This window comes from Hyla sarda, chromosome 4, assembly GCF_029499605.1.
Source record: "Hyla sarda isolate aHylSar1 chromosome 4, aHylSar1.hap1, whole genome shotgun sequence".
In the NCBI taxonomy this organism is placed as follows: domain Eukaryota; kingdom Metazoa; phylum Chordata; class Amphibia; order Anura; family Hylidae; genus Hyla; species Hyla sarda.
Window position 1 is genome coordinate 347038658 of NC_079192.1, and position 72089 is coordinate 347110746.

A 72089-nucleotide genomic window follows, 5' to 3' on the forward strand; every position below is an offset into this window, starting at 1 on the left:
GACAAGACAAAAAAGAAATTAAAAAAGAAAATAATTTCCTCTGTAGCATACAGCTGTTAATAAGTACTGGAAGGATTAAGATTTTTACATAGAAGTAATTTTCAAATCTGTTTAACTTTCTGGCACCAGTTCATTTAAAAAAAAAAAGTTTTCCACCAGAGTATCCCTTTAAAGAGGTGTTGAAAATACTTCTCAGTACGTTTATTTACATATAACATTTGTCTATGTTATGAATAGAAGGAAACTATTATATATATATATATATATATATATATATATACACAGTACATCCTTTATAGCACTCACATGTTATAGCACTAGTCCCTTTTCATCATTAATTTGATGAATTTATTTATTAAAACCTCCTTTATACTGAACTACCTATATCCAGACAGGTGAAGTGTTAAACAATACAACAGGTGTGAAAGCGGCAACTTCTGATTCACTGATATATGAACATTTACATGGATGGAAATCCCTTTTAGCCCAAGTATGTATGCATAAGTATACTGTATAAAAGCTGATACATACCATTAATAGATGGTCGTAAATATTTGTTGTAATTTTTGGTGAGATTTTGAAATCCTGAAAGTGCATCTGCTTGCTCAGCATCTATGGAGTATATGTTACTGGAATATAAATACAAATTGGTTACAAAACACTGTAAATTCACATGTGTATTTACATTAAATAACATAAATATTGGAAATATGTAAACCTGCGAGTGTATGTTCACATAACTAAATTTATGCAGATTTCCTCATAAAAATCAGTATCAATACAATACAGGAATTTAGGTGCACTACTGTGGTAGATGTATACAGTGACATAGGCTATCCCTCAACACTGATGTTAAAATTGAGACATTCGCCAGTATATCCTTATATGAAGGACATACCAGAGCCCGCACACCAATGCCAAGGTTTCTCAAATGGCACGGGACCTAACACTAACCTACCGGTGCGTGATAAGCAAAACAGGGGCCAGTGGGCAATTACGGCAGCATTAGGTCAACTCACAGAGTCCTCCCAGGTACCCTCCAGCGTGGCTAATCACACATACAATGGAGGAGGGATGCAAACTGCAAGCCCCACCTAAGTTGGCTAATATAGGTGCATGGCCTCACAGGTGCTACCTTGATGCTGCCTAGAAAATGTTCAAGGCGCATTACATATGGAGTTTACACACCTCCAAGTATAAAATGTAAACAACAATAAATGCACAACTTCATTTGGGGTTGAGCACCTCCAGCCATTTGAGACCACGTTTTTTGTTGTTTAAATTTTATACTTAGGTGTGTAAACTCCATATGTTAATGTGCCTTGAACATTTTCTAGGCAGCATCAAGGTAGCACCTGTGAGGCCATGCACCTATATTAGCCAACTTAGGTGGGGCTTGTAGTTTGCCTCCCTCCTCCCCTTATATGTGTGCTTAGCCACGCTGGAGGGTACCTGGGAGGACTCTGTGAGTTGACCGAATGCCCCTGTTTTGCTTATCACGCACAGGTAGGTTTAGCGCTAGGTCCCGTGCCATTTGAGAAACCTTGACGTTGGTGTGCGGGCTCTGGTATGTCCTTCATATAAGGGTATACTGGTGAATGTCTCAATTTTAACATCAGTCTATCTGGTGTAGGATTCTATTGTGGCACCGCTGCAGGAATCCTCCATTGTATGCATTTTTATGCTGGGGATCGCCCCTAGCAACGGACTACAAGGGCAGGATCTGCTCCCCCAGTAAAAATGCACAACCGCATTTGGGGTTGAGCACCTCCAGCCATTTGAGACCACATTTTTTGTTGTTTAAAAATCAGTCTCCTATTAACTTCAGTTTCAAATCCTCACCCTTTTTCAAATGTGGGTCAATGAAAATAAAGCACCATATGCCTTATTTGCTTGTTTCCGCATGGCATCATTGCAGATTTCCCCAGGGTAAATAAATCTACATCAAAATCTTAATAAAAAGTGTCACAGATTTTAGACCTGGATTTTAAAGCTGAATTTTCAGCCTCAAAATTTTACTGTGTGAATTACAACAGGATTCTCTATTGTTGGGTGTTCTTTACATGTACTGCTTGGGGCATAAAATGTGAAGAAAAATTATCAATGGCACTCACCTTTCTTAAAATGTAACCTTTATTCTTTGATTTTTAAACTATCCACCAGAAGAGTAGATTCTGTCGGGATCAGTTTTTAAGATTGAAGAATAAAGCATACATTTTAACATAGGTGAGTGCCAATGATAATTTTGCCAACATGTTTGTTTAAAGATTGAGGAAGTTTCAGAGTATATGCCATATTGATTACCTAGTGTATAGTCCTGCATGATAACTTTTAATGGATACATAACTGTTTTCCAGAGATGAGCCAACTTTCAAAACTATGCATTGTTTGCCGTATATTAAATTTAGGCATCAATATGGTAAGCTTCTACCCTCACTGCATCCATCTATAAAGGATTTTGTGACTATCAAGGGCCATTAAGTTTTCCAATACTCTGCAGAACTATACAGAGTAAGAAGAGATTGATAGGAGCAGTAAGGCTAGAATTCAGTTAAGGACAGATCACAGTGGGTGTTATCCTACTGCAGTGATCCTCCTGTATAATGTATAGATGCGGCCGACCGCTCTTCTATGGTCACCTGCACTGATGTATATATACACCTATTAATATTTTCCACAGAGAGTTGTGATTGGCTGGAACAATCTGGCCAATCACAGCTCTCTGCGGGAAATATGAATAGGTGTATATATACGGCAGTGCAGGGGACCATAGAAGAGCGGTTGCATCTATACATTATACAGGAGGATCGCAATGGACCTGGGGCGATCTTTCAATTAGTACAGATACTACTACTCCCATCATGGAACAGTGTGTTACATGCTGGGAGTGGTAGTACTACGTAAACAAATTTGAAAAAAAAATGTAAAAACACACACACACACTACATTTTTATTATTGTCAGCTACATTTTTATTGCCCTGCCCGCCCACATAAATTCATCCCCGTTTAAAAATGTTGTTATAAAAAAATATAGATTTCGAGATTTCGTTAAATACAATTTTTTCCAACACTACTATATCTTTTTGATAATTTTTTTTAATGGTACCCTACGAAATTTTTATAAAAAAGGTATCTCCATCACTTTTTTGGATTGCTAAAGTCCTATAAGAATAAAAACCGCCGGCAAAAACACCAAAGTTAAAACCAACATGGCGTTTTTGCTCTTCCATAGACTTCTATGGGGAAAAAACGCCACGATTTATGTACAAAAAACGCCAAACTAGGTTTTGTTGGGCGTTTTGAAAATCCAGCCTCTGAGCCCAAAATTGCTGGAAAAACGCCAAAAGGATTTAATAAAACGCCAAACTGAAAAACGCCAGGTGGATCTGGCATTTTGCAGTTTACTATTGACTTGCAGCTAACATCTGGACGCAGCGTTTTTGTCAGCAAAAATTGGCATTTTTTACGGCGTTTTTGCAAAAAAATCCCCCTAAATTCCAGCCTAAAGAAAGGTGGGAGTTTTATCCCCAAATCCAGGGTGCAAACCTTGCGACATCATACCTGAACTAGAGACTATAATCGCTCCAAAAGGTACTTCAAGTAAAGGGTCAATTAAATATTTTAGCCAATGTAATGTATGAAAACAAAAAAGATTTGGACCACGACAATTTTAGTAACGAAGTTTAGCAGTTACATGTAATTTTGTTCTTTTAGATCCCCATACATGTAACACATTAGAAGGTTAGATTCCTCTTAGGATACATTCAGGTCATAAACATGGTACTTGTCAGATCAATAACTTGCCAGGTCATAAACGTGCGTATTTGTCAAAAAGAGGAAAAAAATGCTCACCATTGCTGTCAATGGGATTTCACTGCACAGTATACATAAGAAAATTTGAGTGGAGGAACTTCTGCAGCTGAAAGAATGATCTTGCTCATTCTTTTGTCGTTATCCATGCGGAATACCTTGCCGTCTATAGGGATGGCAAGGTCTGTGCAATCCTAGTAAATAAGTGAATACAGTGGTCCCTGGGTTGAGGGATCCGTGCAATGTAAAAGTATAGGAAGCTGTACTCCGCTGCCCTGGATGTCGCCCTCCATCGCTGTCGCCGCGTTCCCATGGTGTCCCCGATGCTCCGGACGTCTCTGCTTCCCCGGGATCGTCGCTCTCACGTCGCCGCCATCACGTCTCTATGCACGCCGCTCCTATTGGATGACGGGATGGCGTGCTGACAACGATGGAGAGCGCCGGCGATGCAGGCAATCCCGAAGAGGATGGTCCGGAGCCCCGAGGACAGGTAGGAGACCATCACCGGAGCACCGTAAACGGCTATCCGGCGGCAGCTGAAGCAGTCTGCGCTGCCGTATAGCTGTTTATGCGATGGCTCCGACATACAAAAGCATCGTATGTTGATGCTGCCTCGCATGTTGAAATTATGGTATGTTGGGGCCATCGTAGGTCTGGGGGGTCACTGTATACTCTTTTTTATTTTCAGCCAGAGATTTTGTAGAATGGTCCTTGCCTGATAGTTTTTTCTATACCCATCAATGACATTTTGTGCTTGATTCCGACCAAGGTCAACATCTCAATGCAGTTTGTATGTTCACCCCATGTTTGTGTGGGTTTTCTCGAGGTGATCCAGTTTTCTACCATAATCTAAGAGTATTTTTCACACAGGGTAAATATGCTACAGATATTCTGCATTGCATTTTTTAGCAACAAAATTCAATTTTGTTGCAGATTTGCCACCATGGACGATATTGTAGAAGAAAAAGATCAATGTATTTAAAATCCACGGTTGTGAATTGTGTTGCAGAACCGCAACATCTCTGCAGTACAATCTGTATTTTGACCTCCCCATTGATGTTAGTTGGGAAATCTGCACAAAATCTGCAATTTTTGCACAGTATAAATTAACATACTGTGTATTTAAAATCAGCACCACTGGTCAGTTAGAGTGCAGATATTTTACACAGCATGGGGACAAGTTTTCTACAAATTCCTTTCACTTTGCATTTTAATATGCTATAGATTTTTCCACATGTGAATCTGCAGCATATCCTCATTTTGTTAGGTTCTCACATAATGGTTGAATTAAGGCTATGAAAGGTACTATGTGTGCCATTGCCCTAACAACTATCTGAGGCTATGTTATCATGCCGGAATTCCGCAAACTATGGGGTACGGCACAATCCTTGGACCACACAGGAATGACACACAGAATGAATGAACGTGTTTTGTGCAGACATGAAAAAAAGGAATTTCTGTGCTGGAAACATCTGGCAAGGTAATTCTGCTGTGTGCACAGTGAAGCAGAATCCTGTTGAATTCAATGGGACTCTGCTGCAGAGGAATCTCTGTGCTGGATTCCAACGTGGAATCTGGCACGGAAATTCTGCCAAGTGAACATGGCCTAACTGTCAGCTGTTTGGAGCATAAATTGGAGCTGACCATTCATTTAAACAGTGCTTTAAAGTAATTCTCTATAACATATATACATGTATAAAGTTGCGTAAAATTCATGAAAGTAACTTTTCAATTTCCACTAGACTCTCTGCTATAATTACTCAATGTAAAAGAAAGAGTCTAACTACAAAGATTCTCAGTCTAGTCCAACATAATAGACAATACACTTACCAGTGAAATAGAAGAATCCACAATAAAACCTTGATACTGATTCTGAGAAACATGTTGGCTGTCTTCTGTCAGCTGTACTGATAGAATGATGAGAAGTTCAACCTGAACGAATTTTTCTATGCTCTGCAACCTATCTATTGTGTAAGACCAGTATTTATAAATGTGGTAAATTCCAACCAGGTAATGCATATGCAAAGAAGCTGTGTCCTCAGATCACATTGAACCTTTTATTGTCTTTGTGCACCCAGTCCTAATTTATTATCTAGATATGCAGCATTAATTGAAATGTATTACGTAGATGTCATGATCAATGTCCAAATATTTATTTAGCTTTCGCAAGACTAATTTGAGGTATTTCACTTTTTAAATAATTCCTAGACCAGTTTCAGATGAGTCTTTTGTGGCCCATTGTCCCAGAATGACTGCAGGTTTGTTGTGGTTGGCTATATGTAGTAAATACTTTGGAAATATAGTTGCTGAACTGCAGTTTAGTATTTTCCAGTTTTAGCTATTACACCAAAACAGCTGGCGGCGCCCGCTAGCTGTTGGAAGACTGCAACTCCCAGCATGCCCTTATACTGAGGACATGCTGAAAATTGTAGTTGCAAGCGCTAGCGGGCAGGTGGGAGATTCGGGCGGGGGGCCGGGGAGATATTTTAACACCAGGGTTCCTCCAGCTGTTGCTTAACTACAACTCCCATCACAGGAGTTGTAGTTTAGGAACAGCGAGACTCCAGCTGGTGCTTAACTGGAGGCTCCATGTTGTTAGATTACAACTCCTATCATTTCCAGACAGCTAAGGGGGCTACAGATCCATGTATGCAGAGGACTACTTTGGATTCGGTGGACTATGACGATGAGCCAATTTTTGTTTTAGTTTTCTGTTAATAAAATGGTGAACAAGGGCTTGTGGGTGAGTTTTTTTTTTTAATAAAAGTTTTTAAAATGTGTTTATTTTTTTAAATATTACTTTAAAGCTTAGTAGTGGAAGCTGTCTTATAAACGGAGTCCATTACTAAGCCAGGGCTTAGTGTTAGCCCCAATTACAGCTAGCGATAACCCCAAATTATTACCCCTGTATCTACTGCCACAGGGGTGTCGGAAAGAGCTGGTACCAACAGGCCTGGATAGTAAAAAATGGTGCTCCTTGGTCTAGGTATAACAGGCTGGTGTTATTTAGGCTGGGGAGGGCCAGTAACAATGGTTCTCCCCCATCCTGGTAACGTCAGGTTGTTGCTGCTTGGTTGGTAGAATTTAAATACAGGGAACCCTATGTGTTTTTTTTCCACAAATAATTAAATAATACTAAAAAACCTGTGTGGTTCCCCCTATTTTTATTCTTAGCCAGATACCAACCAAACAGCAACAGTCTGACGTTACCAGGGTGGGCAAGGACCATTGTTACTGGCACTCCCCAGCCTAAATAACACCAGCCTGTTACTGCCTAGTCCCAGGAGCGCCATTTTTGACACTCTGGGCCTGTTGGTACTGGCTCTTCCGGGCACACCTGTGTCGGTGGGTACCAAGATAATATTTGGGGGTTATCACTGGGCAAACGCTAAGCCCCGGCTTAGTAATGGACTCCCTCTATAAGACAGCTTCCACTACTGAGCCTGTAAAGTAAATAAAAAATTAAAAAACATGTTTAACCTGTTCAGGACGCAGGGCGTATGCATACGCCCTGCATTCCGAGTTCTTAAGGACTTAGGGCGTTTGGATATGCCCGTGTGAATTCCGGTCCCCCCCACCGGATCATTCAGCAGGCATCCCGGCACATCGCCGAGGGAGGCCCTGAGACCCCCCCCCATGTCGGCGATCGCAGGAAATCGCATGTCAATTCAGACATGCGATTTTCTGTTATTCCGGGCTGATGGGGTCTCTAGTGACCCTTTCGCCCGGAAAATAGGGATGATCGGAGCGATCAGTGACAGCCCCGATCATCCTAAGGGATAGGAGCAAGGTTGCAGTGGTGCCACCCCCTCCTATCCCCTGCCATTAGTCAGCAATGAGTACTGACCAATGGCAGTTGAAGATGGGAGGGGGGCTTGCCATGGAACCCCCCCCCCCCACTCTGCCCACCCCTGAATGTCGAGTAGAACGAGGGGAGAAGATGGCAGCCGGTACCTGTGAAGAAGATGCGGTGGGGACCGGCAATCATCGTTGGCATCAGCGGAGATGAACGGCGCAGGTAGGGAGGCAACAGCGTGGAGCATCAAGGAAGGTGGCAGTAAAGCGATATTTACTGCTGCATTCCTAGAGGTTGCCAAACTGCAACTCCCAGCATGCCCAGACAGCCAAAAGCGGTCTCGGCATGCCGGGAGTTGTAGTTTTGCAACATCTGGAGGGTCACAGTTTGGAGACCACTATTATAGTGATGCCCAAACGGTAGCCTTCCAGATGCTGCAAAACTACAACTCACAGCATGCCTAGACTGCCCAGGCATGCTGGGAGTTGTAGTTCTGTAACATCTGTCCCATGAAAATTTAGAAAATTGCTGCTATACTTTGAAGCCCTCTAAAATTTTCAAAAAGTAAAAATATGTCTATTTTATGATGCCAACATAAAGTAGACATATTGTATTTGTGAATCAATATAAAATGTATTTGAAATATCAATTTTCCTTACAAGCAGAGAGTTTCAAAGTTAGAAAAAAGCAAAATTTTCATGACATTTTGGGATTTTTCACCAAGAAAGGATGCAAGTAACAACAAAAATTTACCACTAAAATAAAGTCACTAAAAAACAATTTCAGAATCAGAATAATCGGTAAAAGCATCCCAGAGTTATTAATGCATAAAGTGACAATGGTCAGAATTGCAAAAAAGGGCTGTGTCCTTAAGGTGAAAATGAGCTGCGTCCTTAAGGGGTTAAAAAACTTTTATTAAAAAATAAACTCCCCCACAAGCACTCATAAACCATTTTATTAATATTTATCAAAAAGGTGATCACCGTAGTCCACCGAATCCAAAGTAGTTCTCTGCATACACGGATCTGAAATGAGAGGGAAAAAAAATAAAAAAAATGGGTTAGTACATTTAGTGGGAAAAAAGTGCACGTCCTGGCCCTATTTTGCCTGACATACTTAGTGCGTGAGGGGAGTACAATACGCTTCACTACGCTTAAAACAGTATTTGTCTAGAACAGCAGCAGGTGCGTACTTTGGCTGTCCTTTCACAGTATCCAGGCCCTTGACAGATTAACAGGTACGAAATAGTACACTACTTAGATGTACGTATGTAGTTTGCACTTATGATGCACATTAAATTCTTAACGAATTTGGGTTTGTCAGCTTCGATTCGCTTATCTCTATCTACAACTACACTCAGATCCTTCTCTACCAGTGACTCTCCCAGTTTAACACCCCCCCCAAGACATAGGATGCACGCTGATTTTTCGTACCCAGATACATAACTTTCCATTTATCTACAATGAACCTCCTTTGCCAAGTGGATGCCGAGACACTTAGTCTATCCAAGACATTTTGTAACTTATGCACATCCTCTATAGACTGTACCGTGCTACACAGCTTGGTGTCATCTGCAAAGGTAAAAACAGAGCTGTTAATCCCATCCTCTATATCATTAATAAATAAATTGAACAAGAGCAGGCCCAGTACTGGACCTTGGGGTACCCAACTAATAACTAGGGACTAATCAGAGTAGGAATCATTGACCACCACTCTCTGGGTACAGTCCTTAAAGGGGTCAACATGTCTTATAGGGGATAACATGTCTGATCGCGGGGGTCCCTCCAATAAGGATCCCCGTTATCTCTGGTGTGGCACCCCAGTCATCTGGACATGTAGTGAACTCCGCTCCGGATGACTGGTGACTACAGCCGCCATGCCCCCTCCATTAATGTCTATGGAAGGAGGCATGCCGGCTATGTACTAGCCATCACAGCCACTCCCATAGACATCAATGGAGAGGGCGTGGCGTCACAAACAGGGAAGCTCCAAGCTTTCGTGTTCCGGACACCGCCAGCCCGGAGATCGCGGGCTCCACAGTGGCAGGATCCCTGTGATCAAACATCTTATCCCCTATCCTTTGGATAGAGAATAAGATGTTTTTTGGCAGAGTACCCCTTTAACCTCTTAAGGACCCATGACGTACCTGTACATCATGAGTCCGCTCCCGATCTATAACGCGGGGCAACGGCGTGGCGGGTTGGGCTCAGCCTCTAACAATTGCTGGGACCTGTGGCTAATAGCACGCAGCATTGATCGCGGTGCCGCGCGCTATTAACCCTTTAGACGCGGCGTTCAAAGTTGAATGCCGCGTCTAAAGTGAAAGTAAAACCATGCCGGTTAGCTCAGGGAGCTGTTCGGGATCGCCACAGCAAAATCGCGGCATCCCGAACAGCTTACAGGACAGCCGGAGAATCCCTACCTTCCTCCATGCTGTCCGATTGTCGAATGACTGCTCAGTGCCTGAGATCCAGGCATGAGCAGTCAAGCGGCAGAATCATCGATCAGTGGTTTCTTATGAGAAACCACTGATCAATGTAAAAGATCAGTGTGTACAGTGTTATAGCCCCCTATGGGAGCTATAACATTGAAAAAAAAAAACAGTGAATAAAGATCATTTAACACCTCCCCTAATAAAAGTTTGAATCACCCCCCTTTTCCCATAAATAAATAAATAGTGTAAATAAAAATAAATATGTGGTATCCACGCGTGCGGAAATGTCCGAATTATAAAAATATATTTGTTAGGATTCGGCAGGCTGGAGGTGGATCCTCTGTGTCAGAGAGGGATTGGTGACATGCTGTACTGGTATATGATTCCTGCAGCTGGACAGTAACTGCAATGAAACTGCCGTGCGCAAAGGTGTTTTCCTATGATGAAACATGATGTTCATCCTGTAATGGCCCTCCTTTTCCTGTGCGCTTTAGCTAGGAATTCAGAAAGCCTCTCTATACACTGTGTTTATAATCCCTCCCACTACACCTATCGGAGCCCTCCACATAGTGGGAGGAAGAGAGAATTGGCTGAATTTCGAGCTAGTGGAAGCCTGTTACAGTATGTACACTAGTTGAATGAAGACATAAAAAAATGACAGAAAAGTAGAATACTAACTTTATTTACCAATATATGTTCATTTGAATATATGACAGTTGAAACTAGGTTTCATTGACAGAAAAGGCTTAATTGTTATCACTGCTGCGGCCAGTGACTGGCTACCGCAATCATGTTTTTATTGGTGTCCATAGTGCTGTGTCCAGTGATACTGGGATGGCATGCCATCAATGCTAAGAATTTAAGAGGTGAGTACTGTCCATTTTGTTATTTTAACACAATGTAGGATAATGTGTACTTAGCTCAACCTAATCTACATAGTCCCTGCAACCTTATCTTGTGCTATGCATGGTCGTATAACCCTAGACTATAATGGCATATAAACAGGATAGTCATACAAACTAAGGATGGATATAGGCCATGACCTTTCACATTTTTTATGGCAATGATTCAATCCATGTTGAAGAGTTTGCAGTCTATGGAGATAGAGGGGGACCTGTGAACTATCGAGTGGGGTAAGAGAGAATAACGAGCAAAACAAGATCTGTCCTTAGAATGTGTCCTGTAAGCCCTAAAGAAACAGAGTACTAACTCTAAGGAGTGACCCTAATGTTGGAATTCGAATATATAAAGTTTGCCCAGTTGCGGCTTTGCCCACAGAATATAGAAGCAGCTCAGAGGAATAAACAGGGATAAAAGTAACAATAACTGATGACGAAACACAAAATGGGCATATAATGAAAAAAATCACACACAGAGACTATTTCCAATAATAGTCATAGTGACTGAGCTCATATTGGAGAAACTCACTCATGGTGGTGTGTGTTATCGTCAACCACCAAGGAAGAAAACCTAAAATAGGCCCCACAGAGGAGAGCATCAAAGAACACAATTAACTAATTCCTATTGGCCTATGGAACAGCAACATTAAGCTGTGCCTCACATGATCACAATTGACTGTGGGGATAGTGTAGTAATTGGCTGATAATATAGCCCATCAAACTGTGCATCACATGACCATAGTAATACCATAGTAATTGAAGATTTTCCTATCCTTGGTGAAGGAAAATATAGATTTTATTAAAGACAAAACGCGAGTATTATGCTTTTTAAACCTCTTTTACTTACTCAGCAGCAAAGGAAAAATACATATATAAGATGATATGTATGAGAAAAACTTTAAACGTAAGGTATAGCGTAGCCAAACATGCTACCTTTCACATTAACCAATAGTAACACAGGATACATAATAAAGGTGACAGTTAGTATAATATCTTCCTCTTCTTTTCTGCGAAGGTAGTAGAAGTATAATAAAGAAAAAACAAGTCCGATAACATAACAGGGATTTCCTGGAAAGAATTTCCTTGAACATGGGGAGCTTGTCAGACTGGACTAGTAAGTATCGTAGCATGAATTCTTGAAATGTAGGTCTCGGAGAAGGAATCCATGCACAATGGAGAAACTTCATCAAATAAATAAGTACAAATTTACAATAAAACCATAGAAACATGAGAATCAGGTTTAAAGTAGAATGTTTTGAATGTAGAGTCCGAAGACCAATTGGCAGCTTTGATTATATCAGAGAGGGAAGCACCAGATTGAAACATTTTTGTGGAAGATGCACCTCTAGTAGAATGGGCAGTGAATGTTGAAGTGTCAATACCTGCCATGGTCATGGTAAGTTTAACCCAACGAGCTAAGGTAGTGGAAGAAACAGCATTGTGAGGTTTACAATAGGATATCAGTAACTGAGAGGAATAGGCAGAACGTAAAGATTCCGTCTTAGATTCATAAGAACGTAAACAACGAACCACACAGCGTTTAGGGTGATGAGGAAAAGACGGATAAAATACCGACTGTAAGTTGGTTTTGGTACGACGATAAACGGTAAATATAACCCCATCTGGAGAATATTGTCTTCTAGAGACATCAAGGGCTCTAACATCAGAGATGCGTTTGATAGAAATGAGGCACAAAAGAACTGTAAGTTTAAAGGAAAGCAACTTAAGAGAGAGAAGGTCATTGTCTTCCCAAGAAGTAAAAAGATTTAATAAAAGATTAACATCCCAAGTAGAGTTATATCTTGGTAAGGGAGGGCGACAAAAACGGATGCCCTTTAAAAGTCTGCAAACGAGAGGATGTTTACCAACAGGGATAGAGTCAATGTGAGAATTTTTAGCAGAAATGGCGGATCTATATACATTTATGGTCCTGTAGGCTTTGCCGGAATCAAAGGAAGCGGAAAGGAAATTTAAGATGTTGGAAATAGATGTTTGTAAGGGATCCAAGTCCCATTAAGAGCACCAATGAAGCCAAATTTTCCAGGCTGATCTGTAAGCAGATCTGGTGCCTGGAGCCCAAGCATCTGATAAGAGTTCTCTAGTTGTGAGAGAAAATGGCGAGAGTGATCTGGACTGCCTGAAATTAGACAAGTAATTAGGACAAATTGAGGAATTTGATGATTCAGCTTTATTTTTATTTTTATTTTTTTTAGAATAGAAAATAAACAGACTAATTGAGGAATTTGACGATTCAGCCTATATTTTTTTTATTTTTTTATTTTTGAATAGAAAATAAACAGATTTTTTATGAAGAGAAAATCTGAATAAATTTTTTACAAAAGTACCTAAAATTGGCCACAAGGTGGTAGCAGAGGCTGAGGCAATGAATTAGTGGTTAAAATACTGAATGAAAGTAACTAATAGTAGTATTAGTAACTAAAACAGAGGAGGCTGAACCGGAGGCTGCTCACTGGCTGGCTGACAGGAACCGTCTGAGAGAAGGGTTCCCGCCCACGGCAGGTGAAGACCACTCTGCCGAGATCGCGCGAGAGCCGAGATCCAGCGCACAAGATGGCGGCGATGACGCAGCAAGAAAAGAAGATAGAAGATGTTGGAGTTCCGTGGAGATTAGGAAGCAAAGAAGGATGGAGAGGAAGTGACGGCGGCATGAGCTAGGGCCGCGCGCTCCGGGGCTCCGGCCCCGCCCCCTGACCCCTCGGGACGGACGTGGAGCTGATGCCGACCTCAGGATGCTGGGATACTCACAAAGTGACGCCGCCAGTACTACTTGCCAGCCTGGATGCCCTGTGAGAGCTGGGGGTGCTGGACTCAGCCGCAGGAGGAGGGAGGAGTGAGAGGAGGATGGCGCGACCCGTTGCTGGACAGGACGGGATGCGGAGGTGGGGGGCGGAGGTCTTCCCCCCCCCCACGTGTGCGGTGAAGGGAGACGCCAGAGACGAGGTGAGAGAGAGGGAGGTGTGGACTTTCACGGCCAGTAACAGAGAGGAGTCTCGGGACTGCTCCGGAAGCCCATATGTCTTACAGCGCGGAGTAGCTGTGTGGAGGTGGTGAGGGGTACTTGTGGTGTCCTGCTACTCCTTGCCGGGACTAAATCAGGCAGGAACAGATCCCTTTTTTTTGGTGGAAAGGAAAGAGGAGTTGAGAAAAAGACCTGAGGCTACATGTGATAATTATCTTAATAGCCGCTGAGCTGGTGAGTTATTGCTTCTTTTTGGGGAGTAGGACACTTGAGTGGACAGTTTCCCTGGATGGAGGAGTCTAATATGGGGATAAACTGCTATGAAATATACTCACGGATTTCCTTTGATAGGTGAAACCCACTATTAATACTTCGGCAATATTTTGAACAGCAGCAGTCCCCAGCACTGGTCCCATGTGGAATAGAGAATACTGGACGCCGGACTCCCCGCCTGGCCACTCTTTCTAGCGACTTGGTGAGTGATAGCCGTGGCAATGGACATGACCAGGTCCCCCCCTTCTCCCCCATGTGGTGGTTAATGGGGGGGGGGGGTCACTTGGTTGCTACACATGGGAAGGGAGTTACAATATTCCTAACTATAGTGGTAGGGATGCTCCTGTCCTGCTTATGTGGGCTAAGCCCTAATGAATAACCGGGGACTTGGGGAACTGAATTTACTGAGCGTTGTGGGACTGTCGCCCCCCTCCCTCCTCCTTGTAGACATCTTTTGCTCTTAACTATGGAAATTCCTTGCTCAGAATGAAAATCTGCATGGACTCTGAGGAGTATGGGCGGTATAATTATGGCCACGCAGATGCATCTACGGCCTGTCCTACTGCTAAACTGATGTCTTTAGAGGACTTATTCCTCCCTCTCTCTCTCTTATACAGGAGTAACCTGGACTTATGGACTAAATTCAACAACTTTGCCCTAGCAGACCCCCTCTTCCATGGAATTGGACCCTCTCCCTGGACCCACTAAGCTCAGTGACTCTGGGGGGATATCGGACTGCCTATCAGGGGGAGCGTGAATACGCTAACGATTTTATTTTATATTAGTATGCTGTAGCTGGATACTTCTAGATCAGGCTGTGATATTCTCTGCTTAAAGCGTACTCCATAGCTGTGTGGGACTACGAATCCTCACCCTTGTATGTTGTAAATAATTGGATGTAAATTACTGAGTGGGTGGGGCCCACGGTGCATAAAGTCGCTAAGACAATAGGTGGCACCCTGGTGTGGTACGTACACCTCATTAATATAAAAAACAAAGCAGGAGAAATGGCCCCCAAGGTGAACCCCAGAAGATCAGGGGGTAGCTTGCCACAAAAAGATAAGGGGGCTATGGGTAAACTGGATAAAATATGGAAGTCTCCAGCTGTGGGTATTAAAACTAGAACCCAGAAGGACCTCTCCCCTAGTAAAACCGGTTCTAGGTACTCGGTACTGGAGGTGGAAGAAACTGAGGATAGGCAGACGGTGCCCCCTATGGGAACTCAGATGTTGGAGGAAATCTTGGGAGGGTTAAAAAAATCTAACTGTGCAATTGAGGAAATAAATAAACAACTGGGTGTGGTATCTACTGAGGTATCTCTGATAAGATACGATATGACTAAGATGAGAGATAGGATTTCCAGATTGGAGGAAGTAGCCCCTAAAACAGAAAATAGGATTAAGGTTCTGGAGGAGAAGGTTAATGATTTAAAAAAGGAGAAGATATCCATCAAAGATAAGCTTACAGACCTTGAAGATAGATCTAGACGTTGTAATATAAGGATGGTGGGGTTTCCTGAAGGGGTGGAGGGGGGGGGGGACTCTGCTATCCAGTTTCTCAGTAGATGGCTGAAGGATGTGATAGGTGAGGGGCACTTTACCCCAATGTTTGGGATTGAACGAGCCCATCGGGTTCCAAGGCGGATACCTCCTCCAGGGGGCCCCCCTAGGACAATCCTAATTAAGTTATATACCTCCCAGGATAGGGACACGATCCTTAGGAGGGCAAGAGAGATGAGGGACCTACAGTATAATGGGCAGAATATTTTTGTATATCCGGATTTCTCCTGGGAGACCCAGAGGAAAAGGGCATCCTTTCGGGAGATAAAAAGGCGATTAAAGAACTCGGGGATCCCCTTTTCCCTTTTGTTTCCAACGAGACTCCGGGTAGAGCATAAGGGAAACGTAATAATATTTGGAACCTCACAGGAGGTCTCGGATTGGATGGATAAAGAAGGCATGTAGTATAGGATATAGGATGGTATTTTTTTTTTCTCTCTTAGATTAATATGTCCGCGTTTAAGATGTTAGCCTGGAATGTGCGAGGTATGTCGGATAGAGTTAAAAAGTGTGCAATTTTTGATTATGTTCGGGGGTACCTTCCTGCTATCATATGCTTAGTTGAGACCCATAGGTCAAGAGATGAGCAGATATTACCAAGAAGGTGGGCTAAGGAAGAATACCACTCCAGATTTTCTTCGTACTCGGTGGGAGTCTCGGTATATGTTCATAGGAAGGTGCCACTCGAAATAAATGACTCAAAAGTAGATAGGTATGGTCAATACGTATTTCTTTATGGAATGTGGGAAAGCAGGGCTGTTATCTTGGCCTTTGTATATATTCCTCCTCCCTTTAGAGTGGATGTTCTGAGGGATCTCGTGAGCTATAGCGAAAGGAAGACATATTCGGCATTATGGATAGTTGGGGATATGAATAACGTAATGGACCCTAGTATGGACAGATACAAATTAGGTAGGAATGTAGGGGGGAGTGAAACAGCATTAGCGAGGTACTGTGGAGAGATGAATTGGGTTGATGGGTGGCGGAAATTAAACCCAGGAGTAAGACAGTACTCATGCTTTAGTACTTCATATAACACTGCTTCCCGAATTGATCTCTGTCTCTGTGATAAGAATGCGATGATCTGGACCAGTAGAGTGCAGTATAGATCCAAAACCCTGTCGGACCACTGTCCAGTGGTGGTGGAAATTGGTGGCAAGGCAACGGATGGGAAAAGGCTGGGCTTTCGGCTTAACCCACACTGGGTAGAACTAGTGGGAGACCAGGACTGGTTTAGACAGGAAATGGAAGCATTCTGGGAGATTAACTATAATTCTGCGAGTCCTCAGATAGTATGGGATGCCATGAAGTCATTCTTGAGGGGTCTATATATAGGGCGAATTAATAAAAAGAAAAAGGAATTTGCCCAGGAGGAAACAATGCTGAATAGTAAACTGGTAACGTTAGAAACTGGTATAGACGAGGACAGCGGGGGTGAACGGCTGCTAGAATTGAGGATTATAAAGAATATCTACTTAAAAAGGCACAAAACAAACTATTCTTTAGTGGGCAATTTAACTTCTTTGAGAAAGGGAAACCAAATAAGACATTGTCTAGACTCAAGGTGAGGAAGGTGGTATTGTCGCTCTGAGGAGGGTGGATGGTAGTATAACTACAGAGAGAGAAGAAATAGCTCAAATGGTTAGCTCCTTTTTCTCCAATCTCTATATAAGTAGCAATATTAATAGGGCTAAAGTAGTGGAATTTCTGAGAGGAATTAATATTCCAGGTTTAACAGAGGATATCAGGGACTCTTTGGACGATCCAATTTCCCTGCAGGAATTGGAGGACGCACTGGCATCAATTCAGGGGAATACTTCCCCTGGGTCTGATGGTATTCCATTTCAGATATATAGGATTTACTCAACCCTGCTGCTTCCAAAACTGCTGGGTATCATTAATGAATCCTGGAGGGGGGGCGTTCTCCCTAAATCAATGTGTGAGGCTAATATCAGGCTTATTAGGAAAAAAGATAAAGATCCTTTGGATTTGGGTTCATATGGCCCTATCTCCTTGCTCAATACGGATATAAAGATAATAGCGAAGGTATTGGCAAGGAGACTAGATAAAGTGGTGGAGGTAGTGGTGGGGAGAGACCAGGGGGGATTCAGGGTAGGAAGAACGGTCCACGACAATATCCACCAGGTATATGAGGCAATCCAGAGTGGATCCCGGGGCCCCCGCTCCATTCTGTCATTGGATGCTACTAAAGCCTTTGACAGGGTGGAGTGGGGATACCTTTGGGAAGTTCTGAGGAGGGTGGGGGTGGGCCCGAGATTTCTGAGTTATATTCAGTTACTGTATACTAATCCGGAGGCGAGTGTAGTGGTGGATGGAATTCCCTCCTACCCATTTAAAAACTTAGTAGAGGAACAAGACAGGGTTGCCCCCTCTCACCCTCTTTATTTTTAATTTATATTGAACCCCTAGCGGCTTGGATAAGAGATAATAATTTCTATGAGGGATTTGGAGTAAACGGAGAAGCAAATAAGATTTTGTTATTCGCAGATGATATTCTCCTTTTTGTAACTAATCCACAAGAAAAAATACACCGGATAATGAAATTGTTCGATATATTTGCTCCTTTATCCGGGTTGGAGATAAATTGGAGTAAATCTACTATGCTCCCCTTAGATGAAGACATGGGGAGATGGTGGGAAGATTATCTGTGTTAAAAAAAAGCGAATGTTTCCCCTATTTGGGAGTAAAAATAGCAGCCATTAACGATAGATTTGTGACTAATAATTTACGCCCCTTATTAAATAGTCTAGGGAAGAGAGTAGAAGCATGGATTAAAATGCCTTTCTCGATGTCAGAAAGGATGGCGATAGTAAAGATGGTGGTCCTTCCACAGATCTTGTTTTTCCTTGGTGCCTCGCCAATGTGGATTGGCAAGGGTTGGTTCCGGAAGATAGAAGTAATACTGGGTAGATTGCTGTGGGGAAGAAAAAGAGTCCGTTTGAAGTACAGATATTTTATGGCCCCCGGAGATAGGGGGGGACTGGATATGCCCAACTTTTCTGTTTACTAATTGGCTGCGCAGTTGGTACGAATTGTGAACTGGAGGAATTCTAGATATCTGGAGAAGATTGTAGCAGATAAGGAGAAGGAGAACATACATGAAGTGTTGGAATTGGATGAGTATGATGAGAAGGGTTTAGATAACACGCTGTTATTGCACAAATTTAAAAAAGTATGGGCAAGATTAAAAGAAGAATTACATATAGAAAATAGTTTTGGGTTCACACCTTTATGGACTAATAATAAATTTAAAGAATTGGTTGATTGCGAGTCAACTTTTTGGGATTGTAAGGGTATAAAACGACTGGAACAAATATTCGATAACGGACAACTTGTCTCATTTGATCACATAAAAAGGGTGTATGATATTAATGATAATGATTGGCTGTATTATTGGCAGGTTAGCCATGCAGTCCATAACACGATAGATAAGGAGGTAAATGTAACACAGAAACACAACTTTATAGAAGCACTAATTCAAATAGGGCACTTTAAAAAAAAAGGAATTTCAATTTTGTATAAGAAATTAAATAAGGTTATTGGAATAAGGGGGACCGATAGAATTAAAGAAAAATGGTCTGGGATAGTGGGTACTGTGTCTGAAGATGATTGGGACATTATGGCCCAAAATATAAGTAAGGTTTCCCGTAATATGGAACATAAAATTACACAATTTAAGATACTACACAGGACCCACTATTCCGCGCTTCATTTATATAGGATGGGGGTGAAGACTACGTCACAATGTGTTAAATGTGGTTTGGATGAAGCGGATTATCTACATAGTTTTTGGTCATGTGAGAAGATATCGGTTTTCTAGGAATCTGTAATAAAAGAGGTAGAAACCAGAATTCCTCTGAAGATACCTCGTACAATAGAGTTTATACTGCTAGGAGTTGTTGGTAATATGGGAAAATACGAGTGTCTGTTACATCGGACTCTGTTCTTCGCTAGATTGATCATATTAAGGAACTGGATATCCCCAAAAGAACTGCAGATAGAGGAATGGAAGGAGGGGATAAAAACCATGAAAGACAAGGAGTTTAGATGGACAAGGAGCAAGCGGGGTCAAAGAGAATGTAGAAAGATTTGGAATATATGGTAGATTTGAATTTGAAATTTTTTTCAGCTTCTCCTCTCTCTCTCTCTCTCTCTCTCTCTCTCTCTCTCTCTCTCTCTCTCTCTCTCGGAGCCAGAAGGCGGGGGGGGGGGAGGGGTACTAATAATGAATATGTATACTTTTTCGGATACAGACTAGTACAAGTATGGCTATATGGCCTTTTCTTCTTGACTGGTGTTGTTATGTACATTCGAATCGTGTACTGTATTTTTGTAAATTTTATATTTAAAAGAAATAAAAATATAAAAAAAAAGAGATGAAGTAAGGGGCAAATAATAAGAAATCATGCGATAATATAGGGAGAAAACGAGTGTAAGATATAATGTACTGTAAATAAGAAGGTATGGCTGCAATAAAATGAATAATATTAAATTAAATAAATTAAATAATAATAGAGGGGATTGCTAAATATATACATAAATATACACCTAAATATAGGTATACAAATATAAATACACAACCAAAAGGAGGAAAAAGAAATTTAAATAACAGTGTTAAACAAGGAATATAATCAATAAATATGTATAGGGATGAATATACAGTTCAAATTAATACAGAAACAATAATTAATTATATATCAATTAAATCAATATATAATGAACACTCATCTATACTCTCTGCTGAGCAGCAAAAGAAGAGGAAGATATTATACTAACTGTCACCTTTATTATGTATCCTGTGTTACTATTGGTTAATGTGAAAGGTAGCATGTTTGGCTACGCTATACCTTACGTTTAAAGTTTTTCTCATACATATCATCTTATATATGTATTTTTCTTTTGCTGCTGAGTAAGTAAAAGAGGTTTAAAAAGCATAATAGGAGCGTTTTGTCTTGTTATAAAATTGATTGATAGAAAAAACCATATGCATGCAACTAAAGAGGTGTAACTAAATAGAGTGGAATCCTATAACAGTTCCATTTGATCCGACAGTCCTATAACTCAGTGAAGAATGCTGATAGCAGCTTGCACCTATAACAGTAACTCATGTTTGATAAATCTGGTGTCTCTTTAGACTGTCTAGCCCAAGTTTAGACCGACCACTATTTGGCTTTCAAAATGGCATGCCACAATGTTTTTGGTGCATCCAAGCCACACCTTCTTTCCAAAGAAACCATACCCTCTTTCTGCTAAGCCATGACCTCCCATCAAGTGAGGCACATAGGGGGAGATTTATCAAAACCTGTGCAGAGGAAAAGTTGCCCAGTTGCCCATAGCAACCAATCAGCTCGCTTCTTTCATTTTTATGAAGGCCTGTGAAAAATGAAAGAAGCGATCTGATAGGTTGCTATGGGCAACTGGGCAAGTTTTCCTCTGCACAGGTTTTGATAAATCTCCCCCATAGTAAATGTAAGCCACTTTAAAAAAAAAAAAGAAACTTTTAACAGAATTCTGGTGCATTTGCGATTCTGCCCTATTGTCTAAGCATAGGTCATTTATATCTGTACTGCCTTTAATACTAAATGGCACAGATAGCTGATAACTTGTATTCACTGCAATTGTAAACTGCATGTACATTTATATAGTGCAAAGTAGAACAAAAGGTGGTGCGCACCTGGTGAAGATCATCAGGTTGCAATATATATCTGAATAAAAGAGAAAGGTTGGCACCATACCAAATGGTGTTATGCTAAGGGCACGACTCCTACAAGCAGGGACGTGCACAGGGCAGGGGCTCAAGTAAAAAATAGAGGGCACTTTTCATCATTTAAGGACTCAGGGTTTTTCAGTTTTTGCACTTTCGTTTTTTCCTCCTTACATTTTAAAAATCATAACCCTTTCAATTTTCCACCTAAAAATCCATATTATGGCTTATTTTTTGCGTCGCCAATTCTACTTTGCAGTGACATTAGTCATTTTACCCAAAAATGCACGGCGAAACGGAAAAAAAAATCATTGTGTGACAAAATCAAAGAAAAAACGCCATTTTGTAACTTTTGGGGGCTTCTGTTTCTACGCAGTGCATATTTCGGTAAAAATTACATCTTATCATTATTCTGTAGGTCCATACGGTTAAAATGATACCCTACTTATATAGGTTTGATTTTGTCGCACTTCTGGAAAAAATCATAACTACATGCAGGAAAATTTATACGTTTAAAAATGTCATCTTCTGACCCCTATAACTTTTTTACTTTTCCATGTACAGGGCAGTATGAGGACTCATTTTTTGCGCCGTGATCTGAAGTTTTTATCGGTATGATTTTTGTTTTGATCGGACTTTTTGATCACTTTTTATTCATTTTTTAATGGTATAAAAAGTGACCAAAAATGCGCTTTTTTTGACTTTGGAATTTTTTTGCGCGTACGCCATTGACCATGCGGTTTAATTAATGATATATTTTTATAGTTTGGACATTTACATACCGCATATGTTTATTTATTTTATTTTTTTTACACTGTTTTATTTTTTTTATGGGAAAAGGGGGGTGATTCAAACTTTTATTAGGGAAGGGGTTAAATGACCTTTATTAACATTTTTTGCAGTGTTATAGTTACCATAGGGACCTATAACACTGCACACACTGATCTTTTACACAGATCACAGGCGTGTATTAACACGCCTGTGATCAGTGTTATCGGCGCTTGACTGCTCCTGCCTGGATCACAGGCACGGAGCAGTCATTCGCCGATCGGACACCAAGGAGGCAGGTAAGGGCCCTCCCGGTGTTCTGTCAGCTGTTCGGGACGCCGCTATTTCACCGCGGCGGTCCCGAACAGCCCGACTGAGCAGCCGGGTCACTTTCACTTTCACTTTAGAAGCGGCGGTCAGCTTTGACCGCCGCTTCTAAAGGGTTAATACCGCACATCGCCGCGATCAGCGATGTGTGGTATTAGCCGGGGGTCCCGGCCGTTGATGAGCGCCGGGACCGACGCGATATGATGCGGGATCGCGGCGCGATCCCGCTTCATATCGCGGGAGCCGGCGCAGGACGTAAATATAAAAACGTAAATATAAAAAAAAAATGTCTGTCAGACTTAATGGGCAGATGTGCTGCGGCCCAGGGATACAGTGGACTCCCGCCAGGCCTCCGCGACATTCCTATGCCCCATAAAAGTTGGTGTTTTTGTAAAATCGAGTCAAGAACAGTTTCTATGAAGGTCTGCCATGTGTATATACACTTTGGCTGTGCTGTCAGTCTTATTTACAGAAAACATGTGACAGCTGCCCTATAATATACTGTATTATAGAGGAGATTTATACAAAACCTGTGCAGAGAAAGAGCGGTGCAGTCGCCCATAGCAACCAAACAGATCGTTTTGCAGAGGACTTTTCCTCTGCAAAGGTTTTAATAAATCTCCCCCTATATGCCCCCACCTGAGCTCTATATGACAGAACCCATCACCAATCACCCAGCACCCATCACCAATCACCCAGCACCAATCACCCAGCACCCATCATCCAGCACCCATCACCCAGCACCCACCTTATGCAGGAATCTCCACACAGATCTGGTTCTTACTCTGAAGAGATGGACACCACACAAATATATGCTTACATTCTACAATATACTAGAGTTAGCAAAAAAAAAGAATTATAAATATACAAAGACGGCCCGTCACAGCACAGCATACAGGGTGGAGGCAGGGAAGCTCCGCCTCCATTGTGCACAAGACTGACTTCGCATACTAGCAATGTGGGGCAATACCTAGAAAATGGAAAGACCAATTTTTGTATACATGCACTGTAATCTAGTGTATTGGGTTTAGTGCGAGTAAACAGCCTGTCAGTTTCCCTTTAATTATATACCATATCCCCTTAATTCCCTATATACTGTGCCACCATTCATCTATTAATTCCCTATATACTGTGCCACCATTAATGAACTATATACTGTGCCACCATTAATGAACTATATACTGTGCCACTATTATTTAATTATACTGTGCCACCACTAAGGGTGCGTTCACACGTGCAGCTTTGCTTTAGCAGATTTATCTTCCCATTGTCAATGGGAAGCAAAATCTGCAGTAGCAAAATCTGCAGCAGATCTGCAGCAAAATAGGCACATTTGAACGCACCCTAAGGATCTATACACAGTGCCAGCATACATAAAAATATAATGTTCCAATATAATGAAATATATACTGTGCTTCCATAAATTCCCCATATACTGTGCTTTCATTTACGTGCTTACATTCCTCCAATAATTCCCTAATAATGTGCTTCATACAATAAATACAAGCACATAACATAAAGACACATGCAGTACATAGGTAATATACACACATACAAAGAGACACTTTGACACATACATACAGGTACAAATATACATTAAGAAACATAAATACACAGACACACATATAACATGGAATATATACTAAAATATATAGCCAATAAGCACACATACATACAGGTACACACATACAATCACTCACAGATATATACACACACATACATACATAGATTCACTTGCTCATGTGTGTGTATATATATATATATATATATATATATATAGTGTGGCAAGGAAAGGGTGTATTTCCCTTGCTATCTCTGCAGAATGCTCCACCTGTGGCCTTATTACTGAGGTATTGGGAAGGGAAAGTGTGTTTAAAAGGAAAAGAAACAGAATAGTTGGGGCTCTCCCTGGGTAACAGCATGTCGCTGTAGGGGGAAACACACGGACCCTGCTGAGGAAACACACAGCGAACTGTGAGCGGTCCAAGAAGTGAAGAAGTGGTGTGAACTGTGAGTAACAGGTTGCAGGGGCACATGTTTTATGCTGGCTGAGGGTAGCTCACCAGTTAGTAGTCAGGGCACGCTGATATGTGTAGTTAGTGACCAGACGGTCTAGGACTTTTGTTTGTTCCTGAGTTATGTTTTGTTTTACCTGCAACCTGTCTAAATAAAGCTGGCAAGGTGCCAGGCGTGCAAGAATAACCGTTGTCTGTGGGTTTATTGAGTGGAAATGTGTCCTGTGGCAGTGTCCAGGACGATCCCGGAGCTAATCCCCAAGGAGGAATCCTTACAATATATATATATATATATATATATATATATATATATATATATATAGTATACAAAAATAGAGGATTGCAGCAGCACACATTGGTCCAAAAATTGAGGCTCTTAGCGCACAATTTTTTGACCAATGTGTGCTGCTGCAATCCTCTCTTTTTGTATACTCTGTATCTGCCATGGCAGTGTGCACCCGTGTATTAGGCTGTTGTGCTGGCTATCTTTCTTTTTTCTTGTATGTACAATTCAGGGGGAAATGGCACCCTCTTTAGCTGTGCACCCCTCCCCCGTTTTCACAGGTGGAGTTTTAAATGGATCCAGCATGTCACCCAGTCAGAGGCTATATGCCCAGCAGAGGTGAGTGGATAGTTGAGAGTTAGGCTCAGAATTTGTGCTAGGGTCCCATCCTAAATGAGGCCACCTCCCCGTGGTGGATGGGGGACACGTTTTGATCAAAAAGTGCGCTAAGAGCCTCAATTTTTTGACCAATGTGTGCTGCTGCAATCCTCTTTTTTTGTATACTCTGTATCTGCCATGGCAGTGTGCACAGGTGTATTAGGCTGTTGTGCTGGCTATCTTTCTTTTTTCTTGCATGTACAATTCAGGGGGAAATGGCACCCTCTTTAGCTGTGCACCCCTCCCCCGTTTTCACAGGTGGAGTTTTAAATGGATCCAGCATGCTGGCTATCTTTCTTTTTTCTTGTATGTATGTATGTATGTATATGTGTATATATATATATATATATATATATATATATATATATATATATATATATATACACACACACACACATACACACATACATACATACACACATACATAGATTCACTTGCTCATGTATATATACATACATAGATTCACTTGCTCACAAATATAGGCACATACATAGAGATAGAGACACACACACACACACACAAACACACATATATACACCTTACACTGACATACAGTCACTCAATATATACACAGTAACTTACACTAAGGCCCCAGCCATCCCTCTCTGCACAGGCACATACATTGAGATACACACACACACACACACACACATATATATACACATCATACACACACACTGACATACAATCACTCACATATATGCACAGTCACTTACACTAAGGCCCCAGCCATCCCTCTCTGCACAGGCACATACATAGAGATACACACACACACACACACACACATGTATACATATACACACACACTGACATACAATCACTCACATATATTTACAGTTACTTACAGTAAGGACTGCATAGACTGAAGTTTGTGGGCGGACATGCTGCGGGCGGGGCTTCTCTCGGCCTCCTCTGCTCCTGTCTCCTCCATGTGGAGAGAAGCAGAGAAATGGCAGATAATGACAGGGTTAGTGGTGCCCCCTTGCTGCAGAGTAATACGGATAGGATCAGAAATATAAAAAATACATAAAAATATAATGAAATATATACTGTGCTTCCATAAATTCCCAATATAATGTGCTTTCATTTACGTGCTTACATTCCTCCAATAATTCCCTAATAATGTGCTTCATACAATAAATACAAGCATATAACATAAAGGCACATACAGTACATAGGTAATATACACACATACAAAGAGACACTTTGACACATACATACAGGTACAAATATACATTAAGAAACATAAATACACAGGCACACATATAACATGGAATATATACTAAAAGATATAGCCAATAAGCACATCATACATACATACACGCATACAATCACTGACAGATATATACACACACATACATACATAGATTCACTTGCTCATATATCTTATACAAAAAAGAGGATTGCAGCAGCACACATTGGTCAAAAAATTGAGGCTCTTAGCGCACTTTTTGATCAAAACGTGTCCCCCATCCACCACGGGGAGGTGGCCTCATTTAGGATGGGGCCTTAGCACAAATTCTGAGCCTAACGCTCAACTATCCTCTCACCTCTGCTGGGCATATAGCCTCTGACTGGGTGACATGCTGGATCCATTTAAAACTCCACCTGTGAAAACGGGGGAGGGGTGCACAGCCAAAGAGGGTGCCATTTCCCCCTGAATTGTACATACAAGAAAAAAGAAAGATAGCCAGCACAACAGCCTAATACACGGGTGCACACTGCCATGGCAGATACAGAGTATACAAAAAAAGAGGAATGCAGCAGCACACATTGGTTAAAAAATTGTGCGCTAAGAGCCTCAATTTTTGACCAATGTGTGCTGCTGCAATCCTCTTTTTTTGTATACTCTGTATCTGCCATGGCAGTGTGCACCCGTGTATTAGGCTGTTGTGCTGGCTATCTTTCTTTTTTCTTGTGTGTGTGTGTGTATATGTATGTATGTATATATATATATATATATATATATATATGTATATGTGTGTGTGTGTATATATATATATATATATATATATATACACATACATAGATTCACTTGCTCATATATATACACACACACATACATAGATTCATATATATATATATATATATATATATATATATATATATATATATATATATATATATATATACCGTATATACTCGAGTATAGGCCGAGTTTTTCAGCACGATTTTTCGTGCTGAAAACACCCCCCTCGGCTTATACTCGAGTGAACTCCCCCACCCGCAGTGGTCTTCAACCTGCGGACCTCCAGAGGTTTCAAAACTACAACTCCCAGCAAGCCCGGGCAGCCATCGGCTGTCCGGGCTTGCTGGGAGTTGTAGTTTTGAAACCTCCGGAGGTCCGCAGGTTGAAGACCACTGCGGCCTTCAACATCATCCAGCCCCCTCTCACCCCCTTTAGTTCTGAGTACTCACCTCCGCTCGGCGCTGGTCCGGTCCTGCAGGACTGTCCGGTGAGGAGGTGGTCTGGTGGGATACTGGTTCCGGGCTGCTATCTTCACCGGGGAGGCCTCTTCTAAGCGCTTCGGGCCCGGCCTCAGAATAGTCACGTTGCCGTGACAACGACGCAGAGGTGCGTTCATTGCCAACGTACTTCTGCGTCATTGTCAAGGCAACGCCTCTATTCCGGACCGGAAGCGCGGAGAAGAGGCGCCCCCGGTGAAGATAGCAGCCCGGACCACCTCCCCACCGGACAGCCCTGCAGGACCGGACCAGCGCCGAGCGGAGGTGAGTACTCAGAACTAAAGGGGGTGAGAGGGGGGCTGGATGATGTTGAAGGCCGCAGTGGTCTTCAACCTGCGGACCTCCGGAGGTTTCAAAACTACAACTCCCAGCAAGCCCGGACAGCCGATGGCTGCCCGGGCTTGCTGGGAGTTGTAGTTTTGAAACCTCTGGAGGTCCGCAGGTTGAAGACCACTGAGGGCGAATGATGAGAAGAGGATGATGAAGGGGGGGTGTGGGGATGATGAAGGGGGGTGGGGATGATGAAGGGGGGGGTGTGGGATGATAAGGGGATGATGAAGGGGGGATGTGCGGGATGATAAGGGGATGATGAAGGGGGGATGTGTGGGATGATAAGGGGATGATGAAGGGGGGATGTGCGGGATGATAAGGGGATGATGAAGGGGGGATGTGTGGGATGATGACAAGGGGATGATGAAGGGGGGATGTGTGGGATGATAAGGGGATGATGAAGGGGGGATGTGTGGGATGATAAGGGGATGATGAAGGGGGGATGTGTGGGATGATGACAAGGGGATGATGATGAGGATGTTAATGACGGGTCTGGATGATGACAGGGGGGGATGAGGTATTTCCCACCCTAGGCTTATACTCGAGTCAATAACTTTTCCTGGGATTTTGGGTTGAAATTAGGGGTCTCGGCTTATACTCGGGTCGGCTTATACTCGAGTATATACGGTATATATACATACACACACATACATAGATTCACTTGCTCACATATATAGGCACATACATAGAGATATATACACCTCACACTGACATGCAGTCAATACACAGTCACTTACACTAAGGCCCCAGCCATCCCTCTCTGCACAGGCACATACATAGAGATACACACACACACACACACATATATACACATCATACACACAAACTGACATACAATCACTCACATATATGCACAGTCACTTACACCAAGGCCCCAGCCATCCCTCTCTGCACAGGCACATACATAGAGATACATCCACACACACACATATGTATACATACACACACACACTGACATACAATCACTCACAAATATTTACAGTTACTTACAGTAAGGGCAGCATAGACTGAAGTTTGTGGCTGGACATGCTGTGGGCGGGGTATCTCTCTGCCTCCTCTGCTCCCGTCTCCTCCGTGTGGAGAGAAGCAGAGAAATGGCAGATAATGACAGGGTAAGTGGTGCCCCCTTGCTGCAGGGAGGGCACAGCACCCTCCATTAAACCACATACAAATCTCCCCAGCAATGGATCCTTTTTACTTCACCTGTCACCCTGAGTCTGTAGCTCCTTTTGTGAGGTCACTAGAGGGGCAGGTGAGGAAAAGGGCAGGGGCTCCAGCCCCCTTTCACTCCTATGTGTGCACGTCCTTGCCTACAAGTGTGGTATCAAGTATGGTCCGCAGCCCACAGGTCCCGACGCTAACTGTACTCCTTGAACTGGAAGAAAATCCGTGGTCGGGTAAATGGGACATCATACGGACCTGATTTGGATGTATTTAGATACATTTTTATTATATAAATTCTGATAAATTCAATAGAGCACCGTGTCTCTCACATGAAGCTTTGGTTTATATGATAACTTCACTTATTTCATTCAGCCCATTAGGGGAGATCATGGCCATTTTATAGATCCAATACATTTCCAATCATTTGAGCTGCTGAAATCTGTCGTTAACATTACTCAGAACGAAATCAATAAGAGTAAGGCTGGGTTCACACTACGTTTTTCAACTACGGTTCCCGCATACGTTTTCTATTAAAAACCGTATGGGAAAAAACGGATGGAACAGTGTGGGAAAAAGTAAACCGTATGCGTTTTTAAACAGTATACTGTTTTTAAAAGTGCATAATGTTCCGTCCGTTTTTATAGAAAAAAAAAACATAAGTTTTTGAATATTTTGTCCATTTTGTGACAGGTTATCACCATAGGGGAATTTTTTCCTGTTGGTAGTCAATCTTCCAGCTGCTGGAACACATATTCGATCCCTGAGACTGTAAATAGTGCTAAGCATAGATATTTAAAGAGTGATGCTACCATTAATGGTATGTGGCAGCGATAACTGATGAATAGAGAGAGATGGCACTTCTGTCCATTGACCACTCATAGGCAGTTACTTGGTTTACAAAACTTTTCTAAAAGTAATTTATCCTTTGAACTGCCCAGAGTTTTTATTTAAAAGATGATTGACAATTAACAAAGTGATGTACACTGCAGGGACAGTTAATATAACTATGTATGCAATGGTAGGGCAATACTTTTTATTGTAGTTCTGGATCTATTTCAGAATTCAGAACTCAAATTATCCTGAAGATCAAAACAATGGAAATGCTAATTATATCATAACAACTCTTCAAAATTGTTGTTTTTGCTTAACACAAATGGATAATTATCACAACAATAAATAGGTTGTTTTAATAAGTTTCTATTACCTCTGGGGAAACTGATTTCAATTTTTTTAATATGCAGTTATATGTATTTGTGGCCTCTAGGCAATTACAATTATTAAGTATCTTTTTTGATGATCCTAGAAACGCATTAGGGAGAATTATATTACCTTGTTTCAGTTACTTTAAATTGAAATTATTTTTCTATTGGACCTATTGTCTCATTTAATATTAACATTTAGGGTTAAGTGTGGAAGCACAATAACAACTTTATTGTACATGCTTTAAACTTGCAATTAGTTCATTTTATTATTATTCCTTGAGTAAGATACATTAAAGCGATGAAAGTTTTTGTATTGATTAAAATACAAATAGCATACAAATGAATCCCTGGAATAGAGAACGTAATTACCTTGCTGTCTTTTTGTAAATTTATGTAGAAATTATTTCATGACTTGAGTTTTACAGGCTCCACATTTATTTTGCTTTTATTATATTCTAATATGAATAGCACATGCATATGGTAATAAGCAATATAAGTACTCTTGGTAAATATTATATTTAATTAGATTTAAGTTAAAATTAAAGTAGGATGTGTAAATTAAAAAAAAAATTATTTCACTAAAATGCAGTTTTTTCCCCAAATTTACCATGTTTAATAGAGGTAATAGGAGAAGAAATGGGGTTACAAATTTTGGGGGGCATTTTCTGAGTATGGAAATACCCCATATGTGGACATCAAGTGCTCTGCTGGCGCACTACAATGCTCAGAAGAGAAGGAGCCACATTTGGCTTTTTGAAAGCAAATTTAGCTGAAATGGTTTTTGGGGGCATGTCACAATTAGGAAGCCACTATGGTGCCAAAACAGAAAAAAAAAAAAAAAACACATGGCATACTATTTTGGAAACTACACCCCTCAAGGAACGTAACAAGGGGTACAGTGAGCCTTAACACTCCACAGGTGTTTGATGACTTAGTTAAATTCGGATGTGTAAATGAAAATAATTTTTTTCACTAAATTGCTGTTTTTTCCAAAATTTAGGAGAGGTTATAGGAGAAAATGCCCCTTAAAATTTGTAACCCCCTTTCTTCTGATTATGGAAATACGTGTAAAGATGTAAAGTGCTCTGCGGGCAAACTACAATGCTCAGAAGAGAAGGCGCTTTTGAGATAATTTGTTTGGAATGGAAGTCGGGGGCCATGTGCGTTTACAAAGCCCCCATGCTACCAGAACAATGGACCCACCGGACATGTGACCCCATTTTGGAAACTACATCCCTCACGGAATGTAATAAGGGGTACAGTGAGCATTTACACCCCACTGGTGTTTGAAAGACTTTTGGAACAGTGGGCTGTGCAAATGAAAATATAAATTTTTCATTTCCATGGACCACTGTTCCAAAAATCTGTCAGACACCTTATGTTAGCTAGTGTCTGTCAGACACTAGCTAACATACATGTTCTATACATATTTCAATATTCACCTTCTAATGTTAGGGCTTGTTAAGCCCTCTTGTGTACTTCTGCTGCTGCCTGATCCAGGCTGTGTGTTTCAGCAACTATATGCTTTAGTGATGCTGCTGGGCCTGCGTCTAAAAATTTTTGATGTAAGCACTAGCTAACATACATCTTCTATACAGATTTCCACATTAACATAATGTTAGGGGTTGTGAAGCCCTCTTGTAAACTCATGCTGATGCCTGCTCCAGGCTGTGTGTTCAGTAACTACTTGGCTTAGTAATGCTGCTGGGCTAGGGCCTTAAATTTTTGGATGTTAGCACTAGCTTATATACATGCTTGAGATTTCAACATTGATCTTTCAATCTTAGGGGTTATGAAACCCTCTTGTGCACTCCTGCTGCTGACTGCTCCTGTCTGTGTCATTCAGCAACTACATGGTTTAGTGATGCTTATATTAGAGTATATATCTATCCAGGAGGTACATTGAACATTGAACTTGAAAAGAGTATCTAAGATAAAAAATTTAGTTCTGTGTACCTCCAGCTGTTTCAAATAGGCCAGGGCTGTACAATGTTTTGAGATGTAATTCATCAAGTTTTATAGTGTGTACTGTGTATTTGTGTTTACTGTTGATTTTTTATATATCTATTGGGTGCAAATTATTTAAAAACTATAATTAGTATAGTCTCTGTGGTGCAATTGGTTAGCACATTCAGAATAAATCTGAAAGGTTGGTGGTTTAAGTCCACCCAGAAACACAACTATCTTTTCCGACTGGTAGTGAAGCTATCAGCAAACAAGGAGGGTGCGACACACGTTTTAAATGCAGCTTAGATTTTTCTTTATGTATATATTCAGCAATATACAATTTTCAAAAAATATTCACCCATGTGCACAAATAAGTCAGTAGCGTCCAGCGGGAGACATATTTCAGCTCATCAGGTTTTCTTTAGTTTTATTACCTGTGTACGGCCATCTCCTACACCAGCAGGTGAGCAAGTCCATGCAATGTTTCGAAGGAAACACCTTCTTTGTCCAGCATGATGTGAAAAACGCCCATCACCACATTAAATAAGTTTACATTCTCGCAAGATCTTAGTTCTACAGCGGAAATATAAAAATTACAAAACACATATCAAAATAAGTTAAAATCACATAAAAACACGACAGTATAGTTATAGTATACGCTTAGTTATATATATTATAAAATACATTGAAGTTGCAGATCTCATTAATCCCGTCCGGTTTTAACGTGCCCAGTTTTTGTATCCAGCGCACCTCGTAATTTCATTTTTATCTGTTCTTTATTCTCACCCTCTATGTTTTCAAGTACCTGCCATCTAAGTTCATTGACATTGTGTCTATATTCTGAAAAATGTCGGGCTAAACTGGTTTCAAATTTTTCCTTATTTGCCGCATTGTCTTCGCTCTTGTTCACATTGTCCTGTTCTTTTCTGTACGTTCTAATAGAACTCTTATGTTCATTTATTCTCTGTTTAATGCTTCTTGTGGTTTGGCCAACATAGCCCTTCCCACATGGGCATTTAAGAAAATAAATCACCTGTGTGCTATTGCATGAATGCCAGCCCTTGATTGGGATCCTAGTCCCTTTCATGGGATGGACAACGACATCTCCTTTTATAATCGCATTGCAATTTTGGCATGACAGGCAGGCAAATGTGCCTGACTGTCTAGCTTTCAAAAAACTCTGTTTGCTGACCTGCTTCTTTTTGATATCAGCTCTCACTAGGTGATTGGCTAGTGACTTATTCTTTCGATATGTAAACCTCGGACCACTGCGGAACAAACGGGCGATTTTATCGTCCGCTGTTAGTAGTCCCCAGTATTTACATATGGTTTGTTTTTTTAGTTTAGAATGGCAGTCATATATAGAAAGAAAAGTTATTTCACTATCCCCTTTTAAATCTTTCTTTTTATTTTCCTTTTTCATCCTAAGATCTTCTCTCGGTATTTGATCAACTTCTTTTGCTCACTGTGCCACAAAGGACAGTAATAAATAAGGGACTGGGCTTTGTCCCGAAGGAAAAATGTGACAGTTTCGATTTCATGGTAGAGCAATTTTGTAGAGCAATTAAGTTAAAAATGTTTTTCCAAGATAAAACTAGTAAAGTCGAGAACACCGTTGCACCCCTACATCCGAAATTAAGAAAGAAAAGTAGATTTGATCCTCCGATACACTGCCCTTTGCTGGATTCGTTCCAGCAGGTAGTGATTAAGGAGGTATTAGAAAAATGGGATAGGGTTAAAGACCATGGGAAACCAAATCTGAATGTAGAGGAGAAAGAAGCCTTAAAACAATAAAAAATGGATGATAGAATTGTTATAAATAAAAGCGGACAAAGGGGGCGCAACGGTAGTTCTCGATAAGGATATGTATATGGAGGAAGCACATGGCCAATTATGTGATTCTAAAGTGTATAGAAAATTAGAAGGAGATCCAACCATGGAGTTTAAAAAGGAAATTGATGTAATGCTCGAAGAAGCTTGCCTAAATGGCGTAATCGGTGTACAGGAGAAAAATGCATTGATTAATTAATTAAAACCCTAGAACCCCAGTCCTATATTTGTTGCCAAAGGTACATAAGAACATGGAGAAACCCCCGGGACGTCCCATTGTCTCGGGGGTGAACTCCATTCTTAGTCCTTTGGCAACCTATATAGACGGGTATCTACAAAAAGTAGTAACTGCCCTTCCTAACTGCCTTAGGCACACAAATCAAATTTTGGACCGCATTGCTGGTTTGACTGGGTTACAAGATGTACTGTTATGCACGCTTGATATTAAAAGCCTTTATATAAATATTCCCACTCAGGAGGGAATGCTTGCTATTAAGGAACATCTGATTATGGACAGTAGTCTGTCCAATGCGAAAATTGCATTTTTGATGTATTTACTTGAAACTGTGTTGCTTAAGAATTATTTCCGATTTGGTGAGGAGTTTTTTTCTCCAGGAACAGGGGACCTCGATGGGGTCCCCTGTCGCACCAAGTCTTGCTAATATTTTCATGTGTAAATTTGAGAGCAAGTTTGTTGCTGGACATGAACTAAGTGAGAAGCTGAAGCTGTGGGTCCGCTATGTGGATGATGTTTTCGTCCTCTGGGCGGGCCCACAGTCTCAGCTTCAGACATATGTGGAATACTTGAATGGATGTCACCCTCTCATTGAATTCTCGTTGGAAGTTAATGAGAGGGAGATTAGCTATTTGGATGTGAAGGTAGTCAAAAATAAAGAGGGTGAATTGGATACGACCCTGTATGTGAAAGACAGTGATCGTAACAATTTGTTACATCGGGACAGTGCTCATGCCCCGCAGGTGTTCAAAGGAATACCGAAGGGACAACTAATTAGAACGAAGAGGATTTGTAGTAAAGAGGATGAATTTCAGAAAAATAAAGATTATGATTAAAAAGTTCATACAGCGAGGATATGATCAGAAAGAAATGGAAGAGATAGCGAAAGAAGTTGATCAAATACCGAGAGAAGATCTTAGGATGAAAAAGGAAAATAAAAAGAAGGATTTAAAAGGGGATAGTGAAATAACTTTTCTTTCTATATATGACTGCCATTCTAAACTAATAAAACAGACCATATGTAAATACTGGGGACTACTAACAGCGGACGATAAAATCGCCTGTTTGTTCCGCAGTCGTCCGAGGTTTACATATCGAAAGAATAAGTCACTAGTCAATCACCTAGTGAGAGCTGATATCAAAAAGAAGCAGGTCAGCAAACAGTTTTTTGAAAGCTAGACAGTCAGGCACATTTGCCTGCCTGTCATGCCAAAATTGCAATGCGATTATAAAAGGAGATGTCGTTGTCCATCCCATGAAAGGGACTAGGATCCCAATCAAGGGCTGGCATTCATGCAATAGCACACAGGTGATTTATTTTCTTAAATGCCCATGTGGGAAGGGCTATGTTGGCCAAACCACAAGGAGTATTAAACAGAGAATAAATGAACATAAGAGTTCTATTAGAACATACAGAAAAGAACAGGACAATGTGAACATTGCGAAGACAATGCGGCAAATAAGGAAAAATTTGAAACCAGTTTAGCCCGACATTTTTCAGAATATAGACACAATGTCAATGAACTTAGATGGCAGGTACTTGAAAACATAGAGGGTGAGAATAAAGAACAGATAAAAATGAAATTACTGAGGAACGAGGTGCACTGGATACAAAAACTGGGCACGTTAAAACCGGACGGGATTAATGAGATCTGCAACTTCAATGTATTTTTATAACTAAGCGTATACTATAACTATACTGTTGTGTTTTTATGTGATTTTAACTTCTTTTGATACGTGTTTTGTAATTTTTATATTTCCGCTGTAGAACTAAGATCTCGCAAGAATGTAAACTTATTTAATGTGGTGATAGGCGTTTTTCACATCATTCTGGACAAAGAAGGTGTTTCCTTCGAAACGTTGCATGGACTTACTCACCTGCTGGTGTAGGAGATGGCCGTATACAGGTTATAAAACTAAAGAAAACCTGATGAGCTGAAATATGTCTCCCGCTGGACGCTACTGACTTATTTGTGCACATGGGTGAATATTTTTTGAAAATTGTATATTGCTGAATATATACATAAAGAAAAATCTAAGCTGCATTTAAAACGTGTGTCGCACCCTCCTTGTTTATTGAATGCATTGTTTCTGAGTACGGAGCACTCCGGTGACCACGTGTACCCTATGCACAGGGAGCCCCCATATCTATGATTATAAGACAGTGAAGCTATCAGCTACACAAATAGTTTGATGTGGCAGTGCATGCTAATTGCTTGGTTTTAAATTGTTTATTATGTTTTAAATTTGAATAATTTTATAAAATTATTTTTGTCTTTATATATATTTGATTTTAGGTTTCTGGCCAGTGGAGAGTCCGTTTCATCTCTCCATTACCAATTCCGAATCCACAATCTCAAAATTTGTTCCGGAAACCTGTGAGGGTATATGGAGGAATCTTCAGCTCCAGTATCTTCCCGAGCCTACCACCGCTATGTGGAATGAAGCAGCAGACGGATTCTGGAGACATGCAAACTTTCCTAATTGGGTTGGGGCACTGGATGGAAAACATGTGCGGATAAGGAAGCCATCTGGAAGTGGATCTCTATTTTATAATTATAAGAAATATTTTTCTATTATACTCAAGGCGATATGTGATGCCAGCTATAAATTCTTGGCCGTTGACATTGGTGCCTATGGACAAAATAACGATTCCCGTGTTTTTAAAGAATCAAATTTAGGAAAAGCCCAGTATGCTGATACCTTCCAGATCCAGGCCCCAAAACCATTACCTGGTACTGATGGACCTGCCTTGCCCCATATAATAGTGGCTGATGAGGCCTTTCAGATGGCCCAAAACTTGCTAAAGCCCTACTCGGGAAGAAGGCTTAATCCACAGCGGCGTGTGTTTAATTACCCCTTAACGCGGGCACACAGGTATGTGGAATGTTCTTTTGGTATTCTTACCAATAAATGGCGCTTACTAACAACAAGCATACAAGTCAAGCCGGAATCCGTCGACACAGTCATAAAAGCTTGTGTTGTACTACATAATTTTGTGCTAAATATGGAGCCTTGTTCAATACCTACCATGGAGGAAATTACAGAAGTCAATCTTCCAGGAATGGAAGCCATACCATTTCAGAACAAGTGTTTCAGTCATGCAGATACGTGATGAATTTTGTAATTATTTCTATTCAGACCAAGGTGCTTTGCCATGGCAGCATACCCTGTAGGTTATTTTTCAACTTTATTTTTGTCTTCGTTTATTAAAGAAAAAAATTATAATTTACTAATTAATCTATTTTTCTTCTTTTTTTTTAAGAGAAATTGAAGATTGATGCCTGTATTTTTTAAACCTTGTTCATATGATAATATATTTTTTTTAAAGAAACACAACAGTTTAACCATAAATATAAAATTTACTTTTTGAAAAGTATAAAACGTCTCTTTTCTTGAATATAAAAATATATATGAACATTACAAAAAAGGTATAAACAATAAATACCTAACTAATAACATGGTGAAAGGCAGAATATTAAAGGGGGACTCTGGCTCTAAGACATCTTATCCCCTATCCAAAGGATAGGAGATAAGATGCCTGATTGCGGGGGTCCCGCCACTGGGGACCCCCGCGATCTTCCACGCCGCAACCTGTTAGAATCAGCCCCCGGAGCATGCTTGCTTCGGGTCTGATTACTGGCGATCACAGGGGTGGATCATAGTGACGTCACGGATCCGTGCCTGTGTGACGTCATGTTCCACTCCCTCAATGCAAACCTATGGGTGGGGGCGTGACAACTGCCACGACCCATCCCATAGGTTTGCATTGATGGGGCAGAGGGCGACGTTACACGGGGCGTAGCCATTATATCACTATGCTCCGTTAACCGGATTAATCAGTAATCAGACCCGGAGCAAACACGGGCTGATTCTTAAAGGGTGCGGCATGGAAGGGCGCAGGGGTACCTTTGTTTGGATAGGGGATAAGATATCTTTGCCAGAGCACCCCTTTAATCCTGAAGAAGACATACAGTTACATTCGCCTGTATGATTGACCATCTTCTGCCTCAATGTTTCTTCATATGGACGTTGAAAGGAACTATAACTTCAACTTCTTGATTGCTGAGGCTGAAGGGAGGGGGATGCTGGGGGATACATAGCGACTTGGGGGTGGTGGGGGGATTAAGGAAATCATGGGTTATTTTAATGATTTTTTGTTTGTATGAAGCGTGTTGCTCCTCATTCATGCAGTCCATGTACGGTATGAGTGTCATCAGAAAATCTCGTGAGAGGCTTGGAGGGGGACCAGAATTTATTCCTTCTAATCTAAGAACACTGACATCTAAATGTAAAAATTTTGTGGTGCACATGTTCTCTAATTTTTCAATTGCGTCCAGTGCGTGCACTGGGGCACCTGGTTATCTTTCCCCCTTTTTTGAAGAATGGCGATGAGACATTACGGTGCGGAGCCGACTGCTCACACCTTGGGTCTGTTGTGAGGCTCCAGGTTCAGGTTGCTGGGTTTCCGCTTCGGGCTCTGGTTCAGGTTGGGTAGTGGGTGCAGCAGGGGCAGCAGAGCCAGCCGTAGAAGTTGTTCTAAATAGAAAACCAAAAAGAATTTATTTTTTATTATTTTGACAAATAAGATTAGTGTGTCTTGAACATAGAATATATATATATATATATATATATATATATATAAAAATAATATGTACACACACACACACATATATACGTATATGTATATCTTTAAAATCTATGTTTACATAGATTACAGAATTTTTGAACAATTTATAAAGTAAAACTTACGCCCTCATTTCCTGGACCTTTGTCAAAAATGATAAGCGCTCTGCATGTTTATGTGTGTTTTTTGGCTCCAGAGCCACTAGGAAGATTTGACTCTCTCATCCATTTAAAAAAAACTCTCACAGAGCGCCATCTCTTCTCAATACGTTCAGCTAAAAAAATTTAAAAGACATGAGATTAAAAAACATACAGTAGTACATAATCAGAATTTAATTTTGGGCTGTTTCTTACCAATGACCTCCTGCAGCTTTTCTCCATAAGTAGCAAAATCTGGAAATATCTTAACATATATTTCCTCCCATTGTCATGGTGCTTTTTGTGGGACTTATCCCACAGAGAAGGTCGTTCCTGGACGTATTGAATGAACTCCTCTGCTAAAGGCTGATGGGTCAACGTGATATGCTACATTTTTCTCTGTACGAGATTTCTGTAAAAAGTTTAAAAATAAAAATTCAGAAATTTTTGTGCATTTGTGAGACCAAACAAACATAACGTTATATACATTTTAGGGTCAAAAATTGGTAAAAATTATTCCAGACAACAAATTGCAGAGTTGCTCATAGCAACCAATGATCTTTATTTCAGATTTGGCTAAATGTCCACCTTTCAAAATTAGATTTATCAACATAGAGTACCTTTTTTTTAAAAAATGTCTATGCCTCAATATCTTTTCGATGTAGCTAGCCACAATAGCGGTTTGCAATGTTAAAAAAGTACCTTGCTTGACACCTTGGCTGGGACATTATCCTTATTTGTCCTCTTTCTTTCTGCTGACTTGTGAGAAGAAGGTGGCTAGGAAAAAAACAAACATTTTGATCAAAAAGGAGTAAAACCTTTTGAAAGATGGATTTTAAAGTGTGTGAAGACACTCAAGGTATTTAAACTACTGAAAACTAAGGGCGTACATGTAGACCTTGGTCATGCTCCTCTACTATGACACTGGCTCACAAGCTGCACCAGCGTCATATCTGGGTGGTCCCAGTGGCTCTCCGGCTATAGCTATATATATATGTTGACCACTGCATGAAGCGGTGCCCAACATGCCACCTCAATACAGCCCTATGGCAGAGCTGGAGATTGCTTAAGGCAGCGCTCTGGATTGACCAGAGGGTTGTCTTGAGGGGGTGTGTAAACTGCCACTTCATGCGGTGGCCAACACACCTACTACCCGCGTGCTGCAGGGGCACAGTACTGGAAATTGAGGGGGTCCCCCAGTGGTGGTATCTTGCCCATTCAGAAGATTATCGCTAGCTATCTCCAAGTCATCAACCAAGACAATATTAACATACCTCACTACTGGTGGAAATTTGTGTCAAATTTTGACTGTTTGTTCGGGCAACGACATGCTTGGCTATCAAATAAAAATAAAATAAAAATTGCATAAAAATTGCTAAACATTTATAAACTTATCAGATAAAAATATACTTACAGAAACCGGTGCACACTGATAAAATTACTTCAGACAAATCAGGGCTTGGGGTCTGTATATTACCAAAAAAAAAAAATAATAATACATTTCAAAAAGTATAAATTTCATAATTTTGCACAACAAGATTACATTTTAAAACCAATACCTACAGCCATGAAATGGGTTAAGTTTTAGCTCTCACTTGAGGAAGATGACATCTTGTTAAAACCTATATGAAAAAAAAAAAAAAAAATTACAATAAAATGTAAAAAAAAAAAAAAAAAACAACACTTTCATTAAACTATATGAAAACCATGGACATTCAAGACACATGATTTCTTAAAAGTAGTACTATGTGTTTGGAAAATTCACGGATACTGCAGGTGGAAAAAAAATTAGATACATAGCTTCCGTTGATCATCCCCCCCCCCACCCCCCCAATTCTCCACAAGCTTGCCTTTTTTGACTCCCGGAGACCATGAAGAGGATCCCGGCGGAAGGCATTGCGGTTTGAATAGAGGTACTTGGGGAGCTATGGAAGGTATGCTTTATTTTTACCTGCCTGCAGTAGGCTTGGCAAATTCACCATCCCAGAGTACTTCTTTTAAAAAAAAAATAATAATCTATTTCTTTAGGCTGACTAGCCTTTTGATAGAGGTACCTTTCAAGCTGGGGCCTCTTGCTATTGCAAAATTGCAATCAATAACAGTTAAAAAAAAAAAGAGAGGGGTTTCAAAAGAGGGTGCCTCCAGCAGTTGCGAACCTAAATCCCCCAACATGTGCACATAAGCTGGTGCCTCTTGCTATTGCAAAATTGCAATCAGTGACACTAAATGCATAAAAAAAGGGGGTTTACAAAAACGGGGTCTCCAGCAGTTGCAAATCTAAAACCCCCAACATGTGCACACAATGCTGAGAGTTGTAGTTTAGCAACTGCTTGAGGCATGTTTGAAGAAAATGCACTCAATATTAATCTAAAGCCTTTATTCCAATTGCATATGATGAGGGAGTGAATAAACACAAATATTCCTAGGGGTAGCCATGCAGCAGTCCACCACTACATTTAGTTATGGAGAAACTTTGTTTAAATACACATTTCAAGTTTATATGAGGCAAAACAGGCACTAGAAAACTAAAAATCTAGACAGAAATACTAATTTTGCTGAACACTTTAGGTATACAGGCACGGTGTACAAACACGGCTATTGGGACAGTATAGTTGATATAAAGGGTTAATTAGGACTTGAAAAACAAAATGGAAGACGTTATACTCACAGCAAAAATACAGCAAAAGGTTTGGAAATATGGCTGCAGGGTCCTCACTGCTTCCTCCCTGGTCTTCTGCAGACTTCTGGAAGAAGGAAGTAGGTGGAGTAGGGTGGGTAGTACTTTAAGATGCAAATGCACATGTGCACAGTAAAAAGCGCATACGGTTTTGCCGTATTGAACCGTATACATGTGCGTTTCCCATTGACGTCCATGTTAAAAGAAAAAAGGTATGCGGTTGCAATACGGTTTTTAAACCAGCCTCAAAACCGTGGTCAAACACAGTGTGGAGTACTGTTAAAAACCGTATTGCAAGTGTAACAGGGTTTTGAGGGCGCCCCCAAGTGTCTTCGGGTTCCCTAAACCTAGTTAACTCATAATGCCTGACAGGCGGATCCTGAGCCTCCGCTATCTGGGAGCTGGGGTACATGTCTGCGGCAGTGCCTCCACCCAGTCGAGCATCCGGGGTAGGGAACATACTTTGTGCAATGAGACTGACACAGCCTAACTGGAACTTTATATAGTAAGTAGCAAATGAGCCAACATACATAGGAAAATACAATAGAATAACACAGATAACAATGAAATGTGGATTTTCCTCACCCACCCACCAGCACACCTGCACCCACCCCCTTATCTTCGCCCTAAGGGCCGTTGGTGCACATAGGAGAGTTGGGGCCCTTATAAGTCCTGCTCCGCAGGGTCACTGAAGCAGCCTGAGCTGTGCAATGTCCGTCACTGGACCTCAGAGTCTTTACTGTGAGTGAGGAGACAGGTGCCCTGTGGTGATACAGGGAGAGGCTTGGCTTACCCTCACAACACAATTAACCAGATGAGTCAGCTGCAGTCTCCTCTCACTGGATTCAACAGACGTCTGGACACAGTGCTTGTCTTTGCCAGCAGGTCCCTCTCAGCTGGTGTGATCTTGGGTGAAGCAAGTTCTTTCAGCAAGATGTTAACTCTGTGCTACAGTCTCTCACAGCTAGAAGCATGTCCTTTCTCTGGCTGAGCCTGTGGTAACTTCTAGAAATCTTCCTAGACCTCCTTACTCAGAGCTGTGCAGGAAGTACCCTAACAGGACCTGCGATGATGCCACAATCATGTGACTGAAAAGGCAGCAAGTCATGTGATCAATGCTCAATGTTTCATTAACAGCATACTGAGTCCATCTGCCATCTACTGGGCATTTCAGATAATGCAGCCTGTGGGACTCCACAGGGTTACACAAGCAAACCGTACGCAACCGTATGCATCAGGGTGCATACGGTTTGCAATGCTTTGCCTATGTGTACGGTTTTCAATACTGTTCCATACCTTTTCACTAATTAAAACGTATGCGGGAACCGTAGTTGAAAAACGTGATGTGAACCCAGCCTAACATACATCTTCAATTGAGATTTCAACATTCGTCTTTTAATCTTAGGGTTTTAATTTTTTCAAGACTGAGGCCCTTTGGCCGTCGACGTTATATGACCTGTGGAATTATCACAAGAATCCAATGAAACATGTTGGAGCAATAGCAATGAACCATAACTGATTAAATGAAACATTCGTACTTTCCTAATCAGGGGGGGGGGGGGGGGGGGGGCACTGAGAGGCAGGGGTTGGAACAAGTGGTATCTCATCTTGCGGAGGACTGCCAGCTTGATGCTCACCAGAATGGTTAATGTAAATAAAAATTTCACATCAAATTACATTAAATATGACATAAAAGATCTCTTTATCCTCTTCAATTTTGGACACCTTATGGTCTCCCTGCTGCCACATACAAACACTCTGCAGTGGTGACTCTAATGGCAATGTCTGTAATCTGTATGCCAAAGTGAATAACAGTATGATTTCACTAACCTAGCACACACTCTATGCGTGTTACAGCAAGACAAAGTGTTCTACGCCCCAATTGGGGCTCTCTGTAGGCCAGAAATTGACGTTTTATATACAGTTTCGCCACAAATTTATTCGACCCGAAACAAACTTTTCGGAAAAATTTGGCGTATTGGCCGAACCGAATTTTTGAAAAGTTCGCTCATCTCTATTCCTGACATGGACAGGGGGGTCAGCTGAGAGCGCATCCTGTGGTTTCAGTGTGTGCAGCTGTCGGGTGTGGCTCCATTTGCTCTCCAGACTTCCAGGCAGAGAAGCAGGTTTTTACATCGGGCTTTCCCAGGAGCGTGGCAGGCTCCTTGGGAGGGCTTTCCTGCATGGAGCCTCGGGCTTCTACCTCTCATTCCCGGCTGGCGAGAGGGGGGAAGAAAGTGTCTACAGCCGGATTCAAGGTCAGGGTGAGACGTTCCAGCAGGGCCCGCAGAAATGTGGAGCCCACTCCCCTGACCGGATCAGAGGGACATAAGGCATCAGCAAAGACCAGCGGTCCTTCTGTTACCCCGGAACCCCAGCAATGGGGGGCACGGGGACCAAGGGAGTCATTGGCGACATATGGCTCAAGGAAACAAGCAAAGATGGCGGAGTACGAAGAGCTGGGCAGGAAGCTGAGGAGTCTGAGAGAGGACCTGAGATTTGCCCGCTACCAGGCTGACCAGGGCCCTACAAGTAAGAGGCAGAAGTTCACTGCCCAGGTGCGGGCTCTGAAGATAGAGGTGGCGGAGGTGGAGGAGGCCAAAAGAAAAATCTCTGAGGGGGCAGGATTCCTAAAAGAAAAACTGGTTAATGAGGAGAGATTCAAGGAAAGGAAGTATGGTGCATGCTGCCCTCAGGAGAGCAGTGAGGAGGAGGAGGAAGGAGGGGAGGAAGATGGCGGAGAGTCAGCTGTGGGAAGTGAAATGGATGCCACCCCTTGTGTGTGTGAGCCCCAGCCCCCCCAAGATAGCTACCCTGAGCCCGCCCAGGTGGCGCTACCCTCCAGTGATGGGGAGACAGAGGAGAGCGGTGAGGAGGAGCTGGCTAGTGGGGGTTTGCTGCAAGCCATTATACAGCAGGAGTCCCCTACCCGTATGGAGGATTTTACCTTTGGTGAGGATCTCGGTAAAGATGATCTAGTAAAGAAAAGGAAGAAAAGGCAGAAGGTTCAGGAGACTGTGACTTATGTGTTTTGTCCTTTCCAGCAGTCCGGGCCAGCTGTAAAGTTGGTTCAGACTGCTGGGCCCCCCAAACTGCCAGTCCCCGTTTCTGTGGTGAAGTAGGGCCAGAAAGGGGGGTACAGCATGGCATCCAGGACGGCAGAGGACGCTATAGAGCCAGCAAGTCCTATTGGGCTTAAGGTGAGCAGCCCTGGTGCTGCGGGAGCGCCCCAGGGTGGTGGGGGGCGTGTCCAGGCACCAGGGGCAAGCTATGCTACTGTTTGCTCGGGGAGCGGTTCCCCAGGTGTTGCTGGCACTGAGGGGCACTTCCCTGTGAGGGGGGGGGGGGGAGTGTCCAGATAAGTGATATGTCTGTGTGCTTGGGGGGCGGTCCCCCGAGTGCCGTGGACATTACCGGCGCTGCAGGGTACTCCTCTGTGAGGGGGGGGGGGGAGTGTCCGGGCATCGGGAGTGGAAAACGGTCGGTCTGTGTGTTCTGTGGGTGCTGCGGGGCACTCTCCTGTGAGGGGGGAGAGTGTCCGAGTGCCAGTGCCAGCCTCAGAGCCCGTGCAGTCGGGAAGACATGGTGATGGCGTTGTGGGAGGAGCTGGGGTGCGCTCGGAGGGGCAGCCCCAGGCTCAGGCAGTAACATCGCCCATGGAGGAGGAGCCATCAGAGTCGACCCCAGCAACAGTAAAGCCAGCAAAAAAGACTCTGTTAAAACCGGCAGTACTACAAGTCCCAGCCAGCCCAGGATATGTTAGGCACGACGCGAGTGTAGGGGATGAGGATGATGGGTGTGGTAGTGTTGTGAATGAGAAGAGTGCATGTGGGAGTGTTAGTTGAGTGAATAATGGTGGGAGTAGTGGTGGTATGAATACAAAGTCTGGTATGGATGATGAGAATTGTGGTGTGAATGTTGGTGGGTGTAGTGGTGTGAATGGTGGTCCTGGGTCTGAGTCTGGGTTTGGTTCGGCTGCCCCCCCGGTAGTGACTGCTCCTAGGAGCTATGCTCATGTCGCTGCCGGGGGGTCCCCCTCTCCATCCGGCCCCGGGGGTCACTTGCAGCAGCGCCTCCTGGAGGCTCTACGTAGGGGCGACAGGTCAATCGAGGTAGAGGGAAGGGGTGAGGTCGACCTGTCTTTCTGGATAGAGAGGCACGGTTTGGGGGCATTCCGAGAGCAGAATGGGGAGGTGGTCTGGTCCCTCCCGACACCCGGGCAGGACAATAACCGTAGGAACGTGGTCCGTCTGATTTGGAGGGGCAAGGATGTGTGCCCGCCTCGCGCTAAAGTGGTTGAGCTCCTCCTCCAGATGGAATTCAGTGCGAGTGACATCTTTGCCCTGATTCACCCCTATGGTTCGTCCGAATTTGACGTCAGTTTTGTTCGACCGGAGGGTCTCGAACTCTTCTGGTCGAACTACGAAGTGGCGAAGAATGAGCTTGGCTGGCGGGATTTTGCTGTAAAGGCTATTTCCCGTCAGAACTCAGTCAAGAAAGTGACCGTTTTGACTCGTAACGAGTCACTCTCCTGCTATGACATCATGACCTGGCTGGGACGGTATGGGGATGTGACGGACATGCCCAAGAAAAATCTAGATGAGCACGGGATCTGGTCTGGGGCCTGGACGTTTTCCGCCAAACTCAAGCGTTCAGGTAGTACAGTTGCCCACATTCCGTCAGCTGCCTTCCTTGGACGTGACAGAATCCAGGTCTTTTACCAGGGGCAGCCTAAGGTCTGTCACAGGTGCGGTAGCCCCACCCATTTTAGTGCAGCCTGTACTGTACAGGTTTGTGCTTTGTGTGGTGGGGTGGGTCATCTGGCTGCATCCTGCAGACAGATCCGGTGCCACCTATGTGGTGTCCTCGGGCACCCTTTCAGCCGTTGTCCAAGCGCCTTCGCCCGTGCTGGGGCCGCTCCGGCCGGGGAGAGCTGTGAAGTTGCCCCGGCTGGGGAGGGTACGAGCAGGGATGGGGGCATAACAGGGCTAGTGATGAGGAAAAAGGGCCCCACCAAACTAAGGCGGGAGGAAAATCGTAGGAGGAGTAGGGAGCTGGAGAGTGCCCAGGTGACTGGGGTAGCTCCGGCCCCTGCTCCTGAAGCTGGCCCTGTAACCACTGAAGCCCTGGGGGAGAACGTGCTGGATGAGGAGATCAGGAGGCTGCGCAGAGAGGAAGGCAAAATGGCCGACCCTTCTGATTCCTCCCACTATGAAAGTGTGGATGAGGAGAGTGGGGAAAGGCCAAAAAAGAAAGACAAGGGCAAAAGGAAAGGGAGAAAGAAGAGGTCGGAGCCGTCTGTTAAGCCTTGTACTACGGACCAGGTCCAAAACGGAAGCCTGACTGCCCCCCCCTCTGATTGACCTGTCAAACGGTACCTCGTCCTCGATACCATCTCCTCCCCCTCCTTGGAGGGGGAAGGTGAGGGCGGGGTGCCTAGGATGAGAGAGCCTCTGGGGGGAACTGGGCCCTGTCCTGTGGAGGCATCTTCCTCGGAGGGCAAGGCTAGACTGGGGCCGGATGGAGACGGGGACCACATGGACCAATCAGAATCTAAGAAAAGGTCCAAAAGTGGTCCTGCCCTTTACTCTTCTTCAGGGGATGAGGGGGCGAAAAAGAAGGGGAAGCAGAAGTAAAGGTGTGGCCGTCTAACTCAATCACCCATGATGGCGGCACTCACCCCACTGACGCTGGCATCTATTAATTGTGCCAGTATAAAGTCTGATACGGCTAGATTCGCAGCCTTCGATTTTCTTGGCCGTGTTGAAGCCGATATTTTCTTTTTACAGGAGACCAGGTTGTCAGATCTAGCCTCTCTGGTGAAAGCCAGAAGAGAGTGGAGGCGCGGGCCCTCCCACTGGTCTCTTGTGGCTGAGCCGTATAGTGGGGTGGCGGTCCTTTTTACCGCTCCGGTTGAATGCAGACGGGTTATTGAGTTAGAAATGGGGAGGTGCTTGATCTTAGATGTCCTCATGAAGGGACAAGAGCTCCGGCTCATAAACATCTATGCCCCACAAACTAAGCTGGGCCGTAAAAATCTTTTTATGAGGATTAAGCCCTTCCTTTTTACAAGCCGGCAGGTGATCTTTGGAGGGGACTTCAATAATGTCACGAGGTCCCAAGATAGGAGAGGCTCCAATGGTCTGCTGGATTGCGATAGTGTGGTCCTTAATAATATAGTTAGGGAAGCTCGCCTAGAGGACGCCCACATCCGGAGCCCCTCAGGCCACGCGGGTTTCACCTATCATCAAGGTAGTCGCAGGTCTAGGATAGATAGGTTTTATTTGAAGGAGGAAGCCGTCTCTTCCACAGTGTCCGTGGTTGAGGTGGAATTCTCTGATCACTGTATGATTTTGTTTTCCTTGAATGTTTCAGAGACCCCCCGGATGGGTAAAGGTTATTGGAAGCTGAATTCGTCCCTCCTGGAGGAAGCAGAGATAAGACAGTCCTTTGAGGATTTTCTTCAGAGTCAGGTACCTTTACTGGACCTTTGTAGTAGTAAGTCAGAGTGGTGGGAGATATTCAAGAAGAGGGTTGCGGGGTTCTTCCGCCAGCTCTCGAGCCTCAGGTCCCTGAACAGGTATCGCTTGTATCAGGGTCTGAGGAGGAAACTCAAGCTCCTTGTCTCGACTGGAGGTAGTCGGGAGGATATCTCCAGAGTGAAGTCCTTGCTGATGAGGTGTCAGTACGATAGGCACGCATCTTTGGTTTTTGAGAGGGATTTCGGGAAGTACCGCTCGCCCGACCCTTACAGGAACTGCAAGATGTCAGTGAGTAGTAAAGTAGTCTCAGGACTGGTTGATAGTACGGGATCCCTGAATCGGTCCAGATCAGGGATCCTGGAGGTCGTCAGATCTTTCTACTTGCACCTCTTGGGGAGGAAGGATCTAGATCGAGACAGGATGTCGGCTTTCCTGGCTGAAACCATTCCTGAGCCAGGGGTAGACCCCTCTCTTGATGTTTTGGCAGAAGATATCAGGGAAGAGGAAGTGAGACTGGCGATTGAGGGGCTCGCCCCTAAGAAGTCGCCAGGTCCGGATGGCTTAACATCCGAGTGGTATAAGACCTTTAAGGAGTCTTTAGCTCCCCTCTTGACCAAGGTATTCAATGAGTGTCTCTCCTCGGGCACTCTGCCAAAGTCAATGAGGAGGTCGGCCCTGATTCTTCTCTCAAAAGGTAAAGATCCTAGCCGTATTGAGAATTGGAGGCCCATAGCTCTTCTCAATACGGACAGGAAGCTTCTGGCCAAGATACTGTTTAATCGGCTGGTGAAGTTTGCACCCCGGCTCCTTTCGGGGGCTCAGCATTGCTCTGTTCCAGGCCGAAGCACCTTAAGTGCTGTCCTCAGTGTCAGGGAGGCAGTGGAGCGGAGTAGTGCGGGTCTCTGGAAGGGGTACTTACTGTCCTTGGATCAGGCCAAAGCATTTGATCGGGTGAACCACGAGTACCTCTGGTCCGTCCTCCTGAGGTATGGCTTACCGAGTACCCTCGGTGGCCGAGATCGGGGCACTTTATTTTTAGTCAGCGTAGTGGTTAAGTATCACACGTGGAATGCACAGTGTTTAGTGTCCACCCAGCAGAAAGTCCTCTCCGAGGTGGAGGTCTGTAGGAACATCACCGGTGACCTCGGGAAGATCAGGTCTTTGGAGTATGGCAGTCTTGGTACCAGTAGGGCTTCACTCCTATGGAGAGGGTTTTCTTTTCATGTGCCCTAGGTACTAGACCTTTTTGGTAGAGTACCTTTATTTTGGTTAGGGACAGGCATACAGGGATAGAGATAGGGTGATAGTAGGGTCAGTTTTAATGAAGGGATAGAATTAGGGAGAATAGTAGGGGGAATTAGGGAAAGAGTTAAAATTTCTTCAGTGTATCAGATCTGCCATCCTTCTCCCTGGTGGTGGGCTGTTGCATGTGCACCATAGCTTTTTGTTTTGTTTACAGCGGATATGATATGAAGGGCTTACAGGCACTGAACTTGGGCCTAAATTGGGTTGTGGTCTTGTATATAAGGTTGTATTTAGTTGGTTGGTTGGAGTGCTAGGTGGGGAGGGGGTATTTGTGTGTTTTTGTTTTTTTTCTCCTTAGGGGATCTGACATGGGTCAGTTAAGGACTGGACTTAAGAACTGTACGAACGGTTATGGACTGACCCATGTACAGGAGGGGTGGTGTGGGAGAGGGCACAGTTTTAGTGTAGGATTTATTTTAGGGTTTTTGTAGGTATTTTTGTGAGGCACATTTATTATATTTGTATGTATACTGTGCTATGTATATTGTTTTATATTATTTATTTCTTGGTATATTGTGTTATGTATTTTGTTTTATATTATTGCATTAGCCATAAGAAAAGGGCAGTCGGACCAGTTGTAGTTATGTATTATTATTATTATTATATGTAGGTGTTTTTGTCTGTGTATATATAACTTATTTAAAAACGTTTTTTTTTTATTAAATTTTTTTTTTTTTTTTTTATAAGCCAAGTTGTGCTGTTGTTATGTTCATTCTCAATATGTGTGTATGTGTGTGTGTGTTTGTTAGTTTTGGAGATTATGCGTGTGTTATGTTTTCTGTTGCTTGATTTATTTATTTATTTATTTTCCCAAGTATGGATGATTTTGAGTTATAGCCAGGTGGTGCTGAATTTTATGTTGGTTTATTTATTTCATTTAATTAGCCAAGTTGAGCTAATTTAATTTTTTATATATATATTTTTTTTTTTATATTTTTTTTATAATTTTTTTTTTTTTTTTTTATGTTATGTGTGTGAGTGTGAATTTCATAATTTGCTTAGGTGTATAGGTATAGTATAGTTGTAGTTTGGTATATTTTAGAATTTATTAAAGCTGGGCTGGCCGGTTAGGCAGGGTTTTATTTTATTGTACATTTCTGTTGTAGCTGGTTAAGCTTGTTTTGTGTTTTTGTTTTTTGGAATTGTTTTGTATTTTTATAATAAAAAAGAGTGTCAGCTGAGAGCACTGTGGTCAAACTGTAAAGAACAACTCCATTTCTTCTGGAACATACAGTAGCTGTTAAGTACTGGAAGGATTATTATTTATATTTTTTTAAATAGAAGTAATTTACTAATCTGTTTAACATTCTGACACCAGTTGATTTGGATTTGATTTGAAGTTTTCCACCAGAGTACCCCTTTAACCCCTTAAGGACCATGGACGTACACGTACGTCTAAGCTCCCTGGTAGTTAAGGACCAAGGATGTATGCGTACATCTGTGGGAATTTCGGTCCCTGCCACGTGCCAGGCAGGGACAGGACCGGGGTGACTGCTGATATCAATCAGCAGGCACCCTGCTCAAATGCCCCGGGGGGAGGGGTCATCAGACCCCCCCCCCCCCCATGTCAGCAGTCGCCGCAAATAGACGGTGAATTCACACCGGCGATTTGCGCGATTCCGGGTCATACAGGTCTATGGTGACCCGGAAAATAGGGGGGATCGGGGCTGTCCAAGACACCCACGATCACCCTGAAGGGATAGGAGTGAGGTGGCAGGGGTGCCACCCCTCCTATCCCTGCTATTGGTAGTCTATAAGCGATGACCAATAGCAGATCGGGGGCGGGGGGTTAACTTTCGGTTTCCCCGTTCTGCCCACCCACAATAGGCCGGGCAGAACTGGGAAACTGAAGGGGACCGGCGCCGAAGTCCACTTACCGCGACAAAGGCGAAGATCAGCGGCGGGGATCGGTGGCAGCAGAGGACAGCGATGCGGCTCCCTGGATCCTACGGAAACCGGTGAGTTGCCTAGCTACATCTGGAGGGCTACAGTTTGAGACCACTATACAGTGGTCTCTAAACTGTAGCAAAACTACAACTCCCAGCATGCTCAGACAGCTGTTTGCTGTTTGGGCATGCTGGGATTTGTAGTTTTGCAACAGCTGTAGGGCTGCAGTTTGGAGATCACTGTGCAGTGATCTCTAAACTGTGGCCCTTTAGATCTTGCAAAACTACAACTCCTAGCATGCCCACACAGCAGTTTGCTGTCTGGGCATGCTGGGATTTGTAGTTTTGCAACCTTTGGAGGGCCACAGTTTGGAGATCACTGTGCAGTGGTCTCTAAACTGTAGCTGTCCAGATGTTGCAAAACTGCAAATCCCAGCATGCCCAAACAGCAAACAGCTGTCTTGGCATGCTGGGAGTTGTAGTTGCGTACCTCCAGCTGTTGCATAACTACATCTCCCAGCATCCCCTTCAGCGATCAGTACATGCTAGGAGTTGTAGTTTTGTAACAGCTGGAGGCACACTGGTTGGAAAAAACTGAGTTAGGTAACAGACCCTAACTGAAGGTTTTCCAACCAGTGTGCTTCCAGCTGTTACAAAAGTACAACCCCCAGCATGCATGGTCTGTACATGCTGGGAGTTGTAGTTTTGAAACATCTGGAGGTTTACAGGGTACATTCACACGGGCAAGTTTACAGTAAGTTTTCTGATTCAAGTTTGAGCTGCGGCGCAAACTCCTAGCGGGAAACTCCGCCGCCAGTGCGAATGTACCGTAAAAACACTACACTGCACTACACTAACACATAATAAAGGGTAAAACACTACATATACACCCCCTTACACTGTCCCCCCCCCCCAATAAAAATGAATAAGGCATTGTACGGCAGTGTTTCCAAAATGGAGCCTCCAGCTGTTGCAAAACAACAACTCTCAGCATTTCCAGACAGCCACTGACTGTCCAGGCATGCTGGGAGTTTAGCAACAGCTGGAGGCACCCTGTTTGGGAATCACTGGCGTAGAATACCCCTATGTCCACCCCTATGTAATCCCTAATTTAGTCCTAAAATGCGCATGGCGCTCTCTCACTTCAGAGCCCTGTTGTATTTCAAGGAAACAGTTTAGGGCCACATATGGGGTATTTCCGTACTTGGGAGAAATTGCACTACAAATGTTGGGGGTCTTTTTCTCCTTTTACCCCTTATGAAAAGGAAACGTTGGGGGCTGCACCAGCCTGTTTGGGGCAACACCAGCATGTTAGTGTAATTTTTTTATTTTTTTTTTATTTTTTTACACTAACATGCTAGTGTTACCCCATACTTTTTATTTTTACAAGCAGTGAAAGGAAAAAAAGACCCCCTAAATTTGTAACGCAATTTCTCCTGAGAATGGAAATTCCCCATATGTGGATGTAAAGTGCTCTGCGGGTGAACTACAATGCTCAGAAGAGAAGGTGCACCATTATGCTTTTGAAGAGAAAATTTGTCCGGAATTGAAGGCCACGTGTGTTTACAAAGTCCCCATAGTGCCAGAACAATGGACATCCCCCCCCCCCACGAGACCCCATTTTGGAAACTACACCCCTCATGGAATGTAATAAGGGGTGCAGTGAGCATTTATGCCCCACAGGTGTCTGACAGATTTTTGGAACAGTGGTCTGTGAAAATGAACAGTTAAATTTTTCATTTGCTCAGCCCATTGACTTCCCATTCCAAGCAAATTCCCTTTCCAAAAGCTCCTCCTCTTCTGAGCATTGTAATGCGCCAGCAGAGCACTTGATGTCCAAACATGGGATATTTCTATACTCAGAAGAAATGGGGTTACAAATTTTGGAGGTAATTTTCTCCTACTACCCCTTGTAAAAATGTAAAATTTTGGGGAAACAGCATTTTTTGTGAAAATATTTTTTTCCTCATTTACACATCCAACTTTAACAAAAAGTCATCAAACACCTGTGAGGTGTTAAGGCTCCCTGTACCCCTTGTTATGTTCCTTGAGGGGTGTGGTTTCCAAAATAGTATGCCATGTGTTTTTGTTTAGTTTTTTTGCTGTTCTGGCACCACAGGGGCTTCCTAAATACTACATGCCCCCCAAAAATCATTTCAGCTAAATTTGCTATCCAAAAGCCAAATGTGACTCCTTCTTCTCTTCTGAGCATTATAGTTCGCCCGGAGAGCATTTTACGCCCTCACATGGGATGTTTCCATACTCAGAAGAGATGGGGTTACAATTTTTGGGCAGCATTTTCTCCCATTACCCTTTGTAAAAATGGTAAATTTGGGTAAAAAAAACTTTAGTGGAAAAAAAAATAATTTTCATTTACACAGCCAACTTTAATGAAAAGTCGTCAAACACCTGTGGGGTGTTAAGGCTCACTGGACCCCTTGTTATGTGCCTTGAGGGGTGAAGTTTCCAAAACGGTATGCCATGTTGGGGTTTTCTGCTGTTCTGGCACCATAGGGGCTTCCTAAATGTGACATGCCCCCCCCAAAACCATTTCAGAAAAACTCACTCTCCAAAATTCCTGTTACGCCTAGCGCTCCGGGTCCCCGCTCCTCCCCAGAGCGCTCACGGCGTCTCTCTCCCTGCAGCGCCCCGGTCAGTCCCGCTGACCGGGAGCGCTGCACTGTCATGGCCGTCGGGGATGCGATTCGCACAGCGGGACGCGCCCGCTCGCGAATCGCATCCCAGGTCACTTACCCCTGCTGTCATGTGCTGGCGCGTCATGTGCTGGCGCGCGCGGCTCCGCTCTCTAGGGCGCGCGCGCGCCAGCTCTCTGAGACTTAAAGGGCCAGTGCACCAATGATTGGTGCCTGGCCCAATTAGCTTAATTGGCTTCCACCTGCTCCCAGACTATATCTGCTCACTGCCCCTGCACTCCCTTGCCGGATCTTGTTGCCTTGTGCCAGTGAAAGCGTTTAGTGTGTCCAAAGCCTGTGTTACCTGAACTTCTGCTATCCATCTTGACTACGAACCTTGCTGCCTGCCTCGACCTTCTGCTACGTCTGACCTTGCCTCTGCCTAGTCCTTCTGTCCCACGCCTTCTCAGCAGTCAGCGAGGTTGAGCCGTTGCTAGTGGATACGACCTGGTTGCTACTGCCGCAGCAAGACCATCCCGCTTTGCGGCGGGCTCTGGTGAACACCAGTAGCCTCTTAGAACCGGTCCACTAGCACGGTCCACGCCAATCCCTCGCTGACACAGAGGATCCACTACCTGTGAGCCGAATCGTGACAGTAGATCCGGCCATGGATCCCGCTGAGGTGCCGCTGCCAAGTCTCGCTGACCTTACCACGGTGGTCGCTCAGCAATCGCAGCAAATTGCCCAACAAGGACAGCAGCTGTCGCAGTTGACCGCCACGTTACAGCAACTTCTGCCTCTGCTACAGCAGCAACCATCTCCTCCGTCAGCTCCTGCACCTCCTCCGCAGCGGGTGGCCGCTCCTAGCCTCCGCTTGTCCCTGCCGGACAAATTTGATGGGGACTCCAGACTCTGCCGTGGATTTTTATCTCAGTGTTCCCTGCATATGGAGATGTTGTCAGACTTGTTTCCTACAGAACGGTCTAAGGTGGCGTTCGTAGTGAGCCTTCTTTCAGGAAAGGCCTTGTCTTGGGCCACACCGCTCTGGGACCGCAATGATCCTGCCACAGCCACAGTCCAGTCCTTCTTCGCTGAGGTCCATAGTGTCTTCGAGGAGCCAGCCCGAGCTTCTTCTGCCGAGACTGCCCTGCTGAACCTGGTCCAGGGTAATTCTTCAGTGGGCGAGTACGCCATCCAATTTCGAACTCTTGCTTCAGAATTATCATGGAATAACGAGGCTCTCTGCGCGACCTTTAAAAAAGGCCTATCCAGTCGCATCAAGGATGTGCTGGCCGCACGAGAGATTCCTGCCAACCTGCAAGAACTTATCCATTTGGCCACCCGTATTGACATGCGTTTTTCTGAGAGACATCAGGAGCTCCGCCAGGAAAAAGACTTAGATCTCTGGGCACCTCTCCCACAGCATCCTTTGCAGTCTACGCCTGGGCCTCCCGCCAAGGAGGCCATGCAAGTGGATCGGTCTCGCCTGACCCAGGAAGATAGGAATCGCCGTAGGGAAGAAAATCTTTGTCTGTACTGTGCCAGTACCGAGCATTTCTTGGTGGATTGCCCTAGCCGTCCTCCACGTCTGGGAAACGCACGCACGCACCCAGCTCACGTGGGTGTGGCGTCTCTTGGTTCTAAGTCTGCTTCTCCACGTCTCACGGTGCCCGTGCGGATTTCTCCTTCAGCCAACTCCTCCCTCTCAGCCGTGGCCTGCTTGGACTCTGGTGCCTCTGGGAATTTTATTTTGGAGTCTTTTGTGAATAAATTCCGCATCCAGGGTGACCCGTCTCGTCAAGCCGCTCTACATTTCCGCGGTCAACGGAGTCAGATTGGATTGCACCGTGCGTTACCGCACAGAACCCCTCCTGATGTGTATTGGACCCTACCACGAAAGGATTGAGTTATTCGTCCTTCCCAACTGTACCTCTGAGGTCCTCCTCGGTCTGCCATGGCTCCGGCTTCATTCTCCCACCCTTGATTGGACCACCGGGGAGATCAAGAACTGGGACTCTGCCTGCCATAGGAAGTGCCTCTCCCCCCCTCCCAGTCCCGTCAGGCAAGCCTCAGTGCCTCCTCATGGCCCCCGTCCTGGTGACACACTGCCCCGTGCCAGGCTTCGCCCTCTGCCCTCCCTCCCCATTTCCACTCCTGCTGTACTGCCTGCCGTTGAGGAAACCCTCCATTCTTTCCCGGTGTCCTCATCCCAGGGGAGGCAGTTACCGGACAAAGAAAAGGGGAGACCTAAGGGGGGGGGGGTACTGTTACGCCTAGCGCTCCGGGTCCCCGCTCCTCCCCGGAGCGCTCACGGCGTCTCTCTCCCTGCAGCGCCCCGGTCAGTCCCGCTGACCGGGAGCGCTGCACTGTCATGGCCGTCGGGGATGCGATTCGCACAGCGGGACGCGCCCGCTCGCGAATCGCATCCCAGGTCACTTACCCGTCCCGGTCCCCTGCTGTCATGTGCTGGCGCGCGCGGCTCCGCTCTCTAGGGCGCGCGCGCCAGCTCTCTGAGACTTAAAGGGCCAGTGCACCAATGATTGGTGCCTGGCCCAATTAGCTTAATTGGCTTCCACCTGCTCCCAGACTATATCTGCTCACTGCCCCTGCACTCCCTTGCCGGATCTTGTTGCCTTGTGCCAGTGAAAGCGTTTAGTGTGTCCAAAGCCTGTGTTACCTGAACTTCTGCTATCCATCTTGACTACGAACCTTGCTGCCTGCCCCGACCTTCTGCTACGTCTGACCTTGCCTCTGCCTAGTCCTTCTGTCCCACGCCTTCTCAGCAGTCAGCGAGGTTGAGCCGTTGCTAGTGGATACGACCTGGTTGCTACTGCCGCAGCAAGACCATCCCGCTTTGCGGCGGGCTCTGGTGAACACCAGTAGCCTCTTAGAACCGGTCCACTAGCACGGTCCACGCCAATCCCTCGCTGACACAGAGGATCCACTACCTGTGAGCCGAATCGTGACAATTCCATTGTCGCTCCTTCCCTTCGGAGCCCTCTACTGTGCCCGTCGAACATTTGACACACATATATGAGGTATTTCCTTACTCGAGAGAGATTGGGTTACAAATTCTGGGAGGATTTTTCTCCTTTTACCCCTTATAAAAATTCAAAAAACTTGGTCTACATGCGAGTGTAAAAAATTAAGATTTTGAATTTTCTCCTTCACTTTGCTGCTATTCCTGTGAAACACCTAAAGGGTTAACAAACTTACTGAATGTCATTTTGAATAATTTGAGGGGTGCAGTTTTATAATAGGGGTATTTTATGGGGTATTTTTTATATGAAGGCTCTGCAAATCCACTTCAAACCTGAACAGGTTCATTAAAAATTCAGATTTTGAAAATTTTGTGAAAAATTGGAAAATTGCTGCTGAACATTGAAGCCCTCTGAGGTCTTCTTAAAGTAAAAACATGGCAACTTTATGATGCAAACATAAAGTAGACATTGTATTTGTGAATCAAAATATAATTTATTTGGAATGTCTATTTTCCTTACAAGCAGAGAGCTTCAAAGTTAGAAAAATGCAAAATCTTCAACTTTTTCAACAAATGTTTGAATTTTTCACAAAAAAATTATGCAAGTATCGACAAAATTTTACCACTAACATAAATTAGAATATGTCATGAAAAAAAAACAATATCGGAATCAGAATGAAAAGGTAAAAGCATCCCAGAGTTATTAATGCTTAAAGTGCCAAAAACACTCTGGTCCTACAGTGAAAATTGGCCTGGTCTAGAGATGAGCGAATTTACAGTAAATTTGATTCGTCACGAACTTCTCGGCTCAGCAGTTGATGACTCATCCTGCATAAATGGGTTCAGCTTTCAGGTGCTCCCGTGGGCTGGAAAAGGTGGATACAGTCCTAGGAGACTCTTTCCTAGGACTGTATCCACCTTTTCCAGCCCACCGGAGCACCTGAAAGCTGAACTCCTTTATGCAGGATAAGTCATCAACTGCCGAGCCGAGAAGTTCGTGACGAATCGAATTTACTGTAAATTCGCTCATCTCTAGCCTGGTCCTTAAGGGGTTAAGACTTTCTACATTTTCTGTATATCGGGCTTTATGATGGCTAATTTTTTGTGCCGTGATCTGTGGTTTTTATTGGTTCCACTTTTGTGTACATGTGACAGTTAGTGTCATGACCGACTGGGGGGGGGGGGGACAGGGAGAGTGAGTCCTAAACTGACCCCAAAAACACTCTACCTTCCTACTTGCCCATCCATCCTAAGCGATGGATCAACAACTGGGCGCCGGTCCCTCCCTGCGCTACAGTGCAGTGGCGTAAAAACTAATAATAAATAGTCGGTCTTAGACCAGAAACAGGAGAACTACCAGACAACCACACAAGATACAAATACTAACAGTGCAGAATATAGTGTATTAACAAACAGTTCATAAACCAGATATCAGATAAACAGCAGACATGATAAAATGAAAAAGACTATGTATGGAACAGGTATACAGCAGAATCCAAGAATGCAGGGGATGAACGGAAGAACTGAAAGCTAGAAACTTAACTGATCAGGAACATAGGACACTGTTCCCAATGGTACACAAAACAAACAAAATGTACACCCCACTCCACAAAAGGAATAGCCATTAATAATAAAGCCAAATAGACTACTGGCCAGAGGGCACACTCACCCATGTAATCAGGATGCTGACCCAGCAGGAAACAGAAATATAATACATGAAACTTCATGAAAACGGATACAAGAAAACCAAACTCTACAACATAGAGGAACTCTGGTAAGAATACTAGACCGGATATTACTCAAGATACAAAACAGGAAATATAGGACTAGTCCAACAGCTTCAGAAAGTATTAAAGTTTGGATAAGAACTAATGTAAGTAGGCAGCTTGATGTGATTAAGTATGAAAATATAAAAATGGAGGTAGTACAGCAATTAATCCCCGAGTCCAGTTTTATAGACTGGGAGAGAAGTGGGATTAGGACATTGGGAGATATCAGTCAAGATAACATATTACTGCCCTTTGAGAAGATTAGTGTTAAATATAAGCTCCCTAGTAGAGAAGCCTGAGCTGGATAAATAGACACACCCGCACTGCCATAGGGTGAAAGGATTAACTCTTCCAAACGAGGAAAGGAAAGCACAGAAAACACATAATGCATGAAAAACAAGGTCTGAACAAGGTTTAACCCTGAGCCCGTTTTCACCTTTTCTGCAATTCTGACCACTGTCACTTTATGCATTAATTACTCTGGGATGCTTTTACCGATTATTCTGATTCCGAGATTGTTTTTTTTTCCATAACATATTCTACATTAACACAGTGGTAAATTTTCGTCGTTACTTGCATTCTTTCTTGGTGAAAAATCTAAAAATTTCATGAAAATGTTGAAAATTTAGCATTTCTCTAACTTTGAAACTCTCTGCTTGTAAGGAAAATGGATGTTCCAAATAAATGATATATTGATTCACATATACAATATGTCTACTTTATATTTTCATCATACAGTTGACATGTTTTTACTTTTGGAAGGGCTTCAAAGTTCAGCAGCAATTTTCCAATTTTTCAAAAATTTTTCAAAATTGGAATTTTTCAAGGACCAGTTCAGTTTTGAACTGGATTTGATTGGGTCTTCATATTAGAAATACCACAAAAATGACCCCATTATAAAAACTGCACCCCCAAAGTATTCAAAATGACATTCAGAAAATGTGTTAACCCTTTAGGTGTTTCATAGGAATAACAGCAAGGTGAAGGAGAAAATTCTAAATCTTCATCTTTTTACACTCACATGTTCTTGTAGACCCAGTTTTTGAAATTTTACAAGGGGTAAAAGGAGAAAAAGCCCCCCAAAATGTGTAACCCTATTTCTTTCGAATAAGGAAATACCTCATATGTGGATGTCAAATCCACTGTAGGTGCACTACAAGGCTCAGAAGGAAGGAGCGACAATGGGATTTTGGAGAGTGAGTTTTCCTGATATTACTTTTAAACCCTTGCCCCTCTAATTTAAAACTATGTCCTCTTGTGGTAGTTTTTCTTCTTTTAAATATGCTCTCCTCCTTTACCGTGTTGATTCCCTTTATGTATTTAAAAGTCTCTATCATATCACCTCTGTCTCTTCTTTCTTCCAAGCTATACATGTTAAGGTCCTTTAACCTTTCCTGGTAAGTTTTATCCTGCAATCCATGTACTAGTTTAGTAGCTCTCCTCTGAACTCTCTCTAGAATATCTATATCCTTCTGGAGATACGGCCTCCAGTACTGCGCACAATACTCCAAGTGAGGCCCCACCAGTGTTCTGTACAGTGGCATGAGCACTTCTCTCTTTCTACTGCTTATACCTCTCCCTATACATCCAAGCATTCTGCTAGAATTTCCTGCTACTCTATAACATTGTCTTCTTACCCTCTTCTGAAATAATTTCTCCTAAATATCTCTCCTCAGATACTGAGGTCAGGACAGTGGCGGATCCAGGGGGGGGGGCAACGGGGCAATTGCCCCCCCCCCCCGAGATTGCTGCCCCCCCCCGCTCCCTAGCATGGTGGAGCCAAAGCTGTAAGCTCCGGCTCCACCATTCACTAACCTTACACACACGCTGTGCGTACACAGCGTGTGAGCTGCGGGGACGAGATCCACTAAAGGCCGGCGCGATGACGTCACATCATCGCGCCGGCGCCTGGAGGACCCGTCCCCGCGGCCTGCATACTGGAAGTAAAGGTATGCTCAGGGATTAGGGATATGCGCCATTGTTAGGAGGGGGGGGGGGCAGAGAAAAGGGAATATTTCATGAGGGTCTGCAGGGCAAAGCATAGGGGGCATTATATGTGAAGAGCACATGACAGGGGGGCCCCCTGTCCTGTGCCCTTCACATATAATGCCCCCTGTGCTGTGCCACACATATAAATGATATGTGTGGGGCACACAGCACAGGGGGCATTATATGTGTGGGGCACAACACAGGGGGGCATTATATGTGTGGGGCACAGGACAGAGGGCATTATATGTGTGGGGCACAACACAGGGGGGCGTTATATGATATAATGCCCCCCTGTCCTGTGCCCCTCACATATAATGCCCCCTGTGCTGTTCCCCTCACATATAATGCCCCCTGTGCTGTGCCACACATATATATTATATGTGTGGGGCACAGCACAGGGGGCATTATATGTGTGGGGCACAGCACAGGGGGGCATTATATGTGTGGGGCACAGGACAGGGGGCATTATATGTGTGGGGCACAGCACAGGGGGCATTATATGTGTGGGGCACAGGACAGGGGGGCATTATATCATATAATGCCCCCTGTTCTGTGCCCCACACTTATAATGTCCCCCTGTCCTGTGCCCTTCACATAATGCCCCCTGTGCTGTGCCCCTCACATAATGCCCCCTGTTCTGTGCCCCACACTTATAATGCCCCCCTGTCCTGTGCCCTTCACATATAATGTCCCCTGTGCTGTGCCCCTCACATAATGCCCCCTGTGCTGTGCCACACATATAAATTATATGTGTGGGGCACACAGCACAGGGGTCATTATATGTGTGGGGCTCAGCACAGGGGGGCATTATATGATATAATGCCCCCCTGTCCTGTGCCCCTCACATATAATGCCCCATGTGCTGTGCCCCTCACATATAATGCCCCCTGTGCTGTGCCACACATATATATTATATGTGTGGGGCACAGCACAGGGGGCATTATATGTGTGGGGCACAGGACAGGGGGCATTATATCATACAATGCCCCCTGTTCTGTGCCCCACACTTATAATGCCCCCTGTGCTGTGCCCCTCACATATATTGCCCCCTGTGCTGTTCCCCTCACATATATTGCCCCCTGTGCTGTGTCCCACACACATAATGCCCCCTGTGCTGTGCCCCTCACATATAATTCCCCATCATGCGCCCCTCATATATAATGCCTCCATCATGCGCCCCTCACATATAATGCTCCCTGTGCTGTGCCCCTCACATATAATGCCCCCATCATGTGCCCCTCACATATAATGCCCCCATTCTTTGCCCCTCACATATAATGCCCCCATCATGCGCCCCTCATATAGAATGCCCCCTGTGCTGTGCCCTTCACATATAATGCCCCCATCATGCGCCCCTCACATATAATGCCCCCTGTGCTGTGCCCTTCACATATAATGCCCCCATCATGCGCCCCTCACATATAATGCCCCCATCATGCGCCCCTCACATATAATGTTCCTGTCATGTGCTCCAAACATATAATGCCCCCTGTGCTGTGCCCCTCACATATATTGCCCCCTGATGGGACAGGACATGGGGCTTTATATGTGAAGGGCACAGCACAGGGGGCATTATATGTAAGGGGCGCATGATGGGGGCATTATATGTGAGGGGCACAGCACAGGGGGCATTATATGTGCGGGACGCATGATGGTGGCATTATATGTGCGGGACGCATGATGGGGGGTTTATATATGAGGGGCACATGATGGAGGCATTATATGTGAGGGGCAAAGAATGGGGGCATTATATGTGAAGGGCACAGGGGGCATTAAATGTGTGGGGCACATGACAGGAGCATTATATGTGAGGTGCACAGCACAGAGGGCATTATTATGTGGGGGGAACAGGACGGGTCATAATTATTATATGTAGGGGTACAAGATGGGGCATTATTACTATATGTGAAGGCACAGAGTGTTTTGCCTTTCAGAAGTATAGTGTATATTATGAGGAATTTCTGGGGTGGTACATTTTTTAGGGGCCACAATACATTACGGTATTTTACTCAGAGGGTGCACTGCACAGCAAGTTATATTCAGAGAGTGCAGTGTGTGGTAGTATTAGATTTAGAGGGCACAGTATGTGTTAGTATTATATTTAGAGGGTGCAGTGTGTGATAGTATTATATTTAGAGGGTGCAGTGTGTGATAGTATTATATTTAGAGGGTGCAGTGTGTGATAGTATTATATTTAGAGGGTGCAGTGTGTGATAGTATTATATTTAGAGGGTGCAGTGTTTGGTAGTATTAAATTTAGAGGGCACAGTGTGTGGTAGTATTATATTCAGAGGGTGCAGTGTGTGGTAGTATTATATTCAGAGAGTGCAGTGTGTGGTAGTATATTTAGAGGGCACAGTGTGTGATAGTATTATATTCAGAGGGTGCAGTGTGTGATAGTATTATATTCAGAGGGTACAGTGTATGGCGGTATTATATTCAGAGGGTACAGTGTGTTGTATATTCAGAGGGTGTGTGCCAGTATTATATTCAAAGAATACAGTGTTTGGCAGTTTTATAATAATTATTGTTTTCATATAGAGGATCAGAATGTGCTGACATAGTGAGGAGACGTCTGGGCATCAAGTTCTGCAGAGAGAAGATTTAGCTGGAACAAATCCTGGCGGTATGTACCAGCTGAATTAGATAAGGAAAGACTATAGAGAAGACGTCACCTGTAATCACTGATATCATTGTGTATTCTCCTCACTATAGAGAAGACGTCACCTGTAATCACTGATCTCTATAGTGAGGAGAATACACAATGATATCAGTGATTACAGGTGACGTCTTCTCTATAGTGAGAATACACAATGATATCAGTGATTACAGGTCACGTCTTCTCTGTAGTGAGGAGAATACACAATGATATCAGTGATTACAGGTGACGTCTTCTCTATAGTGAGAATACACAATGATATCAGTGACTACAGGTGACGTCTTCTCTATAGTGAGGAGAATACACAATGATATCAGTGACTACAGGTGACGTCTTCTCTATAGTGAGAATACATAATGATATCAGGGATTACAGGTGACGTCTTCTCTATAGTGAGGAGAATACACAATGATAAGACGTCACCTGTAGTCACTGATATCACTGTGTATTCTCCTCACTATAGAGAAGACGTCACCTGTAGTCACTGATATCATTGTGTATTCTCCTCACTATAGAGAAGAGGTCATCTGTAATCACTGATATCATTGTGTATTCTCCTCACTATGTCCCATCAGAGCTGGAGTTACTTGTAAGTTCTGCAGTTATGATGGGTGAAACAACAACTCCCAGCATAACCTTACCACTGCTTAGGTCATACTGGGAGCTGTAGTTTTAAATGGTAAACATTTCTTTAGCACTTTCCCATTCTGTGGCAATTGGTATATTTGATTATTATTCTGACATATGAGCATGGCCAAAAAGTCTTAAACAAGGTTAGGACTGTATGATACATTTAATAATATTGTAACTTCTGTAATCTTTTTTTCTGTCCGCCAACACAAAATACTCTAATAGTGCCCCTCCCGAGACTCGACTCTGGATCCGCCCCTGGGTCAGGACTGTGTCAAATATTCTGTATTCTGCCCGAGGGTTTTTACGCCCCAGGTGCATTATCTTGCACTTATCCACATTAAATTTCAGTTGCCAGAGTTCTGACCATTCTTCTAGTTTGCCTAAATCCTTTTCCATTTGGTGTATCCCTCCAGGAACATAAACCCTGTTACATATCTTTGTGTCATCAGCAAAAAGACATACCTTACCATCAAGACCTTTTGCGATATCACTAATGAAGATATTAAAGGGGTACTCCGCCCCTAGACATCTTATCCCCTATCCAAAGGATTGGACAGGTCAGTGCTGGTAACACATCATGTAATGTACTGAACTGGCTTAATGCAGAGATGGTACAAGGTAAGTATCAAAAGAGGCATGGACTCGAGGGACAGGGACATAGTACTCCCCCTTTATAAAGCATTGGTACGGCCTCACCTGGAATATGCTGTTCAGTTTTGGTCACCTGTCCATAAAAGGGACACTGTGGAGCTGGAAAGGTTGCAGAGACGCGCGACTAAACTAATATGGGGCATGGAACATCTTAGCTATGAGGAGCAATTAAAGGAGTTACAATTATTTAGTCTTGAGAAGAGACGTTTAAGGGGGGATATGATAAATGTATATAAGTATATTAATGGCCCATACAAAAAATATGGAGAAAAACTGTTCCAGGTTAAACCCCCCCCCAAAGGACGAGGGGGCACTCCCTCCGTCTGGAGAGGAAAAAGTTTAGTCTCAAGGGGCGACACGCCTTCTTTACCATGAGAACTGTGAACTTATGGAACAGTCTACCTCAGGAACTGGTCACAGCCGGAAAAATTAACAGCTTTAAAACAGGAATAGATACATTCCTGGAACAAAATAACATTAATGCTTATGAAGAAATATAAAATCCCATCCCTTCCCCAATATCGCGCCACACCCTTACCCTTCAATTCCCTGGTTGAACTTGATGGGCATATGTCTTTTTTCGACCGTACTAACTATGTAACTATGTCAGATCGCCGGGGTCCCGCTGCTGGGGACCCCGGGGATCGCTGCTGCAGCACCCCGCTATCATTACTGCGCAGAGCGAGATCACTCTGCATGTAATGACGGGCAATACAGGGGCTGGAGCATCGTTACGTCATGGCTCCGCCCCTCGTGACATCACGGCCCGCCCCGTCAATACAAGTCTATGGAAGGGGGCGTGGTGGTCGTCACGCCCCCTGCCATAGACTTGCATTAAGGGGACGGGCCGTGATGTCATGAGGGGCGGAGCCATGACGTCACGCTGCTCCGGCCCCTGTATCGTCCGTCATTACGCACAGAGCGAACTCGCTCTCTGCAGTAATGATGGCGGGGTGCCGCAGCGGCGATCCCCGGGGTCCCCAGCAGCGGGACCGCGGCGATCTGACATCTTATCCCCTATCCTTTGGATAGGGGATAAGATGTCTAGGGGCGGAGTGCCCCTTTAAACAATATTGGTCCCAGTACAGATCCCTGATCCCTGGTAACAAGACCTTGCTCTGAATATTCTTCATTGACTAAACCCTCTGTTGTCTGTCACTCAGCCACTGTCTAATCCACAATATGTGAGTCCACGTTCAATGACTGTAGTTTATTGATAAGTCTTTTATGTGGGACAGTGTCAAAAGCCATACTAAAATCTAGATATACGATGTCTACTGCCCCTCTGCCATCTATTATTTTAGTCACCCAGTCAAAAAAATCAATAAGATTTTGAAGTAAACCCATGTTGTTTTTCATCTTGCAATCCATGGGATTTTAGATGTTTCAACTTTAACGAAAATTCATCAAAAACCTGTGGGGTGTTAAGGCTCACTATACTCCTTGTTACATTCTGTGAGAGATGTAGTTTCCAAAATGGGGTCACATCTGGGTATTTATTGTTTTGCTTTTATTTCAGAACCGCTGTAAAATCAGCCACCCCTGTGCAAATCACCAATTTAGACCTCAAATGTACATGGCACGCTCTCACTTCTGAGCCATGTTGTGCGCCCGCAGATCACTTTACGCCCACATATGGGGTATTTCTGTACTCAGGAGAAATTGTGTTACTTTTTTTCCTTTTATCGCTTGTGAAAATTAAAAGTATGAGGCAACACCAGCATGTTAGTGTAAAAATTATTATTTTTTACACTAACATGCTGGTGTTGACCCCAACTTTACATTTTCATTTGGGGTAAAAGGAGAAAAAGCATATGTGGCCCTAAACTGTTTCCTTGAAATATGACAGGGCTCCGAAGTGAGAGAGCGCCATGCGCATTTGAAGTCTAAATTGGGGATTTGAATCCGCCATAAAAATACCTTACGGCAGTGTTTCCTAAACAGGGTGTCTCCAGCTGTTGCAAAGCTCTCAGCATGCCTTGACAGTCAGTGGCTGTCCGGCAACACTGTGAGTTGTTGTTTTTCAACAGCTGGAGGCTCCGTTTTGGAAACAGCGGCGTACAAGATTTTTAATTTTTATTATTACTGGGGGGGGGGGGGGGTATAATGTGTAGGGGACATGTAGTGTTTTAGTGTTTTACTTTTTATTTTGTGTAGTGTAATGTTTTTGGGGTACATTCACACGGGCGGGCTTACAGTGATTTTCTCACTGGGAGTTTGAGCTGTGGCGGAAAATTTGCTGCATCTCGAACTTGCAGCAGAAAACTCACTGTAAACCCTCCCGTGTGAATGTACCCTATACATTCACATGGGGGGGGAGGGGGGGGGGACAAACCTCCAGCTGTTGCAAAACTACAACTCCCAGCATGCACTGACAGACCATACATGCTGGGAGTTGTAGTTATGCAACAGCTGGAGGCACATTGGTTGCGAAACACAGAGTTTGTTACTTAAATCAGTGTTTCACAACCAGGGTGCCTCCAGCTGTTGCAAAACTACAACTCCCAGCATGCACTGACAGACCATACATGCTGGGAGTTGTATTTTTGCAACAGCTGGAGGCACACTGTTTGCAAAACACTGAGTTAGGTAACAAACTCCGTTTCACAACCAATGTGTCTCCAGCTGTTGCAAAACTGAAACAATCAGCATGCATGGACAGTCGAAGGGCATGCTGTGAGTTGTAGCTTTGCAACAGCTGGAGGCACACTGCTACAACTCCCAGCATGCCCTTTGGTAGTCTGTGCATGCTGGGAGTTGTGGTTATGCAACAGCTGGATGTACACTTTTTCATAGAAAAAAATGTGCCTCCAGCTGTTTCATAACTACAAGCCCCAGCATGCACAGACTACCAAAGGGCATGCTGGGAGTTGTAGTTGGAACTCCAGCTGTTGCAAAATGGGCGTACTTTAGCACATGGGTGTAATGTAGTGCACCTGAGTTTCCACACTACTTCGTATATAACCAGTCCAGCATAAATAGCACTTGTACAATAAAATGTGTGTTCCAAGACTTTAACACTTTACTTCCAATACTTCTTCATACAAAGATATTTTCATACAGGAATAGTGTATTTGAACATAATGCAATATCACCCAGTGCATACTCGCCGATACACATCACAGCATTACAACAGACCTCTTCGGCTCCAGCCGGAGCTCAATGTGGAAATGTCCATTAGTGCTGTGTACCTTGCTTTCTTCTGAGACCAGCAGGTGAGCTTGATTGGCAACTCCCAGCATGACCTTTGGCTTTGCATGCCGAGAGTTGTTGCTAAGCAACAGCAGGAGGTAAACAGGCATCACCTCCTGCTATATGCTGCCACCAGGACCGACGCTGCTGCTGCCACCGATCCTGCTGCTGTCACCACCACCACACCAGAGGGGGTCCCTGCCGGACCAGGACAAGGTAGGAGACCCCCTCCGGTCCCGATCGCCGCAATGATCGCCGTCCTGATCACCGCCCAGCAGGGTCGTGATTGGTCGGTCGTTCCGACCGATCAATCATGTGATCGTGAGGCGGCACCCGTACCACCTCACTCCTGCTGAGTAAGGGTGAATGGGGCTGTCTCTGACAGCCCCATTCACCTTTTTTTCTGGGTCACTGGGTTACATGAGACCCGATTAACCCGGAATAGCCGCAAATCGCAGGTCTGAATTGACCGGAGATTTTCAGCGATCGCCTTCACAGGGTGTTCTCAAGCCCGTCGTCCTTAAGAGGTTAAAATGGAAAGATGCAAAAACAAATAAACGGACATTATAGGTAACTTTTATGTTAGTAAACACATTAAAAAAGTAGCAACAGAGGATCCTTATGGACATGGAGGTAAAAATTTTTTATAGAAAACACTTAAGCAAAAGGGAGGGATTACAAATAATGGGGATGATTTATCAAAACCTGTGCAGAGGAAAAGTTGCTGAGTTGCCCATAGCAACCAATCAGATCGCTTCTTTCACTTTACAGAGGCCTTGTTAAAAATGAAAGAAGGAATCTGATTGGTTGCCATGGGCAACTGGGCAACTTTTCTTATGCACAGGTTTTGATAAATCTCTCCCAATATGTCTATTTCAATAAGCAAAAGAAAGGAAATTCAAAAAGAAAAGAACAAATAGCAGCTGATAAGTACTGGAAGGATTAAGATTTTTTGAAATCTCTTTATCTTTCTGGAACCAGTTGATCTGAAAAAAAAAAATAAGTACCCCTTTAACCCCTTAAAGAACAGGCCCATTTTGGCCTTAACCCCTTAAGGACCAAGCCCATTTTCACCTTAAAGAGTACTCTAGTGCAGAGTATTCCTGCTCCGTCCTGCCCTGGCTGCAAAATAAATGAAAATAAACCATCACTCACCTCCCTGGGTTCCCGCGGAGCGCCACTACAGCTGATCGGTCCTCCGGTCCATCTCCTTCATACTTCCGGGTGAAACGAAGCGTCACATGGCACTCAGCCTATCGCCGGCCGCCGCGATGTTACGCCTCGGCCGGCGATAGGCTGAGTGCCATGTGACGCTTCGTTACACCAGGAAGTATGAAGGAGATGGACCGGAGGACCCATCAGCTGTAGTGGCGCTCCGCAGGAACCCAGGGAGGTGAGTGATGGTTCATTTTCATTTATTTTGCAGCCCGGGCAGAACGGAGCAGGAATACTCTGCACTAGAGTACTCCTTTAAGGACTAGGCCAATTTTATTTTTGCGTTTTCGTTTTTTCCTCCTCGCCTTCTAAAATCCATAACTCTTTTATATTTCCATCTACAGACCCATATAAGGGCTTGTTTTTTTGCGTGACCAATTGTACTTTGTAATGAAACCTCTCATTTTACCATAAAATGTATGGCAAACACCCAAAAATATTTTTTTAGGGAGGGAATTTAAATGAAAACCACAATTTTGCTAATTTTAGAGGGTTTCGTTTTCACACTGTACACTTTACGGTAAAAATTACATGTGTTATTTATTCTGCGAGTCAATGCAATTAAAATGATACCCATGGCTAGATACTTTTATATTTTTGTACCACTTAAAAAAATCTAAAACTTTTTGTACAAAATCAGTAATCTAAAATGCCTTATTTTGACCACCTATAAATTTTTCATTTTTCCGTATACAGGGCGTTATGAGGGCAAATTTTTTGCTCTGTCATCTTTACTTTTTATCGATACCACATTTGCCTATATAAAACTTTTTGATAATTTTTTATAAATTTTTTTGGGAAAAAAATGTGACAAAAAAGCAGCATTTTTGCACTTTTAATTTTTTTTTATGTTTACGCCATTCACCATACGGGATCATTAACATTTTATTTTGATAGTTCAGACATTTATGCACACGGCAATACCAAATATGTTTATTAAAAAAAATTACGTTTTTTGGGGGTAAAATGGGTAAAACTGACAATTTTCATTTTTATTGGGGGGAGGGGATTTTTCACTTTTTTAAACTTTTTATTTTTACATTTTTCAACTTTTTTTTTTACACTTTTTATGTCCCCATAGGGGACTATCTATAGCAATCATTAGATTGCTAATACTGTTCAGTGCTATGCATAGGACATAGCACTGATCAGTATTATCGGCTATCTCCTGCTCTGGTCTGTTCGATCTCAGACCAGAGCAGGAGACTCCGGGAGACGGACGGAGGCAGGTGAGGGGACCTCCGGCCGCCATGCTGGATGATCGGATCGCTGCGGCAGCGCTGCGGGCGATTCGATCATCCATTTTAACTTGCGCATTGTTGCAGATGATCACGGCATGTTAAGGGTTAATGGCGGACATCCGCACGATCGCGGATGTCGGCCATTACTGGCGGGTCCCCGGCTTCTGATAGCAGCCGGGACCTGCAGTGTATGACGCGAGCACCGCTCCGATGATCGCGGTCATACACAGCGCGAAGTACCGCCACACCAGGACGTACATTTACGTCCGTGATCGTTAAGGGGTTAAGGACCAGGCCAATTTTATTTTTGCATCCTAACTCTTATATTTCCATCCACAGACCCATGTGAGGGCTTGTTTTTTGCATCACATTTTTTTTACTTTGTAATGACATCACTTATTTTACCATAAAATGTACAGCACAACCAAAAAAATATTATTTATGTGGGAAATTGAAAAGAAAACCGCAACTTAGTAAATTTTGGAAGGTTTTGTTTTCACGTTGTACACTTAATGGTAAAAATGACAGGTTTTCTTTATTCTGTGGGTCAAAACAATTAAAATGATACCCATGATATATGCTATTCTATAATCGGACCGCTTTAAAAAAATCTCAAACTATTTGAACAAAATTAGAATGTTTGAAATTGCCCTATTTTGACCACCTATAACTTTCAAATTTTTCCGTATAGGGGGCGGTATGAGGGCTCATGTTTTGTGCTGTGATCTGTAGTTTTTATCGGTACCACTTTTGCTTAGGCTTTACTTTTTATAAATATTTATGAAAATGTTTTTTAATAAAATGGGACAAAAAAGCATCAATTTTCATGAGTACTGAAAGGATTAAGATTTTTTAATAGAAGTAATTTACAAATCTGTTTAACGTTCTGGAGCCAGTTGATAACCCCCTTTAACACACCAGGGCTTACATTTACGTCCTGTACATGACTCGCAGGTCCCCACTGCTATCAGCAGCCAAAGACCCGCCGGTAATGGATGGACATCAGCGATCGATACAGATTACAGCATCTGCAGTAGTGCGGTTGGTAAAATGGATGATCCTATGGCCCGCGGCGCTGCTGCGGTGTTTGTATATTCAGCATGGTGGCCGGAGGTCCCCTGACCTTCCTCCAGGGGTCTTCTGCTCTCATCTGAGATCGAGCACACCAGAGCAGAAGATAGCCAATAACACTGATCAGTGTTATACCTTATGCATAGCACTGAACAGTATTAGTAATCAAATAAATGCTATAAATAGTCCCCTATGGGCACATAAAAAGTGTATAAAAAAAAAGTAAAAAAGTTTGAAAAATCTCCTCCCTCAATAAAAATGTAAATCGTCCCTTTTTCCCATTTTATCCCCAGAAAGTGTAAAAAAAAAAATTTATAAACATATTTGGTTTTGCCACATTCATAAATGTCCGAACTATCAAAATATAATGTTACTGATCCCGTTTGGTGAATGGCGTAAATGTTAAAAAAAAGTCCAAAATTGCAGCTTTTTTGTCACATCATATTCCCAAAAAAATAAAGAATGAAAAAAAATAATTAAAAGTTTCATATATGCAAATGTCGTATCAATAAAAAGTAAA

At 43.4% G+C, this 72089-nt stretch overlaps 1 protein-coding gene across 1 annotated transcript; it reads left to right on the top strand.

Moving 5' to 3' along the window:
* Window positions 1-475: 475 nt before the first annotated feature.
* LOC130367071 (uncharacterized) lies at window positions 476-37751 on the top strand. Its single transcript, XM_056569451.1, has 2 exons — window positions 476-490; window positions 36720-37751. Exon 2 carries the CDS (start codon window positions 36857-36859, stop codon window positions 37535-37537), a length of 681 nt encoding a protein of 226 aa, XP_056425426.1. The 5' UTR covers window positions 476-490; window positions 36720-36856; the 3' UTR covers window positions 37538-37751.
* Window positions 37752-72089: the final 34338 nt, after the last annotated feature.

Excerpts from the sequence above, each read along its gene's own strand:
- LOC130367071 (XM_056569451.1), top strand. The coding sequence starts at position 36,857 with ATGTGGAATGAAGCAGCAGACGGATTCTGGAGACATGCAAACTTTCCT.